Raw genomic sequence first — 72,089 nt, 5'->3', positions numbered from 1 at the left:
AGGCACAGTTGCAAGAGTTATTAGACTGATGGTTTATGAGACCGAGTATGTCTCCCTGGGGTGCACATGTTTTATTTGTGAAAAAGAAAGACGGTTCGTTGAGACTGTGTATAGATTACAGACAGTTGAACAAGGTTATAATTAAAAACAAATATCCTTTGCCACGTATCGACGACTTGTTTGATCAACTAAAAGGTGTCGCGGTGTTTTCGAAGATAGACCTTAGATCTGGGTATTATCAGTTGAAGGTTAAATAGTGTGATGTGCCAAAGACTGCCTTTAGAACTCGGTACGGTAATTATGAATTTTTGGTAATGTCATTCAGCTTGACTAATGCCCCTGCTGCTTTTATAGATTTAATGAATCAGATTTTTCAACCTTATTTGGATTAGATTTGTGGTTGTGCTTATCGATGATATACTAATCTATTCCAAGATAGAATCCGAGCATACACAACACTTGAGGATTGTGCTACAAACTTTGAGAGAAAAGTAGTTGTACGCAAAGTTTAGCAAATGTGAATTATGGCTTCACGAGGTCAGATTTTTGGGTCACATTGTATCAACCAAAGGGATTCGAGTTGATCCGAACAAAGTATCTGCAGTGGTAAATTGGAAGACTGTAACAGCCCAATTTTGGCCCTAATCGGACATAGTGGTTTCGGGACCACAAATTCGAGTCAGAAAAATATTTTAATATTATTTTCTGTGTTTATTATGTGTGAATTTACTTGTGTGACAATTTCATGTTTTAATTTCATTAACAGAAAATTAGCCAAGTAAACCGAGGTTCAACATTTGTTGCTCTCACATTGTATCAACCAAAGAAAAGTAGTTGTACGCAAAGTTTAGCTCTCACGAGCTTCTGTTTAACTCATATGAGTTTCCGTTCAACCCTAATGGGTTTCCATTCAACTCTTTTGAGCTTCTGTTTAACCCTTATGGGTTTTTGTTCAGCTATTACAAGCTTCCGTTTAACCCTTATGGGTTTCTATTTAGCACTTATGTGCTTCTATTCAGCCTTTGGGGTTCTGAAAATGATTACTCATATCTGTAAGTCGTTCCTCAATTTGGTAAGATTTGGTAAGTGACTTATAAAATTGAAATTAGGAGACTTATTATTATTGGTGTTGGTCTGAAATAAGCATATTCATCGATTGGTGTTGACAGAGAATTTACGTTGAATGAATTTATTTAATTGATGTATTATAATAGGTTCGGTAAGATTTATGTTTAACCTATCGAACTTACTAAGCTTCATTAAGCTTACTTTTGTTGTTTAAAGTTCTTGTAGATTATTGTGAGGTCGGGAGATCGGATCAATACATCAAGCCACACTATCCAACTCACTCCGATAGTTTTTGCAATGTATATTATGGTTTATATGACATGTATAGGGTTGGTATGATTTTGAGTTAAGTTGGTTTGTGTAAATATTAAGAATCACATTTTGTTTATATTTTCCAAGCAACTTATATATGTATGGTTTAGTCATGCTTGACATAGGTTTGGAGTGGTTAAATGATAGATAACTTATAGGCATATAAGTGTTAATATAGTATAATTGACATAATAAATCAAATATGTGGTTTGATTAATTCAGTAAACTAAAAATGCTAGAATGTAGGAAGTAAGAAATATATGTTTAAAGCTTGATTTGGTTGTATGGAAAGTTTTGATATGGCTTATAAGTATGCAAGTTAAAGTGCTTAGTTAGACACCAAAAATGGGTGAGAAAAGTGGCCTTAAAATGACCTAATTTCGTCTACACGGACAGAGACATGGGCGTGTGTCTCAGCCATGTGTGACACACGGCCTAGCACATGGGTGTAAGGTCTGGCTGTGTGTCCCCTGCATATTTAAAATTGAGAAACAGAATGCCCAGGTTTTTGCACACGGGCGTGTGGCTTGGCCGTGGACCCTTACACGTTAATTTCATATCACACGGCCTAGCACATAGGCATGTGGCTTAGCCGTGTAACCCAAGTTAGAGGGTTACACGGGTATGGACACCGGCTGGAACACGGCCATGTGCCTCACATCGAATGCCCACACAGCCTGGCCACACAGGCGCGTGTCTCCTACACCTAAGAAATTTATGAAATTTTGCGAAAAATTCTCTGAGTCTCCGGTTTAGTCCCGATTTATTTCTAATGCGTATTTTGGGCCTCGATGACTCATACAAGGGACAATATGAATGGTTATGAATAGTTTCTGTTATGTATATTAAATGATATGATATGTTTGTATTTAATCTGAAAATTCTGGTAATGCTCTGTAACCCTATTTCGGTAACGGATTAGGGTTAAGGGTGTTACACAAATCCTGTTCCATGAATTTTGTTATTTTTTTCCCGAACTCCTATCTTTGAGCTTATAGTTTAAGTATTATTTTCGCTCAACTAATGATAAGAATAAACCTGTTGGTTCAGTAGTAAAGTGTCAACTTACCTTTTGGTCTTGTGTTTGAATCTCTGCATATGCAAAGTAGGAATTATTTTTGTTTTAAACTTTGGGCAAATTCTGTTAAGGATAACTAATCAGATTTCTTAGGAGTTAGTGGGTGGTTTTTTTTATATATAAAAAAAAGAATTATCTCTTAATTTCTCTTCCATGCTCCCCACTTCCCCATTTTTTCCCAGATTTTGTTTTTCATGTTAGTTTTCTGGTGTTGTTGAAATTAATCTGACGTTTTCTTTTCCCAAAATATTCCTTTTTCTTTTCTCTATTTTGATCTCTGCAAAAATTTCCTCTCTTCTCTATTTTGTTTCCAATTCTTATTATAGAGACTATTTTTTTGCTAACCTTTATGTTGTGTGTTTTGGACGAGAGTCAGCGGGTTCATCATTGTGTGAGGATTGTTTTAGCATTTACTCATTTAACGTACAGTGGGCTTTGGGAAATACTGCTGCAAGCATGGGTGATGGAATTGCATTTGTTAAATCATCATTGAAAAATGACTAGGTGTGTAATGAAAACCCGAGAAAGCAGCGAACGACGAAAGTTGAAAATTGGGACTGTCGGCGCCACATGACCGTGTGCCAGTGTGCTAGACCGTGTGTTGGGTCGTGTGGGCCACACGGGCTGGCCATGTGGGCCTTGAGGGCCATATGGGCGTGTGGGCCCAAAAACCAGAATTTTTCCTTAGAGCCATATTCGATGTATAAGTCGAATATGGGCTGTATGATGCAAATTAGGCCATAAATCACGATTTCTAATATTCTGTTAGCATAAAATATAAATTATATACGCATGTTAATAAGATATATGTTAAGTATGATATTGTAAGTAGTGTGGGTTTTTAACAAGTAAAAACTATACATTAATTATTTATGTTTAAACGTTAATCAGTTATGATTAATATATGTTTTGAATCGTGATTAAATGACGATTGAGAAGTACTCAGATGCTTACCAATTTTGAAACTAAAGTAAGTGCCCTGACTTGTATTCTGTGATTGTTTGATCGGCTGTGTGATAATGGAATATGTTATATTCTGTCACTCATGTTTTGTGATATTATGGCACAATTCTGTTTCTGTTAACCTGATCTCTTAATACGAGATAAATTTTTGAAATCGCCATATTTGATTGCATTTTAAGCATGCCATTGTTCTGATTCTGTTCTGTGTGTCATATCACATGCATAGGGTTGGAATGATATTATAAGGAGGAAATTCTGGCAATTTAATGATTTGCCTCATCTAGTGGTTTATCCATATTTCTATTATGGTAGCTTGGCTGCAATATAGTGGCTCGACCACATATATTCTGATCTGACAGTTTTAATTGCAACTCTGGTGGCAATGTCTACAATTATCTGTTGGTATGATTTGGTTGGACGAGTTCTGGGGAACTCTGTTTTGGTGTGTAGCGGAGTTGGGTAGGAAGTTTTTTGAAAAAAAATATGTATTCTAGTTTTTTGAAAATTCTGCATTGGCATAATTATGCATTCTCAGTTCTGTTTGCTTGTGCGTCACAAAATTCTTTGTGAAACTCTAATTTGTATATTGTGTTATGTATGATCTTTGTTTGGGTTTAGTTATACACTGAACTTTATAGCTCACCCTATTTGTTTTATTTCTGACGTTTTAGGTAATTGATAAATTAGAATCAGACAGTGTGCGGGAGCCCGGATGATTTAATCAGTTAAATTAAAAAAAATGGTGATTTTTGTATTTATTTATTTAGGTCTTTTGTGAACTGTAATTTGTTTTTGGGCTTTGTTTTGGTTTCTATTTAATTCATCGATATTGAAATTTGCAAACGTGATACTGCAAAACCTCACAAGTTAAATTTAAATTTCAAGTTTCAAAATTTAAACTCTGAAAGTTTTCCATTGCAACTTAAGTAACCCCTAAAGAGTTTTTCTATAAATAAACAAAAGGCACCAATGAGTATTTTCCTTAAAACTAGAAATGATTTGTCAAAATACTTGTTTTCAAACACGATTTTGAACTCAAATTTTGGGATTAAGTTACGTGTTTTCGAAATTAAGTTTTTCTAGACATTTGTGAAAGTTTTTGCCAAATTTTATATTTCCAAAATACATTTTTAGGTTGATTGAAGCAAAGACTTTTAAAGAAGTTAACGTAATTCCTCAATACCCGATCATGACTTCTAGGCCGGGTTTGGGGTGTTACACTAGCTGAGAGATCGATTGGACATATGCAATTAAGGCTTAAATGATTTATAATTAGGTTCCAGCTTTTCACCTATTAATTATAAACTCATTTAGTCACGAAGTCATTCCACTATAGTATCGTGATTGAGCTCTCCCAACGGAATACCACTACAAAAGCAACTTGATCAGTGCTCATCCAATGGCGTTGTCATAAGTGTGTTACCCTCATAGGATATCATTATTCTCTTTAGGATAATATCCGTTCTCCCAATATGATCTTATTTTATCTCATGGTAACCATTATATCTTCCTTCATGAAAAGTCAATCACTATCAACTAGTGATCAAGTCATCCATCACAAAAATGAACGACCCATGGTCACGTTTACTTTTCATCAACCATATATTGACAATAATAGGATATCATTTACCCATGTCTCGGGCTATGAATTCCAATGTTGTGAATGACGCTACACACTGTAAAAGTTGTACACCCAATGCACCAGCTTTCGATTCCTTATCTATTCAAACTCAGGCTTTTACTTACATCAAACTGTACGAGTCACACATACATAGTTTGTCATACACTCAGAATTTAGGTGTGCCACATTATGAATGTTACAAATGAATAAATCCATAAACATATTCAAAATCTATTCTTTTTGGGTCCAGTCCGATGTACTGTCAGTCCAGTCAGTTGCATCTATGTCTCTATCTTCTAGAAGTCATCCACTCTGATGCCCAAGACAAAGTATCTCCCTAATTGGACATGATAGACGACATATTAGTCGTTCAATCAGTTTGCTTATTTTTTTTATTAGACTAAGGACATGTTTAGGTTTGTCTACTAATACAAGTTGTCTTTCCATATTATGATCTGACTACTTAATACCGTTTAGTATTAGTTTAAACATCAAACAACTAATTAGCAACATTTGCTTCCATTTTACTTTGCATGCAAAAACCATATGAGGACAATTATACAAAGTATATTAATGTATTCAATGAAATTGTTTTGTTAACCAATTTGTTCAAAAAACTTACAAGTTTACAAGCAAATATACTACACTCATAGCATCAGATCCAACAGTAACACCCTTCGTCCGGTCCAATCATCGGACCCAAACTACGAAATGCTACCACTATTACCGAAGCTGACCACATACAATTCATAGCAATTAATCCATTCCATCACTGATTCATGACATAATTTCTTTCATAACATGATATTCAATCAAAATCAGGCCTCAATCAAGCTTATGAAAGCTCTTGAATTATCCCGAGCATGAAAAATGATCAAACTATAAACTTTCAAAATCTAAGTATAGGTAACGATACCAAGGCCAAGTACCGATACCATTTTTAGGTTTGATGTTTCAGTAAAAATCAAGTTAAATTAAAAGGTATTGATACTAGTCTTGAAGTACCGATACTTATCATTAGGTACCGATACCTTAATTTGGTTTCAATACCGTTTTGACATCCTGTTTTGCAAAACTTTAAAACATAAGTTCAATAGTATTGATACCTTTGTAAAATATCGATACTTTGGTATCAAGTATTGATACTTTAGTCTGGTATCAATACCGTATTAACATTCTATGTTTGAAAATCAACTGAAAAATGCAAAGTACCGATACCTTTACCTAGGGTATCGATACCTTATTGCCAAAAATACTAAAACTCCCTCATTTTGGCCCCTTTCTATGCCTAAACCAAACCTTACCTTAAATGGTGCCTTAGGTACACTTAAAACCTACACAAAACAATCCCAAAACATACACAAACATTCATTATGTTATTCCAACATAAACTAAATTAATATGTTATAATTTGACACCATAATCTACCAAATATCTCATCTAAACACAACTAAACTTCCAAGTTATCAACCATTCAAAACAATCCAAAACATAACATATAATCATCCTTCTAAACATCTAAGTTGTAACACCCCTTACCCGTATTCAATACCGGAATAGGGTACGAGGCATTACCCAAACACATGCACTTGTAAACGTATTTAACCGAGTTATAAAATTTCATTTAAATTAAAACTTTCAACATAATTAACATGCTTCTATAACTTTTCACAGTATATCCTCAAAATGTTATAATCATAATAATTAGGGCTTACGAGACCCGATACATACTCATGCAATTCAATGCTTCATTTCCATTTCCCTCAATTCGCAATTTCTCATGCTCACGATTTAGATCATATCACTAGCAATTTCCATTTAATTCACGTATAATTCAATGACATCAAGTTCAACACTAATACATATTTACCATTTAACTCAATGTTTATTGATTATACCATTCAATAACACATTTATGAAATTCTCAATTTTGCAATGAAAATATCATTTTAGCTTGAATAACAACATCGTCCTGATATAAATACACTACCACTTATCCATTTACTTTAATTCTTTTGGGTCCATTTGTCACTTACCATCCTTAATCAAATTAGGGAACGGTTACGAAAAATTGAGTACTTCACTTTCACTTTGATATAGTATAACTGTGGTCTTACATATGATCACTTATCACTTGTCCCTGATCAGATAAGTGTAGCTAGGCTACCACTTATCACTTTGTCACTTGATCAGATAAGAGTAGCTAAGGCTACCACTTATCACTTTCTCACTTGATCAGATAAGTGTAGCTAAGGCTAACACTTATCACTTTGTCACTTGATCAGATAAGTATAGCACTTATCACTTTGTCACTTGATCAGATAAGTGTAGCTAAAGCTACCACTTATCACTTTGTCTCTTGATCAGATAAGTGTAGCACTTATCACTTTTTCACTTGATCAGATAAGTGTAGCTAATGCTACCACTTATCACTTTCTCACTTGATCAGATAAGTGTAGCTAAGGCTAACACTTATCACTTTGTCACTTGATCAGATAAGTATAGCACTTATCACTTTGTCACTTGATCAGATAAGTGTAGCTAAAGCTACCACTTATCACTTTTATCACTTGATCAGAAGTACTCAAATCCGGCGTTCCGCTCAATTTGATCATTTATTCATATATCAGGCTTACCAACATGTGTTAATTCATAAATCATTCATGACATTATTTCATGCCACATCATATATTGAATATACCATACACACATACTATGAAACTTTATTTTCACACATGAGTTTAAACCATGACCAATAATGCACAAATATAAGTATAATTCTTATTTCATCGTTTATCAATTAAAATCAAGCATATGACCAATTATACACAAATCATTCATATATTTCCCAATTTTCCTCCTCCTCCTCTCCATTCCACATCCTTAATGTGTATAATACACTTAAACAACATTAGCTATAATTTCACTATTCACTCACATGTATATTCAAAACTATTTATCCGAGTCAGAGTCACTAAATTATTTTTATCCGGAGCTACAGAGCTCCAAATTAATATCCGTTAATTTTTCCTGAAACTAGACTCACATATATTCATATCATAAAATTTTTAGAATTTTTGGTTCAGCCAAATAGTACATTTTATTCTTTAAAGTTTCCCCTGTTTCGCTGTCTGATAGTTCCGATCACTCTTCACTAAAAATTAATTATCTCATTGTAAAGAATTTGGATGATGTTTTCGTTTGTTTCTTATAAAAATAGACTCATTAAAGATTCTAACCATATAAATTACAACTCATAATAATTTTTTTACGATTTTTAATGATTTTGCAAAGTCAGAACAGGGGAACCCGAATTCATTCTGACCTTGTCTCACAAAATCTATTATATCTCATGATTTACAATTCTATTGCTCACACCATTTCTTTTATAAGAAACTAGACTCAATAAGCTTTAGTTTAATATTTTATTCATCCTCTAATTCAATCTCTACAATTTTTTGTGATTTTTCAAAGTTACACTACTGCTGCTGTCCAAAACTGCTTTAGTGCAAAATGTTGATTTCCATTTTACCCCAAATTTCACAGTTTATACAATTCGGTCCTTTCTCAATTAAACCCTCAATTAATCTAATTTTCTCAATTAATACTTTACCTAGACATTATAAGTTGTTACTCAACTATTGAAATCCAGAATTTCCACATATAACTCTATCTTCAAACTCTTTTACTATTAGGTCCCAAACATTCACTTTCTATTCAATTCTTTCAATAAAATCAGCATATGAACAATTTAAAGCTCTAATTTCATGATAAATCATCATATAATTCCAGCACATATTCATATCAACTTTCAAATTCTTTCATAAAATCAAAAACTAATGAATTTAACAAGTGGGCCTAGTTGTAAAAGTCATACAAATACAAAAATTTCAAGAAATAGTCAAGAATTGAACTTACTTGTAATAAAAATATGAAGAACCAGCTTGAAGAAGCCCTTCCATGGTGTTTTAGCTGATGAGAATTCAGAAAAATGAAGAGAAATCTAGATAATTCCTCTTTGGTCCTAACTTTATTAAGCAAATTTTGCAATATTTCAATTTTGCCCTTAATTCTTCTCACTTTCTTGCTGATTTCATGCCTTTGCCGTCCAGCCCAAATAGACCTTGGGTCTATTTTCCTTTTAAGCCCTCTTCCTTTTATCATTTAAGCTATTTAATTATTTCCCAAAATTTTGCATTTGTTACAATTTAGTCCTTTTTGCTCAATTAATTATCGGAACTTTAAAATTTCTTAACGAAATTTTAATACTAACTTTTTAACACTCCATAAATATTTATAAAAATATTTATGGCTTGGTTTAAAATCCCCGAGGTCTTGATACCTCATTTCGATTCTAATTATTTTAATATTTATTTCTAGTGCACTATTCACTATTTCAAAAATTTTCCTAACTTCACATTTAACTTATACTTACTAAATTAATAATATTTTCTACCCATTTGTCGAATTTATGACCTCGAATCACCGTTCCGACACCTCTGAAAATTCAAGCCATTACATTTTTTTTCTCGTCGGATTTGTGGTCCCAAAACCACTGTTCCGACTAGGCCTAAAATCGGGCTATTACATAAGTAATATGCCACAATTGGCACCAATTCACATCACACCTATTTATACCATTTCATGCACTTAACCATTCATTTCTTCAATTCAATTCATGATCAATTATGCAACTATAGATATCAAACACTCATATTATAACACATTACTCAACTTGTGCACATATACCATTTGCCATTTACATTATAAGTTCAATAACAAGTAAAGTTCCAAATCAAACTTAGCATTACAAGGTAGCATGACAACCCTAAGTACATGCTGCGTATAACTGAGTTTAAATGATAAAAAATATATCAAATCAGGAGATGGATAGTGTGAGCTCCTCAAAGATCTGATTGACATGTTCCACAAGTCAAAATCTACTGGAAAAGAAAAACAATGGGGTAAGCATTACGAAATGCTTAGTAAGCTCATATGTATACAAACAATTAACTTACCTTATATAACGAATACATATGTTAAACTAATGTGTATAATCAAATTTACCTAACACATCAAAACATAATCACAAAAGGCGAGCTTGATTCACATTCAATCATATAACACATCAAGTACAAGCATAACATTTCATATATTCTAAATCCAATTTAACCTTAACTCAATCATATGTATATAATTAACTTGTCACTAAATCCTCCACTTTGCTACCTTTGATCATTAAGTACTTTACATGTTGTTCAATTTCCACATTTCGTATCTTGTAAGTTACTCGATGAAACACTTTAAAAGAACTCGAATACACAAGTACTAATCACATCTGATGCTCGTTTGAGCTAAACATATCCGTTTATGTCAGGTTACCTATCTGGGCTAAGCCTTTTATAGACACATCAAATAGTCTGGCCAGAGTTGTATATACATGTAAGGTTACCCGTCTAGGCTAAACCTATAAAACGACATCAGGTTACTCGTCCGACCTAAACCTATATCACATGTATGTTTAAGTCTATAACAAATGCTGGATCTCACAATCATCGAAAATCAACGTGTAACCATGTATACGATACATTTATGAATTTTAATCAGAGTAATTTCCATCATGTAAGTTCATGTTTATTCTTTTTCAATTTAATCCCAATCTCACCCTTTAGTACTAAATTGCAAACAATTCAAAGTTCACTAGAACTTATATATATTCACTATATAATATACATAAGGATCAAAACATAATTACACCATATGAACTTACCTGGCAAAAACAACAACCGATAAGGTGTTAGGAACTAATATGCAATTTTCTTCTTTTCGCGATTATCCTCCAATTGGTTTAAATCTCGATCTATATCATAATTAAGTTAAATTATCAATTCCAAACATCAATGAAAACCAACTTTGGTTTAATTGTCATCTTAATCCTTTAGCCATTAAAAATCTATAATAATTAACATTTATCAGTTGTATAATTTAATCCTTACACCTTAATTAATTATTAATTCAATAAAATTAAAGGATCAAAATTTAATTAAAATTTATACTAACCATATATAATATTTACGAACTTACTTGTCAGAAATAGAGTTCCGAAACCACTAAAAAATTAGTTATTACAACTCTCCCTCAATGACAAAATTTTTACTTGAGAATAGATTAGTTACTGCTATTTACACTTTAATTATAAATTTAAATTTATAATTTTATATATTTGAGATAAATTTTAATAGAAAAATAATTATATGCTTAACATAAAAATTAAATAAAATATATTAGAGAACAAATAAAGCTAAAAGATGTCGTTTTTATCCAAAATTACTTTTGAAGAGCAATGAGAGTGCCGTTTTAATTTTTTTTTCCACCAAGTTTAACTTTCATCTTGTTTACGAAAATCTGACGCCGAGGATTAGTCTTTCATTAGTCTAAAGCAAAAACCTTCCAGAGCTTACTAGTTCTGGCTTTGCTTGTTGATGGAGGAATTACAGGCTTCTCTTCAACCTCGAGGCTTAACCCTTTCAACTTTCCCCGATAAAGGCCGTTCCCTCCTCGCTGCCAGGGATTTCTATCCAGGTTTTCTTCTTTCCACCATTTTTTCGAAAAAAAAAGGACGAAAATCTGCCAAGTTTGATCTATTAATCTATCAATTGCATACTTAATGTGATACTTTTTTTCAGATGATTCCTTTTTAGTTAAAATTGCATAAAGAGATTCTAAAAGAAGCTTTAATTTGTAGGAGAAGTGATTATAAGCCAAGAGCCATACGTCTGCGTGCCCAACAACTCCTTAACCGAATCAAGGTGCGATGGATGTTTCAGCAAAAGCAATCTTAAGAAATGCTCAGCTTGTCATGTTGTTTGGTATTGTGGGAGCTCATGTCAGGTTTTATCTATGTTCCAACTCAATTTGTTGAATTTTTTTATAAAATATATTGAGAATTTATTGATTGGTTAAATGGCTTATTTACAGAAACTGGAATGGAAGTTGCATCGGCTCGAGTGTCAGTTACTCGCTAAGCTTGACAAAGAAAGGAGAAAATCTGTTACGCCTACCATCCGAATGATGGTGAAACTTTACCTTAGGAGAAAGTTGCAAAATGAGAATGTAATGGGGGACTTCTTGTTACTTGTTTAATATTTGAGAATAATGTGCTTTGTTTTTTTATGGGAATTATTGACATTCGCTTATGATTTTCAGGTCATCCCTGTTACAGCTATGGACAATTACAATTTGGTGGAGGCTTTGGTTTCTCGTATCCTTTGTTTTTTTTAGTTGAATTTGGTTGATTTTGCTATATTACATCTTATGATGTTATCGTACCACTCAGCTATTTTGTTTAGCCTTAAATTGGAGAAAGACATGTCGGATATTGATGAGAAGCAGCTATTGTTATATGCGCAGATGGCTAACCTTGTTAACTTGATTCTTCAGCTCCCCAACATCGACATAAAGGAGATTGCTGAAAACTTTTCCAAGGTCCATATTGAACGGTTTTAAGCTTCTAATTCCTTAGTTTATCATTTGAGTCATAATTACTTGAAACATATTAAATTTAATATGTTTTCCTTCCTCACTCACTCCAAGAAAGAAATTAATGAAGGTTATATCTAGGTACTATGTAAGCAGTCTTGCATTTCTTCCATGTGATCTTTTGCTATTTTATCATTAAATCTTAAATTTCAAATCAACAGGAAGAATGCAAGCTTCTGTTAGGAACTTATGGGTTGCTTAAAACATTATGCAGAAAAGGATCAAGGTTGTATAAGTTATGTTTCAATTAGATGGATGTTCAATCCAAAAGTAAGATTGGCCTGAATAAGCAGTCCCGGAATTTATTACAGTGTAATTTCATGCCTCTTTTATTGTAACAAAGTTAGGAATCTTAACAAGTTCTGTCTAAGCTGGATGAACATATGTTCTTATTTATTATTATGAAAATGGCAGTTTGCATGTAATGCGCATACCATTTGTGACAGTGAACTGAGATCGCTTGGGACAGGACTGTATCCTGTTATTTCTATTATCAACCACAGGTAACATAGCTTATCGATTCATGCTGTGGTATCTGTCACTGTGAGCTTGATGATTTACTAAACAATTACTGTGCTGTAGCTGCTTGCCAAATGCTGTCTTGGTATTTGAAGGAAGGTTGGCTGTGGTACGTGCTGTACAACATATACCCAAAGATTCTGAGGTGAGAAGTTTTTATTTTATAGTATCTGGTTTTATATTTTGTTTTAGGAACCTTTTTAGTAGGACATGTTCATGAGATATAGCCATATAGGTTTTTGAAATGGTCTGTCCATTTTTGACAAATATGTAGAAGAAAACCCTTTTGAAAGGTTCAGTTTCTTAGGGTTTGTATGAGGCCAACCTAGAGCTTACAATTATTTGTGTTATTTAGTTTTGATCCTAAAGCATACATGGCAGTTATTATTCTTATGCGGAGATAGAACTTGAACCATCATGATATACTACCATTTTGTTTAATAATTTGGTTTTTCTATTTTTTAAAAAGAAAATTATGGCTTCAGTATTTTTTTTCCGTATTTCTATTCAATCGTAGGTTTCCCGCTGCTATCACTGTAAATAGTGCTGCAATACTTGCTCAAGAAGGAGAAAGGTTTCTAGATGTTCAATGGCTAGTTTTGTCTTCTTTTAATCTTGTGATCTATTTGTGGTAAAATGTAGCCTTTGCTCTATTGGATTTCTTATGACTTCCATTTTACACACCCTCTAGGTTTCTCATTATTCTCTGTGTTGCTAACTTTATCTGAGGCTTGAACCAACTTTGAGTTAAATACCAATCTCATGACAGAAAACGAAGAGGCATTACTAAAGATTTTTCATTTTTCAATTAACTAATTATTATCCTGAACTTGCTATTCATTTTCTTTCTTTTCTTAGGTATCAATCAGTTATGTAGAGACTGCTGCAAGTACAATTACTCGGCAAAAGACTCTCAAAGAACAGTACCTTTTCACTTGTATATGTGTTCGCTGTAACAAACTGGTATTTCCTCTGTCAAATTTTTTATCCTCTCAGTATGTGATCTTGTTGCTTTTGGAATGATCCTTTTTCATTCTCTAATTAACCTGTGCTTGTATTCTGCTTAAGGGTCAGTATGATGATATCCAAGAAAGTGCAATTCTAGAAGGCTATCGGTGCAGGGACAACGGATGCAGTGGCTTCTTGCTTAGAGAATCAGGTATATGGTTATATTTAATTCAAGTCTGTTAAATGACCTAAACAAAATGTTTACACATTTTGTAATTTGGATTTGCAGATGAAAAAGGATTTGTTTGCCAACAATGTGGCCTCATTAGAAACAAGGAAGAGATAAGAAAGATTGCTAGTGATATCAAAGCATTGTCGGACAAGGCTCTTAAGTGTAGTTCCTCGGGCAGTATCCTTCTCTTCTTTTCTTTGTTGACTAACTAGGCATTATTGGTGGAAATTTAATTAAATATCATTGAATATAATCTCATTGGTGAACTAATCTCATCTGGTAATAATTTAATTCGCATTCATTGAAGGAAAGGAATGAAAGTTGATTCTTAACCTGAACTTCAGATCTTCAGGAAGCCATTGTTTTGTATAAAAATATTGAAAAGCTCCAGAAGGAAGTGTGCCATCCTTTTTCAATCATTTTGATGAGAACTTGGGAAAAACTTCTTGAGGTACTTCCTTGAGTCATGTTCACATTTCTGAGCAGAATGTAGCTTGAAGAAACTTAGTTTAAAGATGATTCAATTTCACATGATGTAGCAGTAGGATTCTTATTGCTAAATTCAGCTTCACATCAGTATATATTCTTGTCTTGTTACTTCCCAATCTGATGAATTGCTAGATCATGTCAGAAGCTAAACTGAAAGCTAACCCCTCTTGTTTCCTCTTCTATCAAACATCCTTTGGTAAAATAACATTGGTTTTATTGGCAATAACAATTGTGTTGATGTGTGATTTGATACAAATTGAATCAATTAATCCTGCAGATATTAATGCAGCTGGAAGAATGGAAAGAAGCTTTGGCAATTTGCAGATTGACAATTCCGGTGTATGAAAGTAGGTCATCTTTCAACTTGAATCATTGACAAGAAACAAATTACAGATCCATTTAGTTGTCAATTAGCAATATGCGTTGAGTTTCTATTTTCCCTAAATATTGCGAGTTTAGCAAAATCTAGTGCTTTTAATCCCTAAGAATTACCCAAAAATTCATTTCTAAGCCTAGTTCTCACCTCAGCTCTGACATTTTCAACGTGGCCTTAAAAAAAGGACTTTAGGAAATGTTTGCGGTCTTTAGATGACTATACCCTTAAAGTATACGTGGTGTAATGGTCCTGAGTTGAGAAATTATTGGCATCCCAATTTACCTTTCTGTTTTGTTGCAGGGGTTTATCCAGGATTTCATCCTTTGCTTGGATTACAATACTACAGTTGTGGAAAGCTTGAATGGTTAGAGAAATATCTTGCCCTTGTTATTGACTTCATTCTCTGGTTTACTTCTTTCTTCCACTTGTTCATCTTAGAAAATGTTAGTCATATCCAGCACCCTATAAGCTTTATAAAATGAACTGAGGCCATCACTTTCTATGAAGTTGTCTCTCGGGACCTTGTAGCAGCTAAAGTACACACTTTCGTCTGCTCAACATGAATGTGAAATGCACCAAATTTTATGACTTAACATAGCTGTGTTCATCCAGGAATATAACCAAAAATTCAGAACTGCATCAGATTTATCGGATTATTACTTAATAAGAACTTCAGTATCTTTAGCAACTTTTCTTGAACCTGGCAAAGTTTATTCCAAGGTCCTTTAGAGGCAAATATGCATCCTTTTAGTTGTAGCTGGTAGGTTTTGAGATCTTTAACAGGTCAATGAGTGGGCATGATCTTCAAATAACCTCTCAAAGAATCCCTTTACAAATGGTTTGATAGTTTTACTCTGTTTTGGATTAAAAAAACTTCGATATTTATTAATGACAGGTTGCTAGGGGAGACAGATGATGCTATCAAGTCGTTCACCAAGGCGGTTGACATACTGCGAATCACTCATGGGACAAGTACACCATTTATGAAAGAACTGTTGATGAAGTTGGAGGAAGCTCGTGTTGAAGCGTCGTTCAAGCTCTCATCAAGAGAGGACTCATAAATTACGTTGTGAATGTTATTGGCATTGTCTTCAATGTGAAGCTTACAGGCTTGCATCAAGGAATGACTCAATTGTGCTCTTCCATATCCGGAAGCCAAGAGCTTGGTTTCTCTCGGGTTCATTGGAGATTTTTCAGCTTAAATGAGAAAAGGATTATGTATCGACTGAAAAATATCAGTATTAGCTAATGTTGTAAGAATTGGATCGGACTGTGATTAAACGGTGGTCTAATTGGTGTATTACACTATATGAAACCACCCACTTAGATAAAGACCTGTTTTCGTCTTCTTCTTTTTTCATTTTTTATTTTAAAAATGATAAAATTTGAGTTTTCAATACGTTAGTTCTTTAAAGATAATATCATTAAGTTATTGCAGCTCTTACAAAAATAGTTTGTTTATATGTTACTGAGAAGGCTGAAATATGGTTGGATGGTTACTTGATACAAATGTCAAAAAGAAGTTGGGCTAAGTTTTCCGTAGACTTGTTTAAGAGATTGAATGATAGGACTTATTCTGATGTCATAGAAGAGTTTAATCAATTGGTACATTATGGAACTGTAAAAGAGTACAAAGAGAAGTTTGAGGAGTAAAAGCCATATAAGGGTTAAAACCAACGAATCATCCACCCTAACTACTTCCTATAGGTTGGCCAAGCTTCATGACCATTCCTTAAGGTAAAAGTACTATGGAAGTTATCATACTAGAAGTCAATTTGCATTTTGTTCCCCTTTACTCAAAAAAGAGCAAATTAGGACTTATACATTAAATCAAAGAGAAAGCTAGTCCTTTTAGTTAAATTTTTCATCTATTTCTATGATTAAAAATTGGTGTGACTGATGGAATAACCAGATAGTTATACATGACATGTTACGTGTACCTCATGTTAGTATACAACAACCAGTTTTTAATTGTAGAAATGGATGATATTTTTAACAAAATGACCAATTTGCATTTTGATCTACCATACAAGGACTAATTTACTCATTTTTTTAGTAGAGAAGGCAAAATGCAATCTAACAACCAAAACCCTTTTTCCTTTAACCAAAACACATGCCAAAAACCAAACTATAGTACTCAAAACCAAACAATCAGCTCTACCTCTACTCTTAACCCAAATGAACCAAAGAAATTACCAAACCCTTGCTGCGAGTGTGGGGAAAAATTCACTCTTGAACACGTTTGTAAGAATAAATATTTGAATTCTTTGATTGTAGAAGAGTAGGACCAAGAAGCTATGTTAAGCAAAGAAGAAATAATGGAAAATACAATTGAAGTTCTAGATAACCAAGCAAGTGCATGAAGGTGACAAAGAAAATTCCATAAATGTAGTAACTGGGAGTGTGGGGCGTTGCACATTCAGGATTATTAGGAGTCTTAGAGGGAAGCCAATCAACATCTTGGAGGACAATGGCAGCAGTTATAACTTTTTCACACCAAGAATGGCCATAGAGGGAATAGAGCTACTACATGATCTATTACAATGGCTAATGGGGCAAACATGTTAGCATTGTTAAGTGCAAATAGCTTGATTGGGTAATATAATTTTAGACAAAAAACTGGCTACTGATTCAAGCAAAATATAAGCCATGGTGAAATGGAAACTGCAAGAAATCTCAAATCACTTGGGGGCTTCTTGGGATTGACAGGCTACTATAGGAAGTTTTTAAGAGGTTATAAAGCCCTTTATAAACCCTTCACTGAGATGTTAAAGAAGAAAGGTCTCTAGTGGAGTGAAAATTTAGCTTGCTTCAAAAAGCTTAAGGAAGCTATGTGTAAGGCTCCTGTTTTGGCCTTACCAGTTTAAACTTTCTAGTTCTACTTGGGGACTCAAAAAGGTAGACCTATTGCTTATTGTCTTGTTGGTAGTATCAAAATGGAGGCATTATTTGGAGGGAAGGCTTTTTATCATAAAGATTGATTATGAGGCCTTCAAACATCTCCTCGAATAAAGATTCGTCACTTCAATTAAAAAAAAAAACAATGGCTTGACAAAGTTATTGGGGCTTGATTGCATCGTCTAATACAAGTCTAGTAAAAAATAAAAAACAAATGCAGTTTCCAGAAGATTTCAAGAGGAAGGTCACCAGCTATTATTGTCTTCCACAACAATAATTCCACGTTGGGTTGAAGAGATGATGAACAATATCAAAGTATTTGCTCTAACACTTGATCCGGTTCTACATTATACCTATTCACATGGGGTACTAAGGTACAAAAGGAGTTTGCATCAGAAGCTATGGTCGATTCAAGAAGCAAATATACAGAAAAGTCATGATTCCCCGCAGAGAGTGGGCACTCGGGGCTGCAGACTTTCTATTTGTAAACTCGAAATTATATAGGTTTTTTAAATATATTTTTACCACATTTTTACTTAATAATTACGTTTACCTTGAGTAATTGTTATTAAAATAAGTGAAATTTACTTAATTAGTAGTATTGGGCATAAATTTATAAAATATGTGAAATTGTGTTTAATTACATGATTTTTGTACATATTTTATATTATTTTATGTTAATTTATTAATATGTGATTTTTCACTATATAGGAGGATAATTGAAGATGTGATTAATGTGAATGAAAGATGAACATACATAAATAAATTCATGTGAACAGCAAGACCATGCAATTTGGGTCATGAGGTTGATAATTTGACCTAATAAAAGAGGTACTAAAAGATGAACATGTCTGCTAAGTTGTTGGACTGAGAAATTGTCCAACAAGGGGGAACTGAAGCCAAGTTTGGCACAAGTAGATGGCAGCCCAAAAGTAAGCTTTTGAGGTATTTAATTGAAGGTCCTTACAGTTGAAAAATAATCAGAAATCAGCCCAACTACTTTGCTGTTGAAACCGTTCACCCTATGATTATTAATAGCCTTGGTTTGAATTCAAATTGAGGAGACTAAGTCATCCCCTTCTCCTTGAAATATGGCCAGCCATGCATGGTAGAAAAAGAAAGAATTATGTGTCTATTTTTAGTTTACCACCTTAATCCATCATCCATCATTCCTCACAACTCATTTCTCTTTTCTCATTAGCATATTTTATTCATGTTTAACATGTTTAGGCCTCAGTCAATCATGTTTTCAATTAATATCATGATGCATTTCATTCATACGTGATTGGGTGCACCAGATTAGCTGAGCGATCCTAATCAAACGACGGCTAGTAGACACATAATTGAAAAGTGCAATGCTCAATTTAAATCCTTAAACCCGACTAAGTTGAGGTTTGTAATATCTTTAGTTAGCTCTATTGCCTTGCTTAGTTTTTAGGTTTATGTAATTAAACTGTTATAAACGTAAATGCCCCTGTGACCTTATATAAGTGCTAAGAAACCCTTAGTTAATATGATCAGTAAAATGCATATTTAGCTAAGTAAAAGATTCCGAAAGGACTTAATTTGATTTCCAAACTCATGAAAGATCGAGTTGCCGTGGAAATATTTCCGAACATTGTTAAGCATGATAAAATAAATTGAATTAATTAATATAATTATCCTAACCCATTTAGTGTCGCTACCTCTAGCAGAATGGCGGTACAACACTAGCCACCATACTGCCATAGGCATGTTTCCATTCAAGGCTTTGTATAGTCATCAAGCACCTAAATCTACTTGGGATGCTGGTTCAAGGATAAAAGTTTCTACAATGCAGGAGCCGTTGAAAGATGGGAGCAACTAACTAAGGTCACTGTTGATCAACTTCCAGAAGCATAGGCTCGGATGAAATACTATGCTGATAACCACATGAGTGTGAGAGAATTTCAAGTAGTTTATGCAATTGATAGACACTTTTTATGTCTTCAATTCAAGTGCAGAATATATTCAAGTAATAAAATTTCGAGATTCCGAAGTTGATCCATAGGTAAAAATGATTAAAATTTACAAGATTATAAGTATTATACTAGAACAAATATTTAATTTTGAAATGAAAGAAAAAATGTTGAGGTTAAAAGATCCACTCTTTGTATCATATTAAGATAAAATTTTAGGATTTAATGTTGTTATTCAATTAGAATCCACACAAAATAGAGGTTCCAACTGGAAGATCTAACAATTAAAATCCAATAATTAAGCATATGAATCTATAAGCAAAGATATGTCCATCAAAAGAGTGTCCAATAAGTTCAAAAGTTTAACAAATGAATCTATAAGCAAAGGATGATGCAATATGAAAGTTCAATCGTTTAAGTTCACTCAAAAAAATATAACATATGGTATTATAATCACATCGTAACTTCAAAACTTATAAAAAAGATTTCAAATATTTATTATGTCAATTTTTATATACAACAAACAAAAGTTAATTTATCCAAGCATTCATTGTGTCATCTATTTGCTATAACAAATAAAAAATATTACCTTACAAGTATTATTATGATAAGTGATTGATAATTAATTTTAGCTCAAATGATGAATATGAAATTTAACTTAATATTTACTAAGAGTTTCACCATTTCACCTCAACATTGAAAACTTGGAATAACATACTAAAATTAAACAACTCAAATTCAAATGAAAAACATATTAGATATTAGAAACTTGATATTTTACAAGTATAAAGAAACAAATAAACACTAACAAGAAAATGATCTTGATCTCAACTCCAAGATGCTTCCTATCCTGAAACTAAAGGCTATTTATAGAGGTTTGGGAAGATGAAAATGACAATGCAAAGGACTCGCTAGTAATAAGTTGCTAGGCGCACTTCTCTGTTATCTTTTAGAATAATTTTTCACATGTTATTTGATGACTTATTTCGTTTAAGTTAATGACTCTCAATGGGAAAAGTCAAAGAAAATTGATTGAAAATCTGTATATTGCACATTCATTGTGGAAATTTTAGCTCCAAACTAAATGCATCAAAATTGTCTATCAATATGAAACTTGTATTAACATTTTCTTCCCAAAAATGTTTTACCTACAAATGTTACATGAAACATTTTATTGAAACTAAATGTGTGAAAAACATAATATTTACCATACAAATATAAACTAAAATGGTTTTAAAACATATAAAAACACTCAAGAAATTAAGAAATATAAATAAGATATGGCCCAAAATAACTATATAATGACAACTTATCAACAGTCTACTTGAAACTGGAGCCATATAGACAAATTTCATGTTAAGGAACCTCAAAACATGTAATCGAGCGCAGATGAGTTCAAGGACATGAAAAATCAAACAGGAACACTATAAAAAACTTAGCTTGTCAAACAAATAAGTTGCTAACAGTGAAGTTTTCGATCATTACCATTAACGGTCAACTTGTTTCAGACCAAGCATCTTAGTGCAGTAGCAATTTCTATTGCACAGAGGTGCAACATGTACCAACCCAAATTATCATTGCATATCGGCTCCATAGAATCGAATGAAATGAAATGAAATGGCTGTGCCGCGATGGAGCTTGGAAAGTAATGGCACTTTGGGGGAAGACGGTGGTGATTGTGCCATGACAGAGCTTGAAAAGTAATGGCTAGAAAACTCACACCCATTCGGCGTCGAGATCGGAGTAGGAAACGAAAGAGATAGTAGGGAAAAACGGCGGCCGAAGCATATCGAAAGCCGGATCTAGCATTTGTTTTTATGTTATTTAATGCGTCTTTTTTATGGGGATTTAAAAGATGAACTTAAAATTCAAAATTTTAAAATTTTTAAAAGAATTAAAAGAAATCATTTTGTAAATTTTTTAATAGAATATCTAGATATTAGGTAAAAAAATGCTGATGTGGCAGATCCAATCAGTAATCCATTAATGGGAAAACAGTTTAAGTGATCATTTTGAACAATATTTTTAACGGGAGGATTAAATTAATAAAAAGAAAATTAAAATTACCAACATAAAAACCATCCTATTTTAAGGTAATTTATACATAATCGACAATCGAAGGGGTTTAAGATATTCAATCTTTATCTCAAGTCGATCTTTAAAAGATAGTAGACAATTCGAGGCTGGAATTTCTGATCAATCTCAACCTTGAACTCATCTCCTATTTAGTTGAGTAGCAAAACTAACATACCCATTATATCATTTTTACTCCAAATATATGTTATCAGCTATGGTTTACACAGTAAAAGTTCAATCATGTCAAGAAAATAGATCCATAATTAAAGGTGGTGATAAACTAGTGTTAAGTTTTTAAGCATTCAAAAGGCTCCCACCCTGTCACGGGGAATCAGGCGAAGCTCCGAACCGTGTTTGAGAAAGACATTTCCTGCCAAAACCAAATCAAAGTTTACATAAACGCAAATCGTAAACCTGTGCAAAAGGTTACATGAGCAAGGTTGGATCACAACTAAAATGAGATTCGCTTTCCCTTACTTTTTCAACAAATTAACTGCCTTAACTATGAAATGACTAGTTTTGCTATGCAATTAGAGAATAGGAGATCGGACTCACTAAAATAACAGAGGATCGCACATGGCATAGTAAATGGTAAAATAAATTATATTTTAGGATTCGTATTGCTGAGCTATGTACTTGCTATCCTTAGGCTATTCATCCATCCTAAAGGTAATAGGAAAAGCGATGACACAACTGAAATGATGAGCATTGGTTAGAGTCCAGAATAATAGCAAATAACTTGTACTAAATGATAAAGTTGCACTTAGCCAACAATCATCACTACTAAAGGCAGTGCTAAAGGGTTTCAAAGAAGTGAGGGGTCAGCATAAAACTGACCCATATTTCAGCCCAAACATATCGTGTTCGGATATTTGGTGCACTGATAATAGATGATCTTATTAACCCTCTAGTAGAATATTTATACTAGAATTCTTACTAAAAGTCATGTGACTCATTAAATAATTAGACTAAATTCAATGCTCCTGCATCATGTAGTTTGCTAAATGCTATGTAAAAATATTCCTAATCCTCTTAGGGAGGTCACAAATCTACTGTTATACATTGGATTCTCCAGAGAAGGAAAAAAGGGCAGATGCTTGGTTCAAAGGTGACATGGTTCTAATTTGAAGTGCAAAATTTAAAGAAAAAGGAAAACACAATAAGACTCTATAAACACAAGCAAACAAAAATAAAACTCTAAAAGAACAAAACTAGTTAACAACAGAGTAAGTGTAGGTGCACCTGCACTTTGCTGAGGATTGATTCCCACACCATCTGTATTCAGAAAGAACACATAATTCAATGAACCACAGGCTTTAGGATTAGATATTTAGATATCAAACATCGTAGATTTGACATGTCTGTCTCATTATAATTATATGTCAATTCATATTTAAAAATGTAGGTTGAACTAAGCTTATTAAGAAAACAAATTATAGATATAAGGGAGTCAAAGCAGCTTATAAAGATCTAACCACGGCATATTCTGATTGCAAAACAATTTAATACATTTTTATGTTATTTTTCAATATTATCAACTCACAACATGTAGACTCAGGTAACAAACATGGTTTACGAAAATTAGAGTTAAAGGTAAACAGATGAACCAAATTATTGAATGCCCAAACATAATGTAACTTCATGTTGTTTTGTTTAAGTTTCTCACTTTGTAAATTTGAATTCTTACATATTACTAAGAATATCTAATTGATTCCCTATCCATTTTGATGAGCTCCAAAGTCAGTAAATCTATATCAGAACCAGGTCTCATAAAGTATAGATCCAAAGTTCAACCAAGAGAAGGCTCCATTTCAAACATTCGGAAGCTTTTAAAGGTTTTCTTCAGACCATACAGCATCCTCCCGTTATACAAACTAGCAAGATATTTTTACTGATCTGAATAGTCATAGGAAGCACAATCTAGAAGTACATCTCAAAGAACTTGCACTCTGTAAGTTGCTATGCTGCTCTGACTATTTTTTCTTGAAATAGCAGTATCCGACACATATTCAGATATGGATACAAGGATATCAGCCTCCAAAGATCTTTCAAATACATTGAAGAAATTAGGAAATAATTGAGCATGCCCGTATTAATTACATACCCATATCCGACACTCATAGAGGTGCACCTATGAAGAAACACACTCTATATGTCCAAATCTATCAAATTACAGAATTCAATAAACGATTTAGATAACTTAAGTTTCATCATATGATAACCTTAAAATACCTTTTACTACAATGAATTCTGCCTAGGTCGCTTCATATATTCTGAAATTAGTGTCTTTTTCCCCCCTTCATAAAGATGTAAAATTTTTCATATAACACAGTTTCCACCTCCAAATTCCCGAATTCTTATTTAACAATACCATGTAAAATAATTAACTTAAAAATCACAATAGAAAGGACAGAAAATCAAATTTAATTAGAAAATTAACAAAAAGGAAAAAGAAGCAAGGAATCGATTACCGTTGGTGATGATAGCGCTGGTTTGGGGACGGACTTTGAATTCCTCGGCTGCGAATTTCAAAACAGCCGTAAATGGGGCTGCTTCAGGAACGCTAAACCTGAAATTCCGAAGATTATATAAAAATAATTCGGGAACAACAACCAGAATTTGAAAGAAAAATTAGTAAAATAAATATTTAAGAGCAAAAAACTCACACTTTGAAAGGGAGCTTTGGATCGGATGTAAGAGTGACTTTGAAAGACACTTTTCCACCACTCGCCATTTCTCCCTGTTTACAGATTTCTGAAATTTCTTTTCAACGACAGAGAGATCCGATTTATATATTTGATAAAATTTAAAACTGTATATATTCTCGCGTGATTGTTACGACAACTTGGATTTTGTAATAATATTCAGGTTGTGTTCTAAATTATTTGGCGAATATTTAAAAATGCCCTTCAACTAATTGTGGATTTGATAACTCATTAAAAGTATTTCCAAAAAAAAAGTGAATTACTTATCGCATAATGTTGGAAATGATACGTTGAATTTTTTTAAAATCATATTTGAAATAAATGAATACTATTGAAGCCATTAGGCTTATATGTTATTAAAGCCCTCAAAAAATGTAAAAAATTAATTAAGTCTCTGTTTTAAATTCACATTCAATTAAGCCCCTCTCGTTAATTAAAATAATCAATTAAACCCCTCCATTAATGGATTTCATCATTGATCATGTTGACTGTCAAAATAAATTGACGGATCAATTAGATGGTGACTCGTTGCAGTTTCTGGTTTAATCAAATATTTCTCCCAAAAAATTCATAAAAAATAAAAATAAAATTATTAAATATTAATTTTTTATAATAAACTTATAAAAATTATAAAAATAAAAAACTAATAAATTATAAAAAAAATTATAAATATATATAAGTTAATAAAATATTTAAAATTTTATAAAAACGTATTAGAATTCTATAAAAATCATAAAAATTATAAAATATAATAAAAACTTGAATTGGACCAGATCAGTTGGTTTGACTGATTAAACCGAAATCGACAAGGGTATTGGTCCAAAGAAAGCCATTAGACCAGTTGACCTGAGAACCAGATAGTTGAATCGATTTTTTTTTATTTTTTTAAATTTTTTATTTAATTGAACTAGACAAATCAATCAAACTCACAAATCGATGGCTTGACCGATTCGACCATCGATCCGATTCTAAAAACATTGGTTAGAATATTTCATTCTAACATATGCTAGTAGTTGGATAATGAAATTTTGGTTGATAAAACTATTAAATAATAAAAATTGTTCCCAGGTCAATCAATCTAATGACTTTTCCCGGACCGGTACCCTTACCGATTTTAGGCTAATCGATCCAAATCACCTTTATACCACTTAGCTACTCCAAAGATCTGATACTTTATGCGCCAAGAACTTTATATAAATCTATTTATCCATATCTTATCAGATTTATTCATTTGAGGAACGAAGACCAGGTTTATTCTCCAAACTCTTAGGTACAAGATAAGTGGAATTTTAAGAAGTTTTTACTTAATTTTTTATATTGATATATATATTTATTTTGTGTTTAATTATGATTAACTTGTTTTTATTTTTATGTTGTTAAAAATGTTGAAAATTTTGATCTCGAATGAATCTCGATTCTTATTATTGATCTTGAATTTTATCAAGCAAATTTAAATTGGTAAGGAGCTTCGACATATTTTTATTCAGGTATAATTGTGATTACTTTTTTACGTTTTAAATTTGATTGAATTGTTAAATTAGATCATTAAATATTAATAGGTTCTTAAGGTTTATTAATAAACCTTTATAGTATATTTTTCAAATGATTTTCTAATGTCTTATAATATTTGAAAAAATAATATCGTATAGCAATATTCTTTTAATATTTTAAAAGCATGAGTTTTAGTAGAAATATATTAATATTATGTATTTTATATTTGAGTACATATGGTAATTTTTGTTTGGATTATCTTTTTTAAATATATTAATTGCTGACTCAAGGATAAATTTTTGTTGTCTTGGTTCTCTTCAAATAAAGAATATATTGGAACCTTTTGAAGTTCACCCTACTAGATCTGTTACATTCTCCAAAATAAATGCAAGTATTAAAAATAATTCAGAAAATATAATTATGGACACGATAAGTGGCATAATAATAACCACATGAAGTGGAAACATGATAATAAATAAGAGAATAATGAGAGTTCTCAAAATAACCCTTCAGATGGTATAGATAACTTATGTTACCAATGTGACATGAAAGATCATTGGTCACATACTTGTTGTATGGCTAAATATTTTGTAACAATGAATATTATCCTTATAGTAAAAAGTATTTATCTTATTTAGTATTGAAACAAACCAATATTAATGCAATATTTGGCAGTGCAAAATTAGATGAAAGCTCCTAAAGAGCTAATATATCAATATTTGAAGTATCAAAATTTGTGATGGTTAATGCATTGGTTTTAAAATATATCCAGTCTAGTGGATCTCATATTAAGCTTGTGAATGAGGAAATTTATATTTAGTATAAATCACTTTTGCTATAAATATTTACATCTTTTGATAGAGAAAGATTCAATTAGATTATATTATGCATGATACTTATCTTTATTTTGAAAATGATAGAGAAAAATTGGGTTTTGATTGTGAAAAATCCACTTGAATTGTGGATTAATTTAAGAGAAAGATATGACCATCGAAATATGATAAATTTATCTAAAGCTTGTTATGATTGGATGTACTTGAAGTTGCAATATTTTGAATATGTAAGTGAGTATAACCCTGCAGTATTTAAGATGAGTTCTCAATTATGTGGGAATAACATTAATAATGAGAACTTGTTAGAGAAAACTTTTTAAACTTTTAATGCTTCAAATGTGCTTATGCAGTTGTGATACCGTGAAAAAGGTTTTAAGATATATTATGAATTAATGTGATGTTTACTTATGGTTGAATTAAATAACGAGCTATTAAATGAAAAACCATAAAGCCCGTTGTATTAGATCTACTATATAAAGACGTAATCGTTGTTGTGAATATAGTAAGTGGCTATATAATAATCATAAAAGGGATGGTCATATCAATTCTTCTCACCACTAGAAGTGGAAAAATAAAGATAAACATCAGAAGAACAAGAATTCCCAAGAGAACCCTTTAAGGAGTGAAGATAACTTATGTTATCGATGTTGTATGAAAGGTCACTGGTTGCTTACCTGTCGTATGCATAAACATTAAGTATGAATTGCATTACTTTTGTGGATTGTGACACTAATTACTTAATTATTGGATTTCTTACTAGTAATAATTCTTCTCACCACTAAAAGTGGATATATAAAGATAAATAATAGGACAACAAGAGTTCCCAATATAACCCTTCAAAGAAAAGAGATAATTTATGAAAAGTTGTTGGTTATGTACCTGTCATACACTTGAAAATTTTATTGTTCAATCAATATTTCTTAAAGGAAAGGAAACATATGTCCTGTAAACAACACAACAGTGCATATTACTCTTAGAGATAAGAAGCACCTTTCTTGTTTGGTAATGAATGAAACAATTTTTGGTGGTACAAAATTAATTTAAGGCTCTAGAAGAGTTAATACATTGTTATTCGAAGAAACAAAATGATAATTAATACACTATGTTCTAGCCAGTCTCAAATAAATTATTTTGTTTTAAAAGGATATACTTTGTAACTGTAACACCTCCTCGCCCAACCCGGTCGCCAAGTCTGAGTTATGGGATGCCACATCCGTTGTCGGAGAAACTTCAGACATAATACAATAAATATATCAATCAAACAAACATTTATGACTTAAACACATTCATAATACGATTCACAACTAAATCTGAGCCTTAATCGAGCTTACGAAAGGTCTTTTGTTGACTCTAAGCATGAATTAGGACCAAATTGCAAAATTTTAAAAATCTAGGGTTGACATCGTGACGTCACCTCCTCCATGTCATGACTTTGCCAAACAGTTTCCATGTTGCGATGTCCAAGCACTTGACCCCGAGACATCACTAACTATTGATCGACGTTGTGATGATGAGAGTTTCTCGTCTCAATGTGGACTTTGTTTTTGGTACATTTTAGGCCATTTAGTACCTATTTCATGCCAAGCCAAACCATTGACACAATTGATACATAATGCACACTTATATCCTGCTTAAAACCAATTCAAAGCATATAACAAACATCCATTTTACCATCTCATAGCCATCAAACTAGTATGCACCAATTAGACACTTAAGCATGTCATTTAAACCTATGGATTCATAATCATTCAAACATAAATCACTACTCATTCCAAACATATGTTACCATTTTACTTCATCATTTGAACCATACCATATCAAAACATACTCAAAATATCAATTAGATGATAGATCAAACATTACCAACTCAAACCAATATGCCACAATTGGCACCATTTCACAACAAATCATACCAAATATGTTAACATGAATATATATTCATTACTATCAAATTCTCATACCATTTCATGCTAATTATACACTATGAGTGTCATACCTTACCAATTCACCATCACATTTCCATTTCAAATCCTTAACTTTCTATCAACCTCCAAACATACCGAAACATGTGTTTTTACATATATGCATATAGCTTTACAAGATTAAGCATTAAACTAAATTCAACCCAAAATATCATTCACAAGAGACACATGGACAAACAACTATGTACATGCCATAATACTGACCTACAAAATGAGTAAAAGTTTATCAAATTGATAGGTGGATAGTGTGAGCTTCTATGCGATCCAATCGTCACGTTTCGTAAATTAAAAACCAAAGGGAAAAGAAAAAATGGTATAAGCATATTAAATGCTTAGTAAGTTCATAGGTATTGAAACGTAAACTTACCTTATTATACATAAAAACACAACTAGTTACTTACTCGGTAATAAATGCCAAAAATGTCATAACATATAACAGCAAGGTGAGTTAAGTTGAAACCTTATCATATAATAATTTAGGCAAATACATTTCTAATTACATATCACAACATTTCATTTCCATTTTCATAATAAATATAACAATTAACATATTACAATCAAATTTATGTCGTTTCATCGCAATTCATCTATTTCCTTTTACCATTTAGCCTAATAAACTCTAGTAAATAAACTTGGATGTACGGGTAACTACACTACACTAGAAAGCACTATAGTGTTGTATAGAGACACCAAAGTACAAATAGAGGCACCAAAGTGCAAACCCGTACAAGCGTGCAACTAAACTTATTAGCATGTCAACCGTATCCTAATAGTTTACTAAGTTCACACAGGCATTAATACTGAATTCATAACATTTATATTACTATAGCATAATCATGTACACATCGTCTATTATAACACATCTCATATCCCTTCAGTACTTCATACAAGTTTATAATTATCGCATTTACAGTACTTTACAAATTAATTCATATCTCACCTTTCGTACTAAATGGTAAAGATTTCAAAGTATAATTAAACATTCCTACATACATAATTAAATTAAATAAGAATTTTAAAATAATTTTACCATATGAATTTACCAGACAAAATCAACAATTAACAAGACGTCAATGACTAATCCACTAATTTGCTTTTTCCGCGATTATCTACGAGTTGGTCCAAATCCTAATCTATACAATTATTTAATTCAAATTATCAATTTCAAATATTCTATAGCAGTCTACTATATGTATGTATCAATTCAATTTCAATTTTTGAAAGCTCCCTAAAGTTTTGAATTTTATTCAATTTAGTCACTATAACAAAATTGCCATAACTTTCAAATTTGAGCTTCAATTTCGAAAATGATCTCAATTTAATCCTTATATAGCCCTCTATCATATATAATTACATAAATTTATCATCAATTTTGAAAATTACACACTTTAGTCCCTATTTTAAAAAACTAGCACCTAAACTTTTCAAACTAGTCCTTTTTCATTTCTAAGCTTAAAATCTAACAATTTAACACCAAGAACTTCAAGAAATCAACCATGGTAACTTTTGAAAACTTTAACATTTTTATAAATTGGTACACAAGCTAGTTAAATCAAGCTCCTGGGACCTCAAAAACATAAATATTACAAGAAATGGATTTAAAAATCATACCAAATTGAGGGTCGAATGGTTAAAAGAACTCAAAAATGGCTTCCAAGGGTTCTTGATACTTTGGTGGAGAAGAGAAAGGAAAAAAATAAAGATGATAGCTCTTTAATTTAACTTATAAACATGTGATTATATTACTTAATATTAATTATTTTTAATTAAAGTTTAATTAGTTAATTTTTTTAAGCTTAATAAAAAATTTAGTGGATAACCATGTGCAACCACCATCAAATGTCAACTTATAAATGAAACACTTGGTTAATTGGTCCTTGATTTAATTAAAAATCTATAGCGATTAATTTTTACCACTTTTACAATTTAGTTCTTGAACCTTAATTAGCCATTAATTCGGTAAAATTTCCTATAAAAAATTTAATTCACCTATACAATAACTCCGTAAATATTTACAGGATGAATTTACAGAAATGAGGTCTTGATACCTCATTTTCCAACACCACTAACTTTAGGGTTGTTACACTTGTACCTTTATTAACTATCCATTGAATAAAATTACTAGACCAAAAATTAAAATAACACTATAATAGACTCGTAAATATTAATTAATAATATTTTTAGACTTGGTCATCAAAAAATAGGGTTCCAAAATCACATTTTCCGACACCACTAACTTTCAGGCTATTACAGTAACAAATATCATATTAAGACTGTGGATGGGGAGACAATTAATTTCTATCTATTATATTGGGTAAGAATTTTGTATTGAAAAACTAGCGTCTTTTCCTCTAATTGTTGGAAAAATCTGGTTATGAAAACGATTTTTAATTATAGTGAAAGTTTAAAATTTTTAAAATCAAGTCGATTTGTGATATTTATAACAGTAAACATTCTATTGAAAAGTACTTGTGTTTTCTGCGAGATGAATCCACAACGTTCTCGACTTTCAAGCAAACGACATTCTCTAATATCTTCATACCCCGAATTTCATTGAGTGTGGCTCAATCAATAAGAACCAAACACATAACCAAAATTGATTTATTACTTTTAGTAGGAAAATAATTCTATTAATAGATACCGATAGAAATTATTATTCCTGAAAAATATAATTTATTCTAAGAAAATAAATTTTTACTATTTTCTGGCAGAATAACAATATATGGAAGTTATGTGTTAATAACTCTACCAATATCATCTATTTATAGGGAGAGATAAGAGAATCTTTGTTGAATAAGTATAATACAAATAAAACACTCTCTTAGTTTAATTAGAAGGGGATGGTACACCCTAGATAAAAACACTAGGGTTGTCGCCCCTCACATGTAAAATAAGGGGAATTGGACATCTCATGTATTGGGTCCAATTATATGTGCTTCTTGGACTTTTGATCCAACACTTTATAATTTAATCCAACCTAATTCTATTCCCAAAATAAATATTAATTTATTAATTTAATTAATTAAATTAACTAAATTAATTTCCCAATTAAATAAATTTCTTAACCCAATTCTAATATGTTAAAGTCATGATGACTTTATCGTAAAAAAATCTATGAGGAAATATATTTAATTTTCATATTCAATGAATTCATAATGAATAATTAACTTAATTTCATTTTCGAACTTTAGTTGTTTAAGAAAATAATAATTCAAAAACCCTAAATTAATTCTCAAGTCATTTCTATACTCAGTGAGAAAATGCATTTATTTGTGAATACGATTCATTTCTCTAACTTCATCATTTCTGTTCATTTGGTTCTACATGCAATTCATTTATGGTTTCAATGAGCTAGCGGAAAGACCAAATGGACATATGTAATTAGGGCTCAAATAATTTATAATTAAGTTTCAGCTTTTCATTAGTCACGAAGTCATTCTACTATGTATCGTAACTAGACTTGTCCATGGGCCGGGTCGGGTCGGGCCCGGAAATTTTTTTTGGCCCCCCTCCTAGGCCGGCCCAGGTCGGCCCGAAATATGGGCCTGAAATTTTGCCCAAGCTCGGCCCGGCCCATTTTTTAATAAACATTAAAAAATTATTTTAAAAATAAAAAAATAAAAAAATATTTTAAAAGTATTTTAAAATTAAAAATTAAAAAATAAAAATAAAAAATATATATTTATTATATTCGGGCCGGGCCCAGGCCAAAAAAGTGGTGCCCGAGGCCTGGCCTGTTTTTTAAACGGGCCTCATTTTTTGGCCCAAGCCCATATTTCGGGCCTATATTTTTACCCGAACCCTCCCATATTTCGGGCGGGCCGTCGGGCAGGGCCGGGCCGTCCGGGCCATTGACAGGTCTAATTGTAACTGAGCTCTCCTTAATTACATACCATTACAAAAGCTACTTAATCATTATTTGTCTAATGACCTTGTTAACATTTTGTTACCCTCATAAGATATGCTTAATCTCTTTGAGATAAATCCGTTCTCCTAAAATGATCCTATTTTATCTCATGATAACCATTATATATTCATTTATGAAAAGTCAATTACTATCAAATAGTTTTTAAGTCATTGATCACAAATAAAAATGACTCGTGGCTACTTTTGTTTTTCATCTATCATATAATGTCGATGAGAGGATATCATTTACCCATTAGTTGGACTATGAATTTCACTATTGTGAATGATGCTAAATATTGCAAAAGTCATATACCCAATGCACCAACTTTCGGTTCCTTATCTATTTGAACTCAAACTTTTACTTACATCAAAGTATATGAGTTGTGCATACATAGTTAATCATTTACTTAGGATTAAGGTATGCAACACGATGAATGCCACAAGTGAATAAATCCATAAACAAATATAGGATATATTCTATTTGGGTCTTGTCCAATGTATTGTTAGTCCAGCTAGTCACATCTATGTCTCTATCTTTTAGGAGTCATCAGCTTTGATGCTTAAGACAAAACATCTCCCCAATTGAACTTAATAGATGACATATTAGCCTTTCAATCGATTTGCTCATTTCCAATTAGATTAAGGAAATGTTTAGGTTCATCTACTAATACAATTTGCTTTTTTGTATTAGGATCCGACCATGTAATAATAATTTCTATCGGAATAAAACTTCTATTTTCTGGGAATAATAATTTCTATCGAGTGTGGGCTCGAACAATAAGAACCAAACACAGGACCAAAAATAGAATAACATATGAGTTATCAACTCGCAACCTATAGTTTTTGAGGTTACTTGTTTAATGATTTGTTTAAGAATAAAACTTTCAGATTATGCAACCAAGACAATTCTTGTTAATGTTGGTGACTTTATTACTCAAGCTTTCAATGAATATTGTATACTAGATTGTCAATGCAAGTAACCATCGCAAATGCCTGTTGTTTATAATTATAAAATGGTTAAGCATAATTAATGATTAAATGCCTCCAGTTAATAGCTAAACAATTACTTTTGAGAACAAAAATTTTTGTTTATAAGGATGTGATATTTTATATGAATTAACACTTGTACACATCATGCCAATAAACTGTGATAAGTACTCCCCGTTACAATTGGTTTTTGGTCAGGAGCTAAATATAACCCATTTATAATTTTGAATGTGTGATATACGTTTAAGTAGCTCCACCACAATTCACAAAATGAATATTCAAAGAATGTTGGGAATATATATTAATTATGAATCTTATTGCATTATTAGATGTTTTGAATAAATTGGAGATTCAATTACAACATGATTTGTGACTACTATTTGGTTAGATAGTTTTCTCAATATTAGGGGAGAGAAATAATAACTGGATAAAATAATTACTTAGAATGAATTATCATTATCTAGATCCTCGTAGAAAGTAATTTGGACCAAAAGCTCAAAAAGATAATTCACTTTATTACAAGTTAACTGCAAGATGCATTTACTAACTTGATGAGAATAATCAAGTGTTATATACCAATTAATGTTTTGATTTGAATTAAAGTCCAGTAGGACAGTTTGTTAGAATAATTGAAGGTAATGCATGCCTGAAGCATGGTAGATTGATTGGTTTCAAAGATGAAAATTATTGTAAAAGAAAAGAATAAATCTAGATGATCATATAATGGAGGCAGCTGTTTCAGAAGAAACCTAATACATAGCTAATTATTAGAACTCTAGAATAGCTTTAGGTACCTGAAAATGAAGATGGAAATAGTGAAAATGAATAGGTCTCGATAAGTTATGTCAATATAAGAAAATATGAAACTGTGAGAATAAAAGTTGTCGACAACGATTTTGCATGAAATAATATTGTTGAAATAATGAAAGAAAATGAGGCTCTTGAATAAATCTGTTAAGAAATATTAACATGAAATAAATTGGCCAAAATGAAAAGAATTCAAGTAGAATTAAATTCGTGAAGTTTCTAAACTAGTGGTCCAAATGTCTAAAGGTAAAACCACCGGGGTACAAATGAGTAGTTTTACGAAAATGAAATAAAAAAAATAAAGTTTTTTGCTAAGTCCTAACAATGATTATGAAAATATATTCTTTTGTGGCGAATATAATAACCTTTAAATATCTTATTAGTGTGGTTGTTCATAAAAGATTTGATATGCGTCTAATGGTTGTTGTTACAACCTTTTATATGAATTAATATATAGTGAAATTTATATTAAAAATCTTTGAATGATTTTGAATGCTAGAAGCATATAGAAATTCCCAATAAATTGTTAAATATGTTTGCATAAACACTTATGTGAATTGAAATGATTTGGACCTATGTGGTAAATTTAACTTGGTGAATAGTAGCTGAAGAAAAATCATAAAATGATCCAAAATACCTATATGTATATTTATAGAAAAATCATTATCAAAGTTTGTTATGATTATTGTTGGAACTCTGAAGAGATCAAAACATATTTCCACCAAATTTCCTCACTCATGATATTCAGAAGATTGACGATATAAACGTTTATTAAATTCGTTCAAGTAATCATTTGAAAAGTTAGTTTTCAATATTGGAATATATAGAATATAATATATTATGTGATGTTGTCATGAGGGGTAGTAAATTTCTCTTAACCGAGGTTTTATCCCACTGAGTTTTTTCTAGTAAGGTTTTTAATGAGACATTATGATATACGTATTATAGATAAGTGTATTTTTTTCCTTCACTAAGATTTTTTTTTCCCATGAGGTTTTTATCTTAACAAAGTTTTAACGAGATACATTATCTACCGATGGACATTCAAGGGAGGGTGTCATGAATATATCTTATCATTAAGAATATTCCCATCAAGATTAAGATAAGTTTACTTTAGGACTAATGTTCATTAGAAGTAGAAATTTATTTCATTTATACTTCTTATTTCTATAAATATAGACTTTGGAGAAACATTGTAAGCATCCTTATTGATCAATGAAATTCATATGTTTTCTTTTGCTCTCCTATTTATTATTATTATTTATTTCATAACAATTTTAATATTTTTTTATTTTTTACAATTTTTATTATTTTCAAAGAATTCTAATTTTTTTAATTTTAAACATTTTAAATAAGTTTTATTAATGTTATAATTTTTATAATATTTATATTATTATATAGTTTTATAGTTTTAATAAGTTTATATCAATGTTTAATATTTGTTGATTTTTTTATTTTTTTATTTTCCATTAGTTTTAAGGGGAAAATATTAGACTGAAATTGAAGCTACAATGTGTCACCATTTGATTGATCCGTCAGTTTATTTTAATGGTTAACGTGGCTAATGACAGAAACCATTAATGGAATGGCTTAATTGATTATTGTAGTGGACAACAATGGTTTAATTGGATGCGAATTTAATATAGGAGCTTAATTTTTTTTACATATAAGTCAAAATAATATAAAATATTATATTTATAAAATTAAAATTATACTTGGTATTGTGTTTGGCAACTTTTTTTTTTAATTTGGTACCTATTGTAGCAGACCATTTTAGCCCGGCTCACATACATGTCAAAAAAAATTATTAACTAAATAAATAAATAAAATCAAATTCAATAAAAGGGCAAAGTCCATTTACACAGTCCAGCCCATATTACAAACCAATTGGCCCAAAAAGGCCTGAACCCTGGCCCGATTACAGAAACCCAAAACCCAACATAGAAACAAAAGCCGGAAAACCCTAATGGCTGATGCGCCGCTACCGAGCCACTCCCCACGCATGTAGCACCACCACGCGCCTCCAGCTGGCCTCCGTACACGCCACGTCCCCGACTCCGTACCTGCAAATAGAGCAAACAACGCAGCAGAAAGGAAAAATTGTATTTTCATTTTTGTTATTTTTGTTTATTTTTTCAGCCTATAAAACAAAAGGCGAAATCTTTGTAATCGGTGATACACATGCATTCAGAATATAAAAAAAATCAAAATACTAAGAGGTGATTTTCTGGGTTCCTTTTTCTCTTTCATTTTGGCTGGTTATTACTTTTCTTTCTTTTTCTTATTTTTGTGTTTATTAATCGTTGGTTAAGGAGAGAAATAATAAAAGGAAAGAAAGGACGTACCTGGCGGTGAGATTCTGGCCCTCTTTGTCGTCATCGGAGAATGGGCTAGGATCGGAGACCAATCGAGTGCCTCAGTACTGAACGGTGCAGAGAACATTTGTTCTCTTTAAGGTTTCTAAAAAATGAAAAAGATTTTTCAAGTTTTAGCCTTTAAGCACGAAGTTAAAACATCGCCGTTTGGAGCCAATACGGTGGCTTTGAAACGACGTCGTTCTGAGACCCAGATCCAAGCGGTGACCCGACCCGGGGTAGGATCCGCGTGAAATGGATGTCTGGTCTATTTACCTAACAGATCCCTCTGCGTTTAATGGAATTGCAATTTAATTTCCTGCAATTGTTTGTAATTTGTACCGCATATTTGATTCTGTTTTCACCTGGATCCAAGCCTAAACGGTGTCATTTTCTACGTCCGATTTTGATTGTTTAAAATTCTTGTGTTAAATTGCTATAATAGTCCCTATGATTTTTAGTGGTTTTCAATGCGGACATTTACTCATTTATTTCAAATCAACCCTTAGAATTTTGTTAGAATTCAAAGTAGATCTGTTTTCATTAAATTAATTGGTTTATTATTATTAATTTTATTTGTTGTTATTATATTTAGTATTATATATATATTAGTTAACCTAATTTTACTATAAATTCTTTTACTATATAATATTATTTTATGTATTCATTATTTAATTTTATAAATATTTTTATATATTATCTTGGCATAATTTATACTTTTTTTTGTTCATATATATATAATTAACTTCAATTTTTTAAATAATAATATCTCATATTTTTGTATATATGAATATATATAATATATTTTTTAGTATGCATATATATATTAATATATTATTAATTTCAAATGATTTTTTTTATACACGGAAGCCTTATTCCTTTTAAATTTGTTATTTTATTTTATTTATTTTAACTTTTATATGTATTATTATTATGTATATACTATTATTTATACTAGATTTTTTTTTATAAATCAAAATGTAAGTATTAATTTTAAGTTATTCACTTTTATTTGATTTGATTTTTTTTTTTATTTTTTTAAATCTTTCATTAAAATTCATTCAAATCTTTTATTTGTTTTTTAGTTCAATTACCAAATTGTATCAAATATTCACATTATTTATGGTTATTATTGTTTTTTCTTTTTCTTATTGTCTCGAAATTTTTTTATATTGATTATTAATTTATAGGTTTCTTAATTATTAATATGGATGTTTGTATAACATGATTAAAGTCAATGTTTGTATTTGCTTATTACTTGCTTGATTGCTTTTAGTTTAAGTCTAGGTTGTTATTTATCTTTTACATTATATGTATTGCTACTCAATTATGTTCTATTTGTAAGAATTGTATTTTATTTTAGCATTATAATTATTTTATTTCATAATTCCAAAAAAGAAAAAGCTTGGTGTTCGTAAGTTCTCGAGAGAATCGTGCCCTAACTTACTGGGCTTTAACTCTTCTCGATGAACTTAGATAATCAAGTGTTCATTTTATTAAAATCGTACATTTTTTTTACAATGAAGTTCTTAAGATTTCGAAATGTTGGATCCTAACTTACTGGATATGACATTTTGTTATCTCGATTTTAAAATAAAGGCAATACTTGATGTTTAGGAATTTCGAGAAATTGAACCCTAACTTACTGGATTCTAATTTCTCGATTGACCCGAACAATCAAATATCCTTCTTAAAACATTTTTTTAAAAAAAATTTAAAAAGAGACGAGTTTAGCTTCGAAGATTGAACTGTTGTGCTCTAACTTACTGAGTATAGCGGTTTGTTTCTTTGAAATGGGTCCGTCTATTTAGCCAATTCAATTATTTAAGCTTTCATCTCATGGGATCGTATTTAAAAATCTTTTCAAGTTTCGACATTAAGACATTAAACAATCAATTCGGTACCAATTTTGGGCGTTATGAGGGTGCTAACCCTTCCTCGTGCGTAACCGACTCCCGAACTTGTTTTCTCAAAATTCGTAGACCAAAAAATTATTTTTAAGGTGATCCGATCACACCTCAATAAAAGATTGATAGCGACTCCCATTTTATTTTCAAAGTCAATCCCCGTTTTTTCAAATAAAAAAATGGTTTCGACACCTATATTTGGCAAAAGTTATGCATTTTGATATTCATAAGGTAAAAAAAATACTCTTTTTAACTCAAGGGGAAGGAGATAACAAGTGAGAGAAAAGAATGATTTTTTTTTGTGCGATGTTATCACACACAACAAAAATAAACCTATTTGCACTACATTGACCTTTCAAAATTAGTTCTCGTGTGCATAAGTCCAACTCCTCAACCTGGTTCTTACAAATCCAATTAGATTTGATCATGGGTTGAGTAGAGTCGAGTCGATGCAAAATTGTAGGCTCATTTTTTAGGCTCGATCCAGTTTGAAAAATGAGTCTAAAATTCTGCCAAAACCCGACCCATATTAAAAATGCTAAACTTGAGTCCGGTCCATCCGTATTAATTTTTTAGATTATTATTTTTATATAAAAACTAATTTAAAAAATATAATACATCAAATACACTAAATTACTAAAATAAATGTTTCTCACCAAATTGAAAATACATTAGAAAAAGTATTTATACTTAAATAACATTAAGATATTTGTAACTTAGCAAGCAAATGACTCCAAAATAGTAGCAAATTTAACAATAAAAGCAAGAGTTATACAATATTCAAATTATAACAAAATAATAGCAATATAATTACGAAATGGTAACAAAATAACAACAAAACAACTTATTCAGACTTGACCCAATCAAAAAAAAAATTACTCTAGACCTGACTTATGTAGAAAAGGGTTTTTCTTTTTGTTGAGACTCATTTTTTGAACTTATCTTTTTATCCAAACTCTTTCACTTTTCGAACGAGTTTTTATGCCTGGATAATCCAATTTATGATAAGTCTAAGCCCATTGATACTTGATAGCTTATGTACAATGGTCTTTTAAGGTTTTCTTGATAAATGTGATATTTTGTTACTTTGAAATACTTCAAATTTTGCAACTGTTCTTTTTTATTTTTTGTAATTTTTATCAGTTTTAAGGGAAAAATATTAGATTGTGCTTGAAATTGTCATGTGTCACCATCTGATGATCCGTCAGTTTATTTTAACGGTCAATGACAGAAACCGTTAACAAAATGGCTTAATTGATTACATATTTATATTATTATATAATTTTTTTTATAGTTTTAATAAGTTTATATAAATTTTAATATTTTTAATATTTGTTGATTTTATTTTTTTATTTTTTTATTTTATAATTTTTTTATTTTTTTGTAATTTTTATCAGTCTTAAGGGAAAAATACAAGATTGTGTCTGAAACTGCCATGTGTCACCATCTGATTGATCCTTCAGTTTATTTTAACGATCAACGTGGTCAATGATAGAAACCGTTAACGTAAGAGCTTAATTGATTATTTTAGTTAATGGTAGGGGCTTAATTGGACGAAATTTAATATAGGGGGTTAATTTTTTTTTTGTATTTTCTTAAGGTTTTTTTGACATATAAGCCAAAATAATATAAAATATTATATTTATAAGATTAAAATTATAAAATAAATAATTTTCAAAAATCAAGATTTATTTTTATCAAACAAAATATTATATTACCAAATGGTTTTATAATATAAAGACTTAATACATTATTTGGTATCTGTGTTTGACACATTTTTTTTTTAAAAATTTCGTACCTATATTTGACAAAAGTTGTACATTTTGATGTACATAAGGTGAAAATATTTTTTAAACTCAAGAGGAAGGAGATAACAAGTGAGAGAGAAGAATGATATGTTCTTTTTTTTTTTGTGCGATGTTATCACAAAATAAAAATAAACCGATTTACACTACATCGACCTTTCAAAATTAGTTCTCGTGTGCATAAGTCCAACTCATCAACTTGGCTCTTGCAAATGCAATTAAACTTGATCATGGGTCAGGCCGAGTCAGATCGATGCAAAATTGTAGGCCCATTTTCTAGGTCCAGTTCAATTCGAAAAATGGATCTAAAATTTTGTCCAACCCCGACCTAGATTAAAAATGTTAAACTTGAGTCTGACCTTGCCCGCCTGTATTAATTTTTTTAGATTATTTTTTATATAAAAATAAATTTTAAAAATATAATATATTAAATACACTAAAATTATTAAAATAAATGTTTCCCAACAAATTGAAAATACATTAGAAAAAGTCTTTATATTTAAATAACACTAAGATAGTTGCAACTTAGCAAGTAAATGGCTTTAAAATAGTAACAAAATTAACAATAAAAATAAGAGTTATACAATATTCAAATAATAACAATAAAATAATAGCAATATAATAATAAAATGATAGCAAAATAATAGCGAAATAACAACAAAAGAACAACAAAACAGCTTATACGGACCCAACTCGGTCAAATAAATTTTACTCAGAGACTTGACTCATTTAGAAAAGAAATCTTGTTTTTGTCAAACCCTTTTTTGAAATTTATATTTTTATCCGAATCTTTTTATTTTTCAAACTAGCTTTTAGGCCTAAACGGTAATCCGTAATAAGGTTTTCTTAATAAATGTGATATTTTGTTGTTTTGAAAGACTTCAAATTTTGCAACTGTTGCTGTTGGTGCAATCCATCGCCAAATCGCCGCCCATCTCCACATTCCAGATGTATTGTTTTCTTTTGTCCTCTTGCCTATCACTTTTTCTTTTAATAAATTCAAGATTAAAAACTCTGCCTTGTTGGTAGTGCTGAATAAGAAAAATTAATCTAAATCAAAGTATTTAAACGGTGAATCTGTACTCATCCAAAACAAATTTAATGTTATTTTTATTTAGTTTATAATTAATTTTAATTTTTATGCTATAAAAATAAATATTTTATATTTAAAATAATAAAAATAATTTCAACTTTTTTTATAAAACATATCTTTCTAAAAATAGCTTATAAAATTTATTGATTTTTTAATTTATTTTAAAATTTATCTTTTCTGAAAAGTTTATGAAAAAAAGACTTTGAAACTTTATTAAATAATATCTGTAAAATAAATTTATTTTATCAAATAAATTTAAAAAATAATATAAAAAAGACTTTAAAATTTTATTAAATAATATTCAAGAGGTATAAAACAAAAATTATTTTTTAGTATAAATTTAAAAATAAAAAATATTAAAAAAAACGGATATTTATTCCCCTCTCTCTACCTGGATTTCATCTTTGGGCTGTGTCGCAATGATGTTGTGATGCTAATTCACCCAATCTGCGGGTTTGGTGGCTGAAGCCGCCTTCATCAACGCTTTGACCCACCCTTTCACATTTGTTTGTTCAGTTCATGGCTGCTGCCGCCACGAAATGGAGGCGAAATTTTCATCGGTGGTTGGCGGCAACTCCGATGAATGTTTAGAAATTTCGCCTTATTAGTCTATTTTGATTTGTTCTGTCTATTTTTTTTCTTAATAAAGAACAAGTATTATTAGAAAAGAAATATAATTAGAACTCCACATATGGTATATCATAAATTAGCATTGTGAACCATTTCTCAAAAAAAAAAAAAACACCCAAAGCCCATAAGTTTTATCTTCATTTCAGTCAGTAATATTCACAAAAAGTGTCAACATGGAAAAGGAAAAAGAAAAGATAATGATTATGGCAGAATTAATAATGTTGTTTCTCTCAAAGTAAAAGATAGCAATTAAAGAATAAAAGAATGTAATTGTAATTTTACAATTACAAATTACAGCCATTTTTTCTTAGAAAAAGATCCTCAGATTAATCATTAATAACAGTGCAAGCATTGCAGTCCAGCAACTTCCCATCCATGGATTTAAGCCATTTGCTGCGTTGCACACAAGCTTGTGGTCATGGTAAGAACATACCGTTTGATTCCTGAAATCAAACATCAAAACATTTCATTCTTAATTATGGAGTATATCCATCTAAAACACTTGATGTGAGTAACATGCAAACATGACTAGATTCTAATACATTTATTGTGGGTGAACACATATAGTTATTAGGAAAATGATCCAAACCTGGATGAGCAGAAGGTGACAACATAATCAGAACCAGAACAAGTGAAAATACTGGTTGGATCATCATATGCGTAACTATATGCAGTGGGGCAAGCATCTTTAAACTTCTTGGAATAAAACGTAGGTTGACATATCACAGGGTTCCCATAAGTCCCTCGGCAGCAATACTCATCGGTGTTGAACACATCGCAGGCGCTTCGGCAACCAATAACCTTGCCGTTTCCGCCCTTGACGGCTAACTCCGAGGGGCAAGTTTGCCGCAGGTCCTTATCGCAACCCGCACTGCTGCAGTTGCCTTGCCCATTCATCGGTTTAACAGCAATCGGAAGATTGAATCCGTCGACCAGGCTCACATCGTAGTAATCTACGTTAGAAAGCGTAAATTCAGCCAGCGAAGCCGGGGTTTTCCCCGAGGCTTTGCACTTAAGGGTGTTACCGCAATCGGCTGTTTGGCATGAACCGGTTCCGCTTTTGTCGAACTTGCAACCGGTTCGGCCCCATATTCGACCACTCCACCCCACTGGGGCTTGAAAAACAACGGATTGGCCGGATTTTAATTCGAAACCACCTCCGTTGAAGTTGTCACCGGGGGTGACTCCAGGCCAGATTGTTTCCTTGCAGTAGTTTACTATGGTGAAGACTCTTGCACATTCATACATTTTTGGCCCTACCAAATCCAAGAATAAATAATAATAATAATAATAATCATGTAATGTATAAAATAATGTAGAGCTGTAGATGCTGGGATTTAGTACCTGATGAAAGCATTAGCAGTGTGAAATGAAGAGGTGAAAGTAAAGGATTCATCTTTGTGTGTGTGGGAGGATGTGATATGAAGAATTTGGAGCAGAGATTTAAAGCAAAGGGGAGGGAGAAGAATACGTGCAGAGGGAGGGGAGGATAATTAACCATAGTTGGAAGGCTTTTCCCACATAAGGCTGCATTGATTCTTTTCCTAATCCTTTCCTGCAAGTTTATTCAGGTTCCAAATTTCATTTCTCCTTCTATAATATGCATATTCTTTTACTTTTTAATGCACCCATTTACCCACAATCTCTTCCACTTCATGTTGCCTAACTTCCAACTTTTTACATTTTTTTTTATTCTGGATAATTTTTTAAGTGCTGAAATTAAATTAAATTTTTATTATATGCTTAAAATTTTATAAATTTTTAAAAAAATTATATTATTTTAAAAGAAGTTCAAATAAGGAATTAAAAAATAAATTATTCGTGCCGGGTTGTACCAACACCCCTGTTTATAATGCAATTAACAAGAATTTTATTTATATGTAACAGTTTTTATTTTAGTTTTATAGTACATAATGTATGAGATTTAAAGCATGAACAAGACTAGACTTGTTCATGTATCAGGTCATTTGGTTCAAAGGTTCATCTGAAATGTGAGAGGTTTTGGGCAAAAATATAAGTCCAAAAAATGGGTTTGTTTTGGGCAAAAATATAAGCTCAAAAAATGAGTTTAGACAAAAAAATAATGCTCATTTAAAAAATAGGCCGAGCCTCAGGTAAGACATTTTTTGCCCAAGTTGAGCCCGACTTGAATTCACTAAATAAAAAAAAATCTTCTATTTTTATTTTTTTAATGCTATTTTCTTGTTATTTTCTCACTATTTTGCTAACATTTTACTATTATGTGGCTACTATTTTGTTGTTATTGTTTGGATATTGTATAAAACTTGTTTTATTATTAATTTTATTATTATTTTAGAGGTATTTGTTAATTTTGTTATTATTTTAGAAGCATTCGCTTGTTAAGTAGTATTATTTAAGTATACATATTTGTTAAAATTTATTTTTAATTTGTTGGGGAATATTTATTTTGATGTATTATATATTTAAAAATTGTATACAAATAATATGAAAAATTAATACGGGCCAAACCCGGATTTTAACATTTTTATCCGGGACAAACTTGGTAAAATTTTGAGCCCATTTTTCGAGCTGAGTCGAACCTAAACCTAACAAATGGGCCTGGATTTTTAGTTGAGTCCGACCCCAACCACAAACACCTCTAAACAAAACCCATAACTTATTATTTTTAATAATAAGTTGAAGTACCAAATCTGGCATTAAGCTTTTTTATTATAATTTTTAATTCTTTTTAAATGGCAGGTTGGAATTTATTATTTTTTCAAATAAAAAATAATAATTTCCAGCATGAGTTTAATAGGTCAGGTCTTCATTTAATATTTAATAGTGAAATTTTATCGAAAGATCTAATTTGTGCATTTTTATAATGTGTAAGGGTTAATTTGTCTATTTTTCAGTAGAGGAGTCAAAATACAATTTATCCCTAAATACATGAGTTTTCTTGATGCATTTTCCAAGATCGGCATATACAATTACATTAAATCAAAATTTTAACATCAAATTACACAATAAATCAAAAAACGATTCATAAATTATATTTTTGCTATGTTCCAACAACTATGGCAACATATAATACTACTGCAACTTTGTACTAAATACAATTACATCATACAAACATGTAATGAGGATCAAAAGTCATCTAAAACCAGTTACCAATATATAAAATCATTTATATAATATTTTTAACACAATCACAACATAAAAACACATGCTTACATTACAGAAAAATGAAAGATTTGTTTGCTTTGAAAATTCATTTTTGAGACGTGTAATTAACCCTTTTATATTCCAGTTGAGTAAATAAACATATCAATAGATCTCGATTTCTTCTTTCTTTTTTGCCCTACGCTTTTTGGACGTAATTATATCTATCAACCCCAATTTAATACTCCTGACCTGAAACAAACTAGATTCAGGTCAGCGCCTATCCATGTCAGATAGACCATGGTCCATGATTGATGATAAATCCCAGTTACCCTATGGTTGATGATATAATTATCATATTGCAATTAACAATAATGCTGCAAATGATTTCTGTTATAGAATATATTTCTAAAGACTCTTAAAAGGGAGCTCTCTGAAAAGCTCCATTTTTCCATTTCTTTTTCACAGGAGAACCCCTTTCTTTTGCATATTCTAACCGATAAACTGATCATAAGGAGCCACCAACCAAATCATATATCAACAATTTTTAATTTATGACAATAAAAAATGTCAAAATTCGAGAGAGAGAAAAATAAAAGGGTTTAAAGAGTTTCTAAAGTTTTTTTTATTTCACAGGCAGTCTATTGACACTAACATCTTATAAATTTCTTGCACAAAATAAAAATGAATTAGACACAACAATGTTTGGGAACTAGCCACCACAGCAAGAGCCGCAAGCAGGAAGGGAACCTGAAAATATAGCAGTGGCAAATAACAAATTATTTTAGTTGACAAATTGAAGGGGAACATGGCCTGGTGATAAAAAATCACTGATAATTGGAAGTTCCCAGGCATCATAATAAGGCACAGCACTTACTATGATCAATTCCTCGAACATTGTCTAGTCCACGTGATGGTCGACGTGGGCTGCCACCACCACCATACGGTCCACTTCCTGGTCCTCCTGGACCACCATCCCATTTCTTGCTTGAACCAGAGCTTTTTCTATAGGCATCTGACTTTTCCATCTGATGCATATGCAACATTCAAGTTTCCAATTCATTGATGCAGATTAACCAACCAAAAAAAGGATCCCTAGAACTGACCACTGACAAAGAAAAATGAGAACTTACCGAGAACATGGTCGAAAAAAACACTCCGATAAAATTGATGATTGCCCAGAAGAAATCAATGATGGTCCTCAGTCGCCATATTGATCGCTTTGATTTCACAACACCTGAATAAGCATACACAAACAAATGTTTTACACAACATGAAGATAGGAGGGGATCAACGAGGTATACTAAAGTGATCAAACAAGCCAATTTTGTAAGATCAAAGGCAATATGTTGTAACCAATCTTCAAATAACTACTGCAGCTAAGAATGCTCAGCGATGATTGTCAGCCATAAACTCCATGAAAGAGTTACAAAGAAAATATTACTAGCAGTGTTCACATACATATAGCTCACTCACAAAGACCACATGTGGAAGAACATAAAGAACCTCCCTTATTCATAACAGCATTAGGAATTAGGAAACAAATATCTTCGAAATAACGGAGATTTAGCAGATACCACCCACTAGAGCAAAGAAATAGCACTAACTATGGAGGGCTTAGTAAACAGGGCTCTTCAAAGATAGAAAATTGAATCCTATGTTACCTGGAATGCGGATTAGTTCGATAAAAGAAATGAAAACGAAAACGCAAGTTCGTTATTTCTATAAAATGTAATTCCTTGAGGGTAGGCTTTCGTTTAGTAGGAATGAAATATGATCTATTGAAACTGATTTTAAATGTTACCATAAAAGGGGATTTTTCAACAGACACTATCACAATTCTGGAACCTTGCGCAATTCATAAGTTAAAACCTCATTTCAGCAATTTAAAAGCCGCGAAACGAAAATAACTGGGTCGAATTTATATGCTAAAGAAGTCCGAAAATTGAAGATTGTTCCAAGCTAGAACAATTCTCATCAAAATTCATCGAAGTACCAAACTAAAACCTCAATTTCCATCATCCCACAAGAAATTACGATCCACAAAACATCTCATTGATTTAAAAAATCTGAAAAAAAACATTTCTTTTCTTTTCTCGTAACTAATTAGGGTTCAACGAATATTATATTTCAATACAGGAAAAAATAACATAAATAATAAGAACTTATAGTGGGTAATAGATCTTGAACCACATTAAGAAAAATATCTAATAGCAGAAATAAATAGTTAAAAGAGAAATTGACAAGAAGAGAGAAAGGATCCAAACCTCGCTCAACATAAGCCATGAGAAGAATTCCAGCGTCTTCTGGTTCTTTAAAATATATATTTGATGAGCTGATTGATGGATTTATACGAGTGTTATTGTTAATAAGTTATTAGATTGAGTGTACTATTTTTTTTATTTATGGGTTAATAGTAAATATAATTAGAGTCTATAATAAAATTATTTAAAAATTAATATTTTGCAGACATTTTGTGTTACATTAATACAAATGTTGTTTAAAACAGAATGATTAGAATATCAGTTCGAAGAGAGGAATTAATTTAATCAATTTATGAATAGTTTAAAATCAATTAAATTAATTTTTTCTATGTTCTTAAATATTTTTAAATGAAACTTTAATAATTTATTTACTTAAATAAGTTAAATTAAAAATTAATAGTCTAATCAATTTAGTTGCGAAAACCTTGATTAAGACATGACCTTAATTGACATGTTGGCATTACTAACATGCAAGTGGTTTTTTGTGATTGGGTATGTTAATTTATACAAATATTTTAACAACGTTCAAGATTTCATTTATTTATTTTCTTTGTCAATAAAAAGTGCATAAAATTACTTAAAAGAAGTATATCATAGGAGGACCGACTAAGTCAACATTAAAAAGAAAGGAAATACAATCTGGGATATTAAAAAGGACAACATAATATTAGGTCCCCAAAATCATCAACAAAAGCAATACAGATATTGTATTTTTTTTCTTGCAAGAGTGTTCACACATCAATTGCCTCCTTGAATAATATGATGACACTAGAACAACATCAACATAGACTTAAAATCGTTAATCAATGAATCAAGAATAATATTTTTTGAAGAAATAGATGTCATAAGATCAGTAGTAGAAAGAACACTACAATAGTGACAAATAATCTTTCTTCTAGAGTTTAGACTTCTCTTGAACTTTTATTTGCCTAGAGCATTCTCTAGGATTGTGGTTACTCCTTGCTTGTCCAAACACACTAGGGCTTTCTACAATATCCTTCCTTTTATCTATGAAGCCTAGGCCTTCTCTCTTCTGATCCCTTTTTCCAGCTGCTATTGTAACATCCTTAACCCGAATCTGTCGCCGAAACAGGGTTGCAGAGCATTACCAGAGTTTACAAATCAAACAGATAGAAAATGAAAACATTTCATATCATATAGCATTCATGTCAAAAGCCAATCAAAATCATACATATTGTCCCTTATACGAGCCTTCGAGGCCCAAATTACGCATTAGAAACAAATCGGGACTAAATCGGATACTCAAGAAATTTTTCAAAAAACATTGAAAATTTTCAAAGCTGCAGGGGTCACACGGCCGTGTGACTCACATGGTCAGGAGACACTCCTATGTCTCAGGCTGTGTGGGCATTCGAAATAGGGACACATGGCCTTGTCCCAGCCCGTGTCCGTGCCCATGTAACTCTCTGACTTGGGCCACATGGCCAAGCCATATGCTCGTGTGCTAGGCCGTGTGAGCATATTGACTTGCGCAATTTAAAAGATACAAGGGACACACGCCCATGTCACCTGGCCATGTGTTACACACGGCTGAGACAGACGCCCGTGTCTCTACCCGTGTGAACGAAAATAGGTCATTTTCCAAGTCACATTTCTCACCCAATTTGGTACCAACCTAAACACAATAATTTGCACAGCAACAAGCCATAATAAGACATCCAAATCAAGCTAAAATCAAGTCTTAAAAATGTATTATCACAACATATAACCAATATGCCCTTAGGTGCTTCAAATGACACTTTAAAAACATGTCAACCAAGTATCCAAACTTACCTAAATGATCCAACACATATATGCATATTCAAACCAGATTTTACTTTTCATCATTTTACCATTTTAAACACACATCAAATATGGTAAGGCCACATATATATACATCAAAATATACCAAACACAAGCCATGTAAGTGGCTAATCTCAACAAAATAATTATATGTCAACATTGGCCAAATTAACTTATACATGCCATTATAACCGGAATTAATTTACTAAAAGTACCAAAAGGACCAATAGATAGTGTGAAATAGCTCCGACCAGCTTCCAACCTGAACAAGCTTCCGAATTACTATAAAACATAAAAAATAACACAGAGTAAGCATTTAAGCTTAGTAAGTTCGTATAACACGGAATTTAACTTACCATATATCCATAAAATAGGTAAGTAAACATAGCATATCTCAACCAATTTGGCCAAAAGCCTAAACAAATGATCACCAACATATTAGCCATGAAATTCACATATAAGATCCAACATACATGGTTGAATTCATCAACTAATCATATTTCATGTATTTCATGTAAATACCAGTGATAGTTCATATCGAACTCATATAATCTCGTAACGAAACTGTGCCCATTGAACCATTTAAAATATCTTTGGATACACGGGTAGTACACACGAGGTGTACTGAACTGTAATCCGTCAATTCATATTTATGTATGCTCATATGAGCTATGAATCAGTATGCTTTCACGAGCTGTGAATCGGGAAGCTCATACGAGCTGCAAATCGGGAAGCTCATATGAGCTGTGGTGTGTCTACAACAAATGCAGGACCCAAACCAAATCGGTAACCCTAATGACATGTCATTTGTATCCTACAAATTTTAAAGGTTCAAACGGGACTCGGTAATCGTCGGATATGCGATCGGTGCATAGCAATTGTACAAATCACATACATATGATTCAATTAAAAGATATAAATACTCAATTTAATTACACGAACTTACCTCAACAAGTGTACGTAGATACGAATGTGACTAATCAGATATTTTCTCTTTGCCTCGATCTAACTCTATACAAGGTCTGATAGGATCTATACGAATGAATTTAACTCATTTCAATATATTTCTCATTCAATATAATCCAACATGGAATTTTGGCAAAATTACCATTTTTCTCTACACTTTTAATTCCTTTGTAATTTAGTCCCTAAGCTCGAAAAATGAAATTCATACAATTTAATCCTTACTCAAGCCTAGTCGATTTTATACATATTCATAGCAGCCTATATATTTCACAAGTTTTACCATAAATTTATCATATTTTTCAATTTAATCCCTAATTAATAATTCCATCAAAATTCTTTTTATAAAAGTTATTTATTTAACAACAACCATTCATTTTCTATTATCAAACTTCAAAATTCAAGCATATTCATCAATGGAAAAACCCTAATACTTTAACAATTTTGCAAATTAATCCCTAAGCTATCTAGATTAAGCTACTACAATCTCGGAAACATAAAAATCATTAAAAATGAGACAAAAATACATACCTAATTGAGCAAAATAAGCTTGCCCAAATTCAAGCTTCCATGGCTAGGTTTCTTTCTTTCTTTCTTTTTTTGGTGGAAGATGATGAGAATAGATTATTTTATTTTATTTATTATAACTTTTATCACTAATTTCCAAAATTAACCTCAATATTTCAGTCAATTTCCAATAATGACTATTCATACTTATCCACTAAGCACTTTAATGGCCTATTTACTATATAAAGACCTTCAATTTAAAATTTTATAGCTATTTAATACCTTTAGCTATTAGAACTCAACTTTTGCACTTTACGCAATTTAGTCCATTTTATCAAATTAGGCATGTAAACAGTAAAATTTCTTAACAAAATTTTTCTAGGATATTTCTATCATACTGTAGACCATAAAATGATATTAAACTAAAATTTCTGACTTCAGATTTTTGGTCCCGAAACCACTGTTCCGATTTCACTGAAAACGGGCTATTACAACTCTCTTTCATAAAGAGATTTTCGTCCTCGAAAATCCTACCAGAATAAAGGTTTAGATGTTGCTTTCTCATAGCTTCCTCAGGTTCTCAAGTAGCTTCTTCTATTTCGTGTCACTGTTAGAGAACTTTTACTAAAGTTATGTTTTTATTTCTTAACTATTTCACCTCTCGTGTTAGAATTCCGATCGATTCTTCACTGTATGTCATGTTAGACTGAATCTCAACATCCGTTGGGGAGATAACATGTGAAGGGTCGATCAGTACCGTCATAATATAGACACGTAAAAAACATTGTGGATTCTTTCAAGTTCTGACGGTAAAGCTAATCGGTACGCAACAGGTCTGATTCTCTCAGTAATCTCATACGGCTTGATAAATCGTGGACTCAGTTTTCCTTTACGACCGAACTGAAGAATTTTCTTCCAAGGCAATATTTTCAAAAATACTCTATCGCCGACTTGAAACTTTATATCTTTACGTTTAAGATTCGCATAAGATTTCTGATGATCTGAAGCTACTTTTAAGCTATCTCAGATCACTTTCACTTTTTTCTCAGTCTCACGAATCAAATCAACCCCATGTATCTTTTTCTTACTGAGCTTAGTCCAATATAACAGAGTTTGACATTTACGAACAAATAGAGCCTCATACGGTGCCATCTTTATGCTTAACTGAAAACTATTATTATTTGCGAATTCGACTGACGACAAATATTTCTCCCAATTGCGTTCAAACTCTAAAACATAATAGCGAAGCATATATTAAAGAATTTGAATCACACGCTCAGACTAACCATCAGTTTGAGGGTGAAATGCGGTGCTAAAATGTAATCGCGTACCTAGAGATTCCTGTAACTATTTCTAGAATCGTGATGTGAACTGCAGATCTCTATCCGAAATAATGGAGACTGGTGCTCTATATAGTCTGACAATCTCTGAAACATATAACTCAGCTAATCTTTCAAGTGAGAAATTCGTACGTATCGGAATAAAATGTGCCGAATTTGTCAAATGATCGACAATAACCCAAATGACATCTTTCTTTTTCTGAGATATGGGTAAACCTGATACAAAATTCATTGTAACTCTATCCTATTTCCACTCTGGTATCATCACTGGCTGTAACAGTCCTGAAGGTACCTGATGTTCAGCTTTAACTTGCTGACATTTTAAACATTTAGATACAAAATCTAAAATATCATGTTTCATTCCCGGGCACTCGTACATTTGTTTCAAATTATTGTACATTTTATTACTCCCAAGATGAACAGACAAGCTACCACTATGAGCTTCGTGCAAAATTTTCTATATAAGCTCTGGATTCTTCGGTACACAAATTCTACCTCTGAATAACAAACAATCATAGGATCCTATCTGAAATTCTGAATCAGAAGTCGACTCACACTGTACCGTTTAGCTAACATCTCATTATCACATTTATGAGTTTCGTAGATCTGTTGTAAGAATGTTAGTTTAGCTTTTAACTCGGCTAAAATTGAGCCATCATCAGAAAGTGACAGTCGGGTATTCATCGTTTGCAAAGCAAACAAGGATTTTCTTCTCAAAGCATTAGCAGCTACGTTTGCTTTTCCCGGATGATAATCAATAACTAACTCATAATCTTTCAATAGTTCGAGCCATCTATGTTGTCTCAGATTCAAATCTTTCTACAAAATCAGATACTTTAAACTCTTGTGATCGACAAATATATGACATTTTTCACCGAACAAATGGTGTCGCCAAATAGTTCTTTTCATGTGGCTTTAACTGTCTAGAATCATAAGTTATTACTTTACCTTCTTGCATAAAACCCAGCCTAATTCGTTCAATGACGCGTCACTGAAAATAAAAAATTCCTTACCTGATTCAGGTTGAACCAAAACTGATGCTTTGGTCAATAGGGCTTTCAACTGGTTAAAACTTTGCTAACATTTATCAGACCATTCAAACTTCACATTTTTTTGTAATAGCCATGTCATCGGTGTAGCTATCATCGAAAACCCTTTTATAAATATCCGATAATAACCAACTAATCCCAAAAAAAATTTGACTCTAGATACGTTTCTCGGTGGTTTTTAGTTAACAATCGTTGAAATTTTATTCGGATCAACTCTGATGCCTTCAGCCAATACTATGTGTCACAAAAAACCAACTTCTCGAAGCTAAAATTCACATTTGCTAAATTAAGCAAACAGTTGTTTATCTCACAAGGTTTGTGAAACAATTTTTAGATGCTCGGCATGTTTAGTCTCATCTTAGGAATATATTAGAACATCATCAATAAATACCACAACAAATCTATCTAAATAAGGTTTAAAAATTATGTTCATCAAATCCATAAATACTGTAGGTGCGCTAGTTAAACCAAATAGCATCGTAAGAAATTCATAATGTCCATACCTGGTTCTGAATGCTATTTTTGGCACATTTAAATTATTCACTCGTAACTGATAATAGCAAAAATGAAGATCAATCTTCGAGAACACTGTGGCACCTTTCAACTGATCAAACAAATTGTCAATACAAGGCAGTGGATATTTATTATTGATTGTAACTTTGTTGAGCTAACGGTAGTCAATGCATAATCTCACCGATCCGTCATTTTTCTTAATAAACAGAACCGGTGCACCCCAAGGTGAAAAATTAGGTCGAGCAAAACCCCTATCAGTCAAAACTTGCAACTATGCTTTTAACTCTTTTAACTCAGTAGGAGCTATTCTATATGGTGTTATCAATATTGGTGTTTTTCTCGGTACAAGTTCTATAGCAAATTCAACTTCTTGGACCGATGGTAATCTAGGTAACTCCTCTAGAAACACATCAGAATACTCGCAACCACTGGCACTGATTCAAGCTTCGACTCAGACACTTTAGTATCCAATACATCAGCAAGGTAAGCATTACAACCTTTTCTCACGTATTTCTATGCTGACATAGCTAATATCACAATAGGCAACCCATTCAATTTATTTGATTTAATATGAAGCATCTCACTATTTTGACATTTCAATATGATAAGCTTTTGTTTATAATTTACCAAAGTATCATGCAGAGTTAGCCAATCCATGCCTAAAATCACATCGAATTCCACAAACGGTAATAGCATCAAATCAGTCAGAAAACAGTAACCCTGAATCATTAATGGACAGTTCTTGCAAACCTTATCAACTAATACATACTAACCTAGAGGGTTCGATACTTTAACCACGAATTCAGTGAGCTTAAAAGGTAAACTTTTACTAGACACTAAATTCGTGCAAACATATGAATGAGTCAATCTGGGATCAATTAAAGCAGTTACATCAGTATCAATAAGAGAGAAAGTACCGGGAATAACATCTAGCACAGAAGCATCTTCGCGTGCACGAATAGCATAAGCCCTAGCTGGTGTTTGTGCCTCAAACCTTACAGTAGAGTCTTTCGTCACACCACAGCTACCACTCAGGATTACGAGTTGGTCTACCTCTCGCAGCTATGTTGCTCGGCTTCAAAGTTTGAATATTATCTTACTCAGATTTCTCTGAGCAATCTCTAAGATAGTGGTCAAAAAAACCGCATCTGAAACACGGTCCGCTCTTCATTCGGAACTCACCAAAATGTGGCTTGTTATAGTGCTTACACTTGGGTCTGGTATTTCTAGCATTACCTACACTTGCTACAGATGTAGCCTGAGATTTAGGACTAGAGCATCTAGTACCTCTGTCTCTACCAGAGCATCTCGCAAAAGTAATAGAACAGTAGTGATGTTCTTTAGATTTCTTCGATGCTAATTGGTATGACTTTTCCGTCAATCTCTTTCTCGAGGCCCTAATTATGCATTAGAAACAAATCGGGACTAAATTGGATACTCAAGAAATTTTTCGAAAAACATTGAAAATTTTCAAAGCTGTAGGGGTCACACGACCGTCTGGCTGGGCCGTGTGACTCACACAGTTGGGAGACACAGCCGTGCCTCAAGCCGTGTGGGTATTTGAAATAGGGACACACGATCATGTCCCAACCCGTGTCTGTGCCCGTGTAACTATCTGAGTTATGCCACACAGCCAAGCCACATACCCGTGTGCTAGGTCGTGTGAGCATACTGACTTGCGCAATTTAAAAGATACAGGGGACACATGGCCGTGTCACTTGGCCATGTGTCATACGCGACTGAGACACACGCCCGTGTGTCTGCCCGTGTGGATGAAAATAGGTCAATTTCCAAGTCACATTTCTTACCCAATTTGGTACCAACCCAAACACAATAATTTGCACATCAACAGGCCATAACAAGGCATTCAAATCAAGCTAAAATCAAGTCTTAAACATGTATTATCACAACATACAACCAATATGCCTTTAGGCACTTCAAATGACAACTTAAAAACATGTCAACCAAGTATCCAAACTTACCTAAATGACCCAATACATATATGCATATTCAAATCACATTTTACTTTTCATCATTCTACCATATTAAATACACATGAAATATGGTAAGGCCACATATATATATACATCAAAATATACCAAACACAAGCCATGTAAGTGGCTAATCTCAACAAAACAATTATATGCCAAAATTGGCCAAATTAACCTATACATGCCATTATAACCAGAATTAATTTACTGAAACTACCAAAAGGACCGATGTATAGTGTGAAATAGCTCCGCCCAGTTTCTAACCTGAACGAGCTTCTAAATTACTATAAAACACGAAAAATAATACAGAGTAAGAATTAAAGCTTAGTAAGTTCGTATAACACGAAATTTAACTTACCATATATCCATAAAATAGGTAAGTAAACATAGTATATCAACCAATTTGGCCAAAAGCCTAAACACATGATCACCAACATATTAGCCATGAAATTCATGTATAAGATCTAACACACATGGTTGAATTCATCAACTAATCATATTTCATGTATTTCATGTAAATACCAGTGATAGTTCATATCGAACTCATAAAATCTCGTAACAGAACTGTGTCTGTTGAACCATTTAAAATATCGTTGGATAGACGGGTAGTACACACGAGGTGTACTGAATTGTAATCCGTCAATTCATATTCATGTATGTTCATACGAGCTATGAATCAGTATGCTCTCATGAGCTGTGAATCGAGAAGATCATACGAGCTGTAAATCAGGAAGCTCATACGAGCTATGGTGTGTCCGCAACACATGCAGGACCTAAACCTAATGGGTAACCCTAATGACATGTCATTTGTATCCTACGAATTTCAAAGGTTCAAACGGGACTCAGTAATCGTTAGATATGCGATCGGTACATAGCAATTATACAAATCACATACATATGATTCAATTAAAACATATAAATACTCAATTTAATTACAGAAACTTACCTCGACAAGTGTACGTAGATACAAAGGTGACTAATTAGATATTTTCTCTTTGCTTCAATCTAACTCTGTACGAGGTCTGGCAGGATCTATACGAATGAATTAAACTCATTTCAATATATTTCTCGTTCAATTTAATCCAACATGGAATTTTGGAAAAATCACCATTTTGCCTACACTTTTAATTTCTTTGTAATTTAGTCCCTAGGCTCGAAAAATGAAATTCATACAATTTAATCCTTACTTAAGCTTAGCCGATTTTATACATATTAATAGCAGCCCATATATTTCAAAAAATTCATAAATTTTACCATAAATTTATCATCATTTTCAATTTAATCCCTAATTGATAATTCCATCAATATTCTTTTTACAAAAATTGTTGATCTAACACAACCATTCATTTTCTATTATCAAACTTCAAAATTCAAGCATCTTCATCAGTGAAAAAACCTTAATCCTTTAACAGTTTTGCAAATTAATCCTTGAGCTAGCTATATTAAGCTAGTACGATCTCGAAAATATAGAAATCATAAAAACGAGACAAAAATACATACCTAATTGAGCAAAATAAGCTTGCCCAAATTTAAGCTTCTATGGCTAGGTTTCTTTCTTTCTTTCTTTCTTTTTTTGTGGAAGATGATGAAAATAGATTATTTTATTTTATTTATTATAACTTTAATCACTAATTTCCAAAATTAACCTTAATATGTCATTCAATTTCCAATGATGACTATTCATACTTATCCACTAAGCACTTTAATAGCCTATTTACTATATAAGGACCTCAAATTTAGAATTCTATAGCTATTTAATACCTTTAACTATTAGAACTCAACTTTTTCATTTTACGCAATTTAGTCCCTTTTATCAAATTAGGCATGTAAACAGTAAAATTTTTTAACGAAATTTTTATACGATATTTCTATCATACTGTAGACTGTAAAATAATATTAAACTAAACTTTTTGACTTTAAATTTTTGGTCCAGATACCACTATTCCTGTTTCACTAAAAAATGGGTTGTTACAACTATCATCACATTCAGTTTGCTAGTGCTACAATCGAATTGTTTGAGAGTCTGTCTTGCATCCTTTAATTTTTCTTTAAGTTTCTCCATTATTTTTTATTATTTATCAAGCTCCATCATCTTTGCATTTGTTTGACCTTCAAGCACAGGGAGTTATTTCTTGAGAAAATCAATTTCAATTGAAAACTTTGAGTTAACCTCACTAAAGATTCCATTTTTTTTAACATAATATTGTAGGCTTTCAGTAATTCCTCATGTGCCTTTTCTTCATTGCACTCCATTGGTTCACAATCAGAAACATCTAATTCATCCATCTTCATTGTGAAAGCAACAAAATTGCTTACCTTTTCAATATCATACTTTGATTCTGGGTTGGTTTCCTCATCACTCCAAATCACACATAAAGACTTTCCCTTCTTTTTTTTCAAGGTATTAGCACATTTTACTTGAATATGCCCAAAACTATGACACTCATGACATTGAATTCCTTGTTTCTTTTTCTTAATAGGTTCATTTGACTCAATATTGGTTTTGAACTTTCCCTTTTGGATAGCTTTGGATGCCTCAGAGCGTTTATTCCTTCCAAACTACTTTTTGGCCATCTTATTGAACCCTTCAGTAAGCAAAGCCAACTATTATTGCATCTTTTTGATAATAATGCTTTGTTTACTGGGCACAATTTCAACCACTGAAAAGGCAATGTTCTTCCCAGATTTCAATTTACCCTTCTTGACCTTTCCATGTTAATCTCAAAGGTTTGGAGGGTTCCAATTAACTTATTAATCTTTATGGCATCGGTATCATTGGCCTCATCGATGGTTGTTACTTTGGTGATGAACCTTTCAGGTAATGACCTAAGAACCTTTCTTACAAGCTTTGAGTTTGAGTACTCACTTCTTAGGGGGAAATCCTGATTGGTCAAGTCATAGAGTTTTACATAAAACTCTCCAATGGTCTTTGATTCCTGTATCCTCAAAGTCTCAAATTTGGTTGTCAACATCTAAGGCTTGGATTTTTTTCTCTATATTGATCCCTTCATGCATTGTTTCTAGTATTTCCCAAGCCTCATTGGCTTTAGCACACTTCGAAATCTTTCTAAACTCTTGTGCATCTACCCCACATAAAAAGCAAAAAGTGCTTTAAAATTGGCATTAACAATCTTTTCTTCATTAGTGGTCCAGGTTGCCTCAGGCTTGGGAGCTTTTACTTTTTCAAATTTAGTGAAATAATAAGTCTATCAATTTTAAAACTACTCTCTCCTTCCTCATTCATCAATTGAATTAATGAAAGTTTTCATCCACTATCTTTCTCACAGTACAACCTATGATTTAAGTCCTAACACTAGTCTAACTCTCACCAATTTAGCAACCTCACCATTGTACAAAGACTAGATTACTCTCCCACTAAGCTTTTGTAATGACCTGATAGTCAGGGGTGTCGAAAAGTACATTCCCGGGACTCCATTCCTGAAAATCAAACTCATAAGTTAGTTGTGTAGTTAATTAGATTTTAGTTAAGTGAATTTACATGATTTATAAGTTGTTAAGGTCTAGGGATCAAATTGTATAAGTATTAAAAGTAGAAGTATAGATTGAAATAAATTAAATGGACTAAAAAAGTGGTTATTCCTTTATTTCATTAAGTGGACAACATTAATGATGATTACATATTTATATATGTTAACTTATTATATATCTGTTATATTATATAATAAGAAATGTATATATATGTTATAATATTAATAAAATAAAAGTAAAACAAAACAAAAGAATTAAGAAATAAAAGTGGATGCATGCAAAAATTTATCAAAGAAAAGAAAGAAAAAGAAAGAGAGAAAAAGCAAAGGAGAACGCATGGCTATAGGGACCTTAAGGTTCAAATTCAAAATTGGTTAGTCAATTTAGTCCATTTTCTTGTAATTTTTATATTTTTTAAATCCCGGTGCTTAGTACTACCCGACCTATGTTGAAATTTTAGCATTGATTAAGATTTTAAATGTTGTTATTATTGAATAGTTTTGGTATTAAGGATTAAATTAATAGATTTTTAAGTTAGAAATAGAAAAGGATTAAATTGTAGAATAAATTATAAATTTTGAGTAATAAGGACTAAATTATGAAAAATTTGAAATTTAAGGGTATAATTGAAAATAGGGAGTTAAATTTAGTTTAAAGTGAAATGAGTATGAAAATATAGAGTTAATTGTGAAGAATAAAAATTAGTCTCGGTTTAGGGACTAAATTGAAATTTAAGCAAACATTGAGTAAAAATTGAAATATTCAATCTGAAATTGAATTGTGTTATATGGATATATTTTAATTGTTTTAATTTCGTAGCTATCGTCATACAGGAATCCTCGACTAAAAACTAGAAGGATAAAATCGACGTCGAATAGCTCAAATCCACGGTTTGTGTTTCTATAATTCGAGCTAAGTTTTAAATTATTGCATTTTGAATTATTGTATATGGTAAGCATTGGAGGTGAGAATTAATGTGCTTTAAAATTGAATTGAATTCATAGTTGATTGAATTGGATTGATTTGGCATATGTTATGAATGTATTGAGTAATTGGAAATTGAAATGAATATATGTTTAAATGTGATAATGTGCAAATATGAGAATTGGATATTGGTTGTATTTGAAAAGTGAAATGAAACCCTATTAACTGTATTGGGCTATGTCAGATATAGATGGCATGCCATAGGATATGAAGAGTTCAGAGATTTCTTCGACTTCAAATCTGTAACACCCTTATCTTATATCCGTCACTGGAATAGGGTTTAGGAGCATTACTAGAGTTATCATATCAAACTTAGATATTTTATATCACTTAACATCCATATCAGAAATTAATTAAAAATTAATTATGTTGTCCCTTATATGAGCCCTCGAGGCCCAAAACATACATTAGAAACAAGTTGAGACTAAATCGATAGCTCAAAGCATTTTTTACGAAACTTTAAAAGATTTTCCTAAGTGTAGGGGACACACGCCTGTGTGGTCAGGCCGTGTGGCTCACACGATCAAGTGACACACCCGTGTCTTAGGTCGTGTGGTATTTGAAGTAGGGCACACGGTCATGTCCCTAGCCCGTGTAACTCTCTGACTTGCAATACATTTAAGTGCAGGGGTCACACAGCTAAGCCACATGCCCGTGTGCCAGGCTGTGTGAAAATTCCTGAGCATTCTTTTTTGAATTTTTAAGATGTAGGAGACACACGGCCAGAACACACACCCATGTGCTAGGCCGTGTGTCACACATGGCTGAGACACAGGCCCATGTCTCTGCCCGTGTGGACAAAATAATGTCATTTTCCAGCCCTATTTCTTACCCAATCTTGTCTTCCACCTACATTAACACTTAAACACATCCCCAATCTAATACAAGACATTTAAACCAAGCCAAAACCAAGTCATATGTATGATATTTTCATCACATGTATCCATATACTCAATCTTACCAATTTGTTCAAATTTACATGTATGCATATTTTACCAAATATGCTATCTTAATTCATCCATCCATGTGCTTGCCATTATTTGACCATTTCAAACATACATCTAGTATATTAAGACTATTTAGACATCAAAACATACCATTTAATAGCCATTCTAATGGCTAATTTCAACCAACATTACATTTCCATCAATAGTGACATTTAACCTATACATGCCATTATTACCAAAATTAATTTACTATATATATACTGAAAAGTCCAGGGGATAGTGTGATGTAGCTCTGACCAGCTTCCAACCTTTACGAGCCTCTGAGTACTATAAAATAGAGGAAATAAGACAGAGTAAGCACTTAATGCTTACTAAGTTCGTATAACGAGAAATTAACTTACCATTCATTTACTTATATAATAAACATGAATAATACATCCAAAGCAATTTGGCAATTAGCCTAACACATATAACCTGAACAAACATGTTAGTCATGTATTTCATGTGAATTACAAGAATAAGGATGAGCTCATCAGGTATCGAGTTTCCAAGTATTTCATGCATATACATATAATAGTTTCATTTTGATTTCACATGTTCTCATGTCAGAATTTCACCCGTTGAATCATTTCAAGTCTTGATGGATACTTGGGTAGTACACCTGAAGTGTACAATACTATAAATCCATCAATTCATATCCGGGAGTGCTTTTATGAGCACTTAAACAGAAAGTTCTCTCTCAAGACTATAACAGGAAGCTCATTGAGCCTTGTAACGGGAAGGTTATCCAGGCAATATAACGAGAAGCTCACAAAGAGCCTATAACAGGTAGCTTCTAAGAGCACTTAACGGAAAGCACAAGATAGCCATATAAAGAGAAGTTCAAGCGAGCACTAATGGGAAGCTCACAAAGAGCCTTTAATCGAGAAGCTCACGAAGAGCCATATAACAGGACGCTTATAAGAGCTGAGGTGTGCCCACAACATATGTAGGGTCAAAACTGATTGAGATGCTTCGAAGAGCATTTAACGGGAAGGTCACAAGAACACTATATAACAGGAAGCTTGAGAGGGCTTATAATGGGACACTCTTTAGAGCTACGGTATGTCCACAACATATGCAGGACCACTACCTTTTCGAGAAACAGAACCCTATATCCAATCGAATTTCATTCATTGAAACAGGATTTAACATTTATCAGGTATTTTCTGAATATATGATCAGATTTCATATGCATGGCCAATACACAATTCACATACAAATCATTCAAATCAATTCAAACATATAATTACACAATTAAGTTACACAAACTTACCTCGACAATGTTCGTGAGTTGTAATCTACTAATCCATTACTTTTTCTTTACCTCAATCTAGCTCCGTATTATCTTTCTGGATCTATACGAGTAAATTAACTCAATTTAATACAATTTCATACTCATTTCAATCCAATTTACATATTAGGAAAAAGTACTATTTTGTCCCTATACTTTTGATTAATTCCAATTTCATCTTAGGCTCGGAAAATGAAATTCATGCAATTTAATCCTTATTCTAAGCCCAGCTAAATTTTACATGTATCAAGAGCAGCCCATGTATTTCACAAAAATTAGAATTTTTCCATGAATTTTACATTTTTACAATTTAGTCCCTAAATCACATTTTCATCAAAATTCCTTTAATAAAAGTTGTTTATCTATCAACAACCTTTCATTTTCTACCATAAAACTTCATAATTCAACTATATTCATCCATGGAAAAATCTTAGAACTTTGATAACTTTGCAAATTAATCCCCAAAATAGCTTAATTATGTTATTATAATCTTAGAAACGTAAATATTACTAAAAACAGGACAAGAATTCATGCCTAATTAAGCCAAGAAAGCTTGCTTGAGCTCTTTTCTCTTAGCTAGGGTTTTCATAAATAAATTTGGGAAAGATGATGATAAATGATGATATTTTATTTATTTAATAATTTATCATCTTTTAATATCTTTTATTTCCAATTTCATCCTTTTTTTTAAAATTAAATTTCCATGGATGAATCATCATCCTTATCTACTAACTTCTCTTAATGGTCTATTTGCCATATAAGGACCTTAAACTTTGCATTTCATGCAATTTGGTCCTTTTATCAATTAAATATGTAATCAGTAAAATTTTCTTAACAAAATTTTTATACAATTTTCCTATTATAATTCAGACCATGAAGTAATATTAAAATAATTTTCTTTTCGGATTCGAATTTGTGGTCCCAAAACTACTGTTCTGATTTTACTGAAAACGAGTTGTTACAGAGTCGATGAGGCACTGTGTGCCAATTTGCTTCGGTTTAACCAATAAGACACTGGTTGTCAATTTATATAGCGCTAGGCACAGTTATTACTTCAGATTTATTCGATGAGGCACTGTGTGCCAAACTGGTGTGTTGGTTGGATCCGTGTATCCGTCCGAGTCCGAGTCGTGTTAATAGGGGTAAATAAATATAAAGCTCTATATTTGATATTGAAATGGCATGGCATGGTATGTGAAATGGAAATGAAATGATGGATTGAAAAATGAAATGTGAAATATGTTGTGAACAAATGAAATATATGAGTTATGTACTCATTAATTGAATATGGATGAGTTGTGCCATTGTATAAATGCAATGTTGATTGATATATGGAAAGCTATTTATATAGCAAGTGATGTGAATTGAGATATTTGTTAAAGCCAAATCAAGTATGAAACCATGTGAAAAGTTAAGTACAACATGAAATGATGTATTAATATGCATGAAATTAAAATGATGATATCTTGTAATGGTATGCTTAGTTAATAGTGTGATTGAATAATTCAATTTGAGCATTCATGTTGTTGACACCATTTTTATTTTGAAAAATGTGGTCAACTTGGGTTTTGAAAAAAAATGAAAATGGGAGTTGCCTCCGATCCTTTTTATTTAGGTATGATCGGGTCAGCTCAAAAAGTGGTTATTTTTAATTAGCAATTTGACTTTATTAAAACAACGATTTTGGTCCACGAAATTTAGAAAAATGAGTTTGGGAGTCAGTTACATACGAGGAAGGATTAGCACCCTCGTAACGCCCAAAAATTGGTACCTAGTTAATTAATTAATGTCTTAATGTCTAAAATTGAAAATTTTGAAGAGATTTAAAATACGATCTTTTGTTTTTTTTTTTAAAAAACTTATATAAAACAAGTTACTCGATAAGACCCTCTCATTTCGAAAAGAGAAAAAGTCACACTCAATGAGTTATGGCATGATATTTCACTACCTCAAAAAACGAGCTTGTCCAAAAAAACTCGTGCAATAAAATTTAAAAGGATATTCAATTGTTTAAGTCAGATGAAGAAATCGCAGCCCAATACGTTAGGGCACAATTTCTCAAAATTCTAAATATTGAATATTACCTATATTATTTTTAGAAAAAATCCTCATCTCGAGAAAACAACGTGTCATATCCAATGCGTTAGGGCACAACATATTGAATTCTTGATAATGAGCTTTTTATTTATGTTTTGATTAAAGAGCATTCTCGATTATTCAGATTCAACGAAAGAGTTGGAACCCAATACGTTAGGGCTCAATCCTCTCAAAGATTCCAAATACTGAATATTGCCTTTATTTTTCAAAATTTTCTCTTTATACGAATTTGGGTAACAATTATATAATGAAGTAACAATTGTGATAATGTAAATATAAATAGCATGATCAAGAACAAAAAAAAATAATAATGAAAAGATAAATAAAAAAACAAATCAATCATGTATACACAATATCAAGTAAATAAACAAATAAAACCGAAACATTTAAAGAATATAATAATGATGATAATGGTCATGTGAATAAATAAATAAATAAACATCAAGTAAAACAATAATAATAACAAAGAAAATAGATAAAAATTATAAAATATAAAAATATATATGTACATATAAGAAAAATATATATGTATGTGAATTATAAAAAATATATATATAAATATACATATTTTAATATGTAAAAAAAATATAAGTATGTATATAAAATTATGAAACATAGAAGATATATATAAGTATGTGTATATATATTTATAAAAAATTAAAAAATGTGTACGTATATATATATTATAAAATGTATGTATGTATACATGCATATATATAACAAAATTTGAAATTTAAAGGCATAAAAAAGTAAATAATAATGATACAAGATTAATGATGCCACATAATAGTATTATTAATATTAAAATAATTAATTTAATAATAAAAAAAACTAAAATAACAAATAGAGGATTAAATAGCATCAATAATAAAAGACCAATGAATTTAAAGCAAAGAGTATAAAATAAGAAAAATATAATGCAAAATAAAATGTAAACAAATTTGAAAATAATGAATTTGAAAATGAATAAAAAGGGAAAAAGAGATTTGAAATCAATAATATACAAATCAATAAATAAATTATACACAAATCAACAAAATAAGAACAAACCACAGGAAATAAGAACGCAAGAGAGAGAAATTTGAGTAAATACTCTTAAGAATTATTATTACTCCCAACTCCAGTCCCTTACAATGAAAGGAGAGGCCTCTATTTATAGTTGAGCCTCCCCAAATCCAACGGTACAGATCAATTACATCAACTGCTAAGATTAAATGGTATCTACAAATTAAATCTCTAAGATTACAAAATCATATCTTCTAAGATTGCATATCATATCTAAGATTGCATATCCTTGAAGATTATGTTTCCATAAGCTTGTAGATGGACCTTCAAACTTTTCAAGTAATGGGCCATTCCGATCGGGCCAAATGATATTACTGGACTTAGACTTTGTTTTATTATTTTGGGTTTATTATTATTTTGTGAGCCCGGGCTAAAATTGGGTATTACAGCTGCCCCTTTTTGCTCGTTGTCGTGTAACAGGAACGGAGCAAAGACTTTAGAAATGGCCAATTTTTGCTTGGTTATGCTGGATCTTGGTGCTCTTCTTCTTCAAGCAACCACATTCCATCCTACTGCATCTTTAGAGGTATAAGAATTGGTGTCTCGATCCACTCCACCTCAACATCGGGGAGATAAGATTGGTGACTCGTAACTTTTAATCTGTTTAACTGTGATATGGGGGAATTACGATTCACTGTTGTAGCTTCAATCTGTTCCACTACATTGCCAGGAAAGTAAGATTTGCTATTCTCAGTCTGCCTCACTGTAACTTTAGGGGGATAAGATTTGCTTTCTTAGTCTACTCCGCTGCAACCTCAGGGAGATAAGACCTGATACGATCTATTCTACTGCAACTTCAGAGAGATAAGATCTATTATTTTAATCCGATCCACTGCAACTTCAGGGAGATATGATTACTGGCTTCAATCTGCTCCATTGCAACTTAGGGAGATAAAATCTTTAATTTTCAACCTACTCCACTGCTGTTCAGGGAGATAAGGCTAGTGGCTTAAATTTGCTTCCCTACTACCTTGGGAAGATAAGATTCGCCATCTTCGATCTGCTCCACTACTGCTTAGGGAGATAAGATCTGTAATTTTCAACCTACTCCACTGCTTCTTAGGGAGATAAGGTCTACAATCTTCAACCTATTCCATAGCTGCTCAGGGAAATAAAGCTAGTGGCTTAAATCTGCTTCTCTACTACCTTGGGAAGATAATATTCGCCGTCTTCTATCTGCTCCACTACTGCTTAGGGAGATAAGATTTGTAATTTTCAACCTACTCCACTGCTGCTCAGGGAGATAGGATTCACAATCTTCAACCTATTCCACTGCTGACCAGGGAGATAGGATTCACAATCTTCAACCAATTCCACTGCTGACCAGGGAGATAGGATTCACCTATTCCACTGCTGACCAGGGAGATATGACTTACAATCTTCAACCTATTCCACTGCTGACCAGGGAGATAGGACTCACAATCTTCAACCTATTCCACTGCTGACCAGGGAGATAGGATTCACCTATTCCACTACTGACTAGGGAGATAGGACTCACGATCTTCAACCTATTCCACTGCTGACCAAGGAGATAGGATTCACCTATTCCACTGCTGACCAGGGAGATAAAGCTTTGTGATTTCACCGATCTGTTCTCCGAGGAACATGACCTGTATAATGAACCTAATTATGCCTAAGATGAGGATGGCACGATCAAAATGCATCAAATGCTCCTAACTAGACATGTATGAATAGTGTTTCCATGAATGTAGAATGCTATTTTTTTGTGAGAATGATCCGTCTTTATCACTTAGGTTATCATTGCTCGAAGTTTATTAAGGCTTTATCACTGACATGCTACAACGCCTTCCTGCTCAGCTAGCATTTTCAAAGAAACACTTAGTCAGATTGCCCTCACTGTAAACCTCAAAGTTTAATCCACTGGGACGCAAAATTTGTACCATCATTCTCCCACTGTAACCCAAGGGTAAAAATATATGGCTTTTCCTCGATCCTCTTCTATCACAATTCAAGGATACAGAATCTAAATCTCTCTGGTCCCTTACACCATTCCCAGGGTGTCGTACGAAAGGCTCATGCACAAATGAAGGCTTTTTTCTCCGAGGAAACCTCTTCCTATTTTCTAGTGATCATTGCTTGCTTGTTTATTTAAGCTTTGTCATCAACATGACATTTTGTCATTTTGTTCAATCAATTTTTTTGACAATAAAATCCAAAGAAAAAGTCCTAATTTAGACTCTTCCTTTTCCAACCTTTAAACATGGTGCGTTCTAAACAATAGTCCTGTTTCAGATTCCTGTATTATTTAGAAACTTCTAGAGTAATATGCAAAACCTCCATTGTGAAATTTTTATTAGTCCATTAATCATTATTCCAATGTAACATGCTTGCAAAAAGGTCATAACAATGGATAAGAATAAAGTTAGTTCTGAGCATAGCTCGAAAGGAATAAATTATCAAAAATAGTAAAGAAGGATAACAAAGAAATTGATTGGGAATGTGTATCTTGGAAAAGAATGAAGTATTTCAAGAACAACAAATTCAATATAAATAGTATGAAAATTGGGTGCCATAGATATCGCGGCTTGAGTTTCTCTGTACAAACTTTCTAAAGACCATTCTGAGTTTGACATGTGTTTAGGACATCTACAGTGCTTTTTCGATTCCCCAAGATGTCGCCTACCCTTTCCTGTTCATTCAAGTATAGAAAGATCATCATATGCCCCAATTTGATCAAAATTTGAACTGCTCTGATCACCTCATGTCCTATTCTAATCAATATTTGAGTCGCCCTTTTCAGGTTTTCAACTCAAATCCCCTTTAGTCTCAAGGTGCCCTTTGCGGGTTTTCACCTTGGCCTCTCCTTTTTCCTTTTCTTTTTTTCATTTTTATTTTTTAATTTTGATTTTGATTTTTTTCTTTTTTTTGGTTTTTTTGTGTTTTTTTGGATTTTTTTTTGAATTGGATCTTGGACTCATAGGATTAGGCAAGTCCTTGTTATCCCTTTTGATCAGAACTAATGTTTTTCTCGATAAAGTCTCCCACATAAGATCTTCCACTTTTATCTTGTATGCGAAAAATCTTCTTTGGTATTGGATTTCTTTCAATGAGCCTTTTAGGGCGAAATTTAACTATGACATAAACTTTGGATCTTTCTCTTCAATTAGGATGAAACCCAACAAAATTGCGGAGCGATTGACTTCAATAGGCAAAGCTATGACAAATCAAAGAGAAAGGCACTCCCTGCATTCTTTGACCCGAATGGCCATACTTTATAGCAAAATGTTTCCCATAAGATGATGAATGTGGTCCTTCACATATCTTCAGGGTACATTTTTATCTAATTGTATCTAGAAAAGCCGTCCGTGAAGGAAAATAATGAGTGGCCAACCATGTTATCCACTAAAGTGTGAAAAGCAATGAGTTTTGGGACTGGCTTTGTTCAAATCCCTGTAATCCATATACATTCGTATTTTCTCATCTTTTTTCAAGGACTAGTACAATGTTGGCTACCCAAACCCAGCATCAAATTGCTTTTTAACTTTTTCTTTTATCCTGATCACGATATTAGACGGGCCTCATTCTCTTGAGCTTCTGCTGAACCGGCTTACAATCTTTTTTTCAGGAAGACAGTGCACCACAAGGTCAATGCTTAACCTGAGCATATCCTAGTATGACCGTACGAAGACATCTTTGAATTTTTGGAGTAACTTAATGAGGTCTCACTTCGTCTTTTTCTGTCATGTCAATTCTAATATTCACCAAGCTCACAATTTCTAATGATTCCTTGTGAAGTAGGACTCCTCTTGTTCTATCATCATCAACAAGTCTGGAGATAAGTTACAATCTATGTCATCTTCAAAGTCATAAGATCCCTCTAAATACATGACTTGCTCAAAAGGAGATTCTGAGTCTGTAGCAGCGTCACTCATGTCATTAATATCTGGGTACCCATAGGAAGTACCAAAGAATATACAAAAGAATGTATGAATTTATGAATAATTATTTGTACAATATGATTATGAATGAAAGAATGATGTGGAAGAAAATCCAAAAGAATAAAAGAATAATTATTCAAAAAGAATGAAAGAATATTGGCTCAAAAATGAATGCAAAGATGTATTTCATTGGAATAATGACGTTCAGACATGAGCCTATTTCACAAAGGAATTTCTATCATTTTTAGGCTAAAAACAACAAAAATGTTCTGAACATTGCTCAAAATAAGCTCTAAAAACTACAAGGATTTCTTCCGCAGTCTAGTTATTTAGAACACTCCCAAGTTTATAAGGGCGAATATCTAACAAGGTCCCTTTTCATTTGTGTCTTCCTATATGTCATTGATGTGAACACTTCCCAATACCTCTTCATATATTGCATTCACACCATTATCAATCATGATTGGGTAGCGGCCTTTCTGCATTAGATGAGTCATCCAACTTGACAATACCCATGTTGATGAATTTTTCAACTAGCTTTTTGAAGGTAATGCAATTCTCTATTGAGTGCCCCGTAATTCCTGCATGGTAATCACATTGTGCGTTCGCATTATACCACTTGGGATACGGAGGTTGTGGAGGTTTTAAGTAGGAAGGGGCAACGATGTGCACATCAAACAAGCTTTGATATAGCTCCTTATAGGACATCAGAATTGTTGTGAACTAGAGCTTCTCAGTACCTGGTTTCCCTCCAGATTCTTGTCTCAATGAACTTTTTTGACTAGCAACCCCTTTACCTGGATGACTTACAGTAACTGGTCTTAAGTAACCTATGTTATTCATCTTATTTTCTTTTCTCCTTGAGACTGACTTTTTGTTACTCTCTCTACCATCTATTCTTTCACTTCTAATGGCATTTCAACCATTTCGCCATTCATGATTATATCTGAGAAACTCTTTGAAGCACTTCCCAACATGTGCGTGATGAATGGGGTTTTCAGTGTGTTGATGAAAAGCATCGTCATTTCTTTCTCTAGGAGTGGCGGCTAAACTTGGACTGTAACCTCTCTCCACCTCTGTGCATACTGTCTAAAGCTTTCATTCGATTTCTTTTCCAAATTTTGGAAGGTGATTCTATCAGGAGTCATTTCTGATATATGACTATACTGCCTCATAAAAGCCTGTGCCAAATCCCTCCAAGAACTAATTTTGGTTCGGCTCAATTGATTATACCATTTAGATGCTCCCCCAGTGAGGCTATCTTGAAAACAATATATTAATAGCTGATCATTGTTAATATACCCAGTCATCCTCCTACAGAACATGGTGATATGGGCTTCAGGGCAACTGGTCCCATTATACTTTTCAAATTCTAGCATCTTGAACTTATAAGGAAGTACCAAATTTGGGACCAAACTCAGATCCTTAGCATCCATTCCACGATAACTTTTAGTACTCTCCATTGCCCTGAATTTCTCTTCAATCCATTTCCACCTTTTCCTCAAACTGTTTTGGCAATTCTTCCTTTGCTTTATCTTTCTCAGCTACTTCATCGAAATTAGGGATAGCAAGATTCACCGGGTTATCTCTGGGATTAGAACCTGGTCCAGCCTGGAAGTTCATCGGCACTAAGACACCAGCCTGAAACTGCTGAGGCCCAATTGTAACAAAGGATCTGCACTGATGCACCTTAGCTTGAGTTTGCACATGCGGATGAGTAAACCTTGTAGGATATAGAGGTCCATCCTTGTCTCCTACTTCATCATTAACCATAGGGCCCTTCCTCTTATTTACTCCCCTAGTCAGTAATTGCGTCAACTTAGCCATCATATCCTTTTGAGACTCCAGCATCCTTTCTGTCATATCTTGTTGAATTTTTTCCAATTGCTCCTTCATTTGCATCTGTAGCTGGTCTTGCATTTCTTTTTGCATTTGCTCCAGTTTCTCTAATCTTTGATTCATTTCCTTATTTTTGCGACAAGTACCGTAAGAGTGTTTGGTTGGTTGGTTTTCCAAATTAGTGAAATAAATTTACTCAATTAAACTCTTTCAATGGATTTTAATGCATATGATGTCATGTAATGCAGATGCATGAAATGAATGCCTAAAGAGACGTTGATTCTGATTCAATTACATTTAGAAAAATTTACTAGAAGGAAAATTTCT

The 72,089-nt window shown here is 32.1% G+C and overlaps 5 protein-coding genes across 6 annotated transcripts; 1 reads left to right on the top strand and 4 right to left on the bottom strand.

The window, feature by feature from the left end:
- The first annotated feature begins 11,382 nt into the window (after nt 1-11,382).
- Nucleotides 11,383-16,493, top strand: LOC107910212 (histone-lysine N-methyltransferase ASHR1). 2 transcript variants are annotated; one of them, XM_041088468.1, is made up of 14 exons: nt 11,383-11,624; nt 11,788-11,933; nt 12,021-12,155; nt 12,249-12,303; nt 12,409-12,527; nt 12,996-13,084; nt 13,164-13,245; nt 13,959-14,063; nt 14,175-14,259; nt 14,338-14,457; nt 14,625-14,731; nt 15,047-15,116; nt 15,446-15,509; nt 16,041-16,493. In XM_041088468.1, exons 1-14 carry the CDS (start codon nt 11,525-11,527, stop codon nt 16,204-16,206), a joined length of 1,443 nt encoding a protein of 480 aa, XP_040944402.1. In that variant the 5' UTR covers nt 11,383-11,524; the 3' UTR covers nt 16,207-16,493. The 2 variants fall into 2 exon arrangements, with proteins under 2 accessions (XP_040944402.1, XP_016693482.1); XM_016837993.2 differs by having other exon boundaries at nt 14,169-14,259.
- Nucleotides 16,494-22,169: 5,676 nt separating this feature from the next.
- Nucleotides 22,170-25,080, bottom strand: LOC107910211 (ubiquitin-fold modifier 1). The gene is made up of 4 exons (XM_041088467.1): nt 24,723-25,080; nt 24,528-24,625; nt 23,299-23,331; nt 22,170-22,426 (listed from the first exon to the last, which is right to left on the bottom strand). Exons 1-4 carry the CDS (start codon nt 24,788-24,790, stop codon nt 22,359-22,361), a joined length of 267 nt encoding a protein of 88 aa, XP_040944401.1. The 5' UTR covers nt 24,791-25,080; the 3' UTR covers nt 22,170-22,358.
- Nucleotides 25,081-36,587: 11,507 nt separating this feature from the next.
- Nucleotides 36,588-37,424, bottom strand: LOC121214627 (uncharacterized). Its single transcript, XM_041088466.1, has 2 exons — nt 37,113-37,424; nt 36,588-36,830 (listed from the first exon to the last, which is right to left on the bottom strand). Exons 1-2 carry the CDS (start codon nt 37,207-37,209, stop codon nt 36,625-36,627), a joined length of 303 nt encoding a protein of 100 aa, XP_040944400.1. The 5' UTR covers nt 37,210-37,424; the 3' UTR covers nt 36,588-36,624.
- A 5,253-nt stretch (nt 37,425-42,677) lies between these two features.
- Nucleotides 42,678-44,036, bottom strand: LOC107951447 (pathogenesis-related thaumatin-like protein 3.5). Its single transcript, XM_016886510.2, has 3 exons — nt 43,901-44,036; nt 43,146-43,812; nt 42,678-42,999 (listed from the first exon to the last, which is right to left on the bottom strand). The coding sequence occupies exons 1-3, from the start codon at nt 43,950-43,952 to the stop codon at nt 42,864-42,866; spliced, it is 855 nt and encodes a 284-aa protein (XP_016741999.2). The 5' UTR covers nt 43,953-44,036; the 3' UTR covers nt 42,678-42,863.
- A 2,176-nt stretch (nt 44,037-46,212) lies between these two features.
- LOC121214626 (selenoprotein K) lies at nt 46,213-48,130 on the bottom strand. The gene is made up of 4 exons (XM_041088464.1): nt 47,947-48,130; nt 46,813-46,916; nt 46,557-46,707; nt 46,213-46,429 (listed from the first exon to the last, which is right to left on the bottom strand). Exons 1-4 carry the CDS (start codon nt 47,963-47,965, stop codon nt 46,392-46,394), a joined length of 312 nt encoding a protein of 103 aa, XP_040944398.1. The 5' UTR covers nt 47,966-48,130; the 3' UTR covers nt 46,213-46,391.
- Nucleotides 48,131-72,089: the final 23,959 nt, after the last annotated feature.

The sequence above is a fragment of the Gossypium hirsutum genome, chromosome D02 (genome assembly GCF_007990345.1).
Source record: "Gossypium hirsutum isolate 1008001.06 chromosome D02, Gossypium_hirsutum_v2.1, whole genome shotgun sequence".
NCBI lineage: Eukaryota > Viridiplantae > Streptophyta > Magnoliopsida > Malvales > Malvaceae > Gossypium > Gossypium hirsutum.
This window is presented reverse-complemented; position numbering and strand designations above follow the sequence as displayed.

Bases quoted from the DNA above. Each gene is read 5' to 3' on its own strand.
- LOC121214626 (XM_041088464.1), bottom strand. The intron at 46,708-46,812 runs GTAAGTTCTCAT...CATATGCATCAG, and splicing joins TTTTTTCGACCATGTTCTCG to ATGGAAAAGTCAGATGCCTA. The intron at 46,430-46,556 runs GTAAGTGCTGTG...CTATATTTTCAG, and splicing joins TGTTCGAGGAATTGATCATA to GTTCCCTTCCTGCTTGCGGC.
- LOC107951447 (XM_016886510.2), bottom strand. From the start codon at position 43,952: ATGAATCCTTTACTTTCACCTCTTCATTTCACACTGCTAATGCTTTCA. The intron at 43,813-43,900 runs GTACTAAATCCC...TGGATTTGGTAG, and splicing joins ACTGCTAATGCTTTCATCAG to GGCCAAAAATGTATGAATGT. The intron at 43,000-43,145 runs GTTTGGATCATT...GTTTGATTTCAG, and splicing joins GTCACCTTCTGCTCATCCAG to GAATCAAACGGTATGTTCTT.
- LOC121214627 (XM_041088466.1), bottom strand. From the start codon at position 37,209: ATGTTCTCTGCACCGTTCAGTACTGAGGCACTCGATTGGTCTCCGATC. The intron at 36,831-37,112 runs GTACGTCCTTTC...CTCTATTTGCAG, and splicing joins GGCCAGAATCTCACCGCCAG to GTACGGAGTCGGGGACGTGG.
- LOC107910211 (XM_041088467.1), bottom strand. From the start codon at position 24,790: ATGGCGAGTGGTGGAAAAGTGTCTTTCAAAGTCACTCTTACATCCGAT. The intron at 24,626-24,722 runs GTGAGTTTTTTG...TCGGAATTTCAG, and splicing joins CCAAAGCTCCCTTTCAAAGT to GTTTAGCGTTCCTGAAGCAG. The intron at 23,332-24,527 runs GTAATCGATTCC...TTCTGAATACAG, and splicing joins CAGCGCTATCATCACCAACG to ATGGTGTGGGAATCAATCCT.
- LOC107910212 (XM_016837993.2), top strand. From the start codon at position 11,525: ATGGAGGAATTACAGGCTTCTCTTCAACCTCGAGGCTTAACCCTTTCA. The intron at 14,260-14,337 runs GTATATGGTTAT...TTGGATTTGCAG, and splicing joins CTTCTTGCTTAGAGAATCAG to ATGAAAAAGGATTTGTTTGC. The intron at 15,510-16,040 runs GTTAGAGAAATA...TATTAATGACAG, and splicing joins AGTTGTGGAAAGCTTGAATG to GTTGCTAGGGGAGACAGATG.